The sequence below is a fragment of the Rhagoletis pomonella genome, unplaced genomic scaffold (genome assembly GCF_013731165.1).
Source record: "Rhagoletis pomonella isolate Grant_MI unplaced genomic scaffold, Rhpom_1.0 Rhpom_scaffold_00079, whole genome shotgun sequence".
NCBI classification, from domain to species: Eukaryota; Metazoa; Arthropoda; class Insecta; order Diptera; family Tephritidae; genus Rhagoletis; species Rhagoletis pomonella.
The window spans coordinates 121,246-193,334 of NW_023458633.1; positions in this window are offsets into that span (position 1 = coordinate 121,246).

Consider the following 72,089-nt stretch of genomic DNA (forward strand, 5'->3'; position numbering starts at 1 on the left):
CTTGCGCCGCTCCAACAGTTGTAATAGCCGATTGTGCAAAGCACGGGTGTGTCATTCGAGAGATACGGGTGCGGTCCAAGGAAAGCAGATTTTTTATTTTTTTTTCTATTTAAATTTTTTTTATATTTTTTATTTTAATTTTCTTTTAATTATCCCATTTCATTGTCCTAAGCAGAAAAATACTCGTATATATTTTGTTAATTTCATTTGATAGTTAAATAAATATTTTTTTACTTCTGGTTTTAGATTTTATTGTTTTAAACAGAAAAAAAAATATTTGTTTTAAATTTAATTTAATTTATAGAAGTGTTTTTAATCTTTATCTTTTTTTATGATATAATTTTCTTTCAATTTGAGGTTTTAACGTTTTAAAAAGTAATATATTTGGTTTTCATTTGATTTTAATTTTTCTTTTATTTAAATTACTTTTTTCTTTTTTAGTTAAAGTTTCTTTAAATTTTTAGATTTTATTTTTTAAAGAAAAATACTTTTTTAATTTCCGTGAATTTTTAATTAATTTTTTACTTATATTCATTTAATTTTTAATTTTTAGATATTGTTTTAAAAGGGAAAATAATCTCTTTTAGTTTATTTATGAAACTTTTAGGAACTTATTTGCTTATTTATTTATTTCATTTTTTTAATTTAATTTTCTTTCTAAATTCTGATTTTATTATTTAAAAAAAAACATATTTTTAATTTAATTTTATTTCTAAAATTTTATTGTTTATTAAAAAAAATACCTACATAAGTACATATTTCTTTAATTTCTCTAAATTTTTAAATTGTTTTTCTATGTTGATTGTTTTTTTTAGTTTTACTCTTTAATGTTTTCAAAATAAAACTTTATATAATTTTTTAATTTAATTTGGTTTCAATTGCAAGATTTTATTGTTTAAAAAATATTTTTTTTTTTAATTAAATTTTTAGGAGCCTACTTTTTTAATTTTATTTTTTTAAATAAAATTTTTTTAATGTTAGGTTTTTTGTTTTAACAAGAAAACTATGCAAGATTTTAATTTTTGAAAATAAAAAATATTTATTTTTTATAAAATTAAAGTTTTAGACATCTTATTGCTAAAAGACAAGCAGAAAAATGCTAAGACCTCCTCGATAGCAATTCTTTCAATTGGTCCTTCGAATTACAATAAAAAGCTTTCAAGATAGTTTTCAAAACTGATAATTGTTTTACGAAAGACTTTTCTCTTTCGAAAGCCTCTGGTGAGTTAAAAGATAGTCCTAGAATTTGAATTAAATTGTTTAAATATATATATATAAGAAAGCTGGACTTAGCTGAACTGGAATTGATTGGATTCGACTTTATCGCAGGATGAGAAAAGACCGGTAATAATAAAATAATCTCGGATTAAAACGATAACTTTAGCGACGAAGAAGAGAAATGTCAAATGTGAAAGTAACCAAAAACGGTCGCTAGCACGTAAAAGAAAAGTGTTGTAAAAGTATTTAGAATAAGATATTCATTCCAAATATATTTCAGTTGCTTAATAGACAACATTGCAATAAGAGAAAATACAACTATGGATATTCGATTGAGAAAGCATGATACTTGTTTTTAAAGAAAATGACTCATAACGTGGTGGCTGTTATGCAAACCACCATACATATGTACATAAGAACCTACATACTCGTAAGTATTCAATGTAAAAATATATAATTTGTAATTTTGCTTGCCCTTGTAAATAAAAAAAAAAAAAATGAAGTGCAGGACACAAAACAATCCATGCAAATTTACTCAAAACACTGTCTTTCTTTTAAAATAAATCATATATGGAAATGCTCGTCGCTTGAATGGAATGTAAATTTCTAAATCTACAGCAAGTATAAGTGAAAAAAATAGAAACCCAAGGAATACCCATACTTTTCTAAAGGGCTCCACTAATGTATGTATGTTTATGCAGAGTAAAAATAATAAAACACAAAACAAAATACTAACTACAAAGACTCGCCTAAGTGTGTGTGCCTGCAACAAGACAATGGAAAACGGAAAGATTTAATGCATGCAACCGCGATTGAGACAATGGACCACTAACACGGCAGGACGTCTGCGCTCGTAAATTCACGCTGCATGTCTTAACGATGAACAAACGTGGCATAAATAGCAGGTAGCAGTGCAGGCGTGAGTTTGTCATGGCGTATGTGGAACATAAATAATGCAATAGACAACTGAAAAGAGGTTGTGAGTGAGTGAGCGTGTAGTTGTTTTTGTGTTGTTGCAAAATCCAACAATACTAGCTAACACACAAATATTTTTCGGTATGTATGTTTGTAGCGCGAGTCTATGTTTTGTTTATCGCAAAGCACTTTTGTTTTTTTTTTTCTAAAGGTAAAATTCTGTTTTTTTTTTTGGTTGGGATTTTGTTTTGGAAATTGCTTGCATTTTTGTGGTTAAGCATTGAGCCTACCATGACAGTCGAAATGGCGCAACATTACTCATCGACTAGTATCAGTAGAGATGAGAAATAAGTTTTCGATGTTTGCATTGTTTTTGATTATGTCAAGTGCTGTTATTTAGCAATTGTTTCATTGATTATTGATGGCCTCTGTGGTGTTGATAAATTATCGGTGGTATTGCTGCTGATAGATGAAGCAATGGAAGAGTATAGTGGGTTAAAGTAATACATACATAGATATGAATGAATTACCGCAAAGGATTCGCAGACGATAACAGTTTGATTTGTTTGCAAGGTGAAAGTGCTGGTTTTAGATTGCTTGTTTGGAAAATACAAACCGTAAACTTGTTGGTCAATAAAATACATGACTTCCATTCCCACTTTACATATATACGTACTGCATAAATTTCTCTCAACAAATGATTTGGTTATACATAGTTAGCTAACAGATCTCACATTAAGAGGCAATTGCTCATTCTCTTTTCTAAATGGGATTAGTCTTCATAAATATATCGAATACTCTGCAGTCATACAATCTCGGATAAGAAAAATATTTTGTTTTGTGAAGTTGTATGCCTTTTTAAATTATTCTTTGTAGATTGTAGATCTTTCCCTTTTCGAAGTTGGATTCCTCTTCAAAAGGTTTTGATTCAAATAATTTATGATACTCAGGCCCGTCGAGAGAGGTGAAAAGTAGTGAATCTCCCCGGTTCCGGGCTTTTTAATAGGCCTCGAATGTCTGAACCATGCCGTTTTGTAATTTTTTTACAATGTAATTTTTAGAGAAGAAAAAATGCGCATGCTTTCGACAAGCGTTTTTCCGAATATTTTTCTCTCTAACATCTGGATTAAATAAAAAGAAGATATTTAAAAAATTCAGAGCAATGTACGTATATAGAATAACAATATGAGTGCCTATGAAAGAGAAAATTCTGCAAAATTGAAAAATATTAAGTTATTGGTTCACAAGGACGAATAGGCATAGAAAAAGTTCTTTTAATAAGTTTAATTTTTTAAGCAAATAAAGTTTGAGGGACGAATTTCGCGGATGTGGTCGTGTATATCAGTTCCTAACATATAATTTTTTCAAAAATAAATGTTGAAAATTTCATCGATAAAATTGTAAAACGACATTTGCAATAGCACCTATTCGTCCCTAGGTGTCAAATTAAAGCGCTTAGCCTGTAGATATGCAAAATGATTTTAATTTTTACGAAATTATTTAATAATTAATGCCGTCATGTCCGCACTTGGACTGTAGATGTGTAGAGTTGACACCATTTAAAAAAGTAGATTCAAACTAAAAAAAAAAAAATAAATCAATTATTGCTTTGTTTATTAGCTGAGCTATAGGAGGGTTGCCGCCTGACTAAAAATCATGTTATGCACTAAATGGGTGCCAAACGAAAGGGTGTCAGAAAGTAGTAGATTTGAAAATATATTGAAGAGAGTTGCCACCTGCTTGAAATGTCGAATTTATTTTACTTATACGCAAGTTATATGAAATATCAAAATATGGATGTCAAACGAAGGAAATTAAGTTTGAACGCTAAGCATATTTTTGTGGTGTTGAAGGAGGTTGGGATGGGTATCAATCGAAAGGGATTTGAAACTGGCGGTGTAGGGCTCTAGGGGTCTATTTCAAGGAGCTTGCTGTGTGTGTCGGTTCCTCCAGCTATCAAACTATACCAGCATGTTTTAGGCTAAAGTCCTGAGCATATATTTATAAGGCCAGTAAGATATTAATAAAAGTGCTGCCAGCAAAGTACATAAGTGCGGTGATTTACTCAGACAGTCCGCTGGCACACCCAAATAGCTATGTATATCATCTAGTGAAAGCAAGTATAAGCCATTTAAGTCATTCAAAATGGAACTACGCTCGGTGGCTCAGTCAAAGTCCATATCTCTCTGCTGGATTCCCGTCCATAGGAATATAAAATAAATTAACGGAGCAAGCGAATTGGTCAAGGCGGGAGCTTGTTGGGATGAATCGGCAGCGATGTCGCTGGGATACCCCTGCCTACAAATACAAACAGGAATCAACTTGCGTCCAAAAGCCAATTACATACAACGTTATAAACAAGTGGAATAATTAGGTGGCACGTAAAATCTTTCTCTCTGCAAAGTTTATTCAGGCAAGACCACTTACTATCTGTGTACGTTTGTATTTTATTATATGCACATTTTTTTTTTTTTTGTTTAGGGAACTATATATAATTCACTCAACTAAAACCAGTAATTCATTTGTGCTCACAATTAAAGTTAATGTTACTCATTATAATTTTAATTGCATCATGTGGACTGAGCAATACAATACCCTTAAGTAAAGCAAAGATTCACTTAACTAAAACTTACAAATACAAACAAATAAATAAATCATACAACTGAGAATACAAGAAACAATCTTCAACATATTGGCCATGTATCAGTCTTTATCCGCTTACTGACGAGACTCAAATGAAATGTAGCAATTCAAAATGGTTAGATTTATTGTGACTATGATTATTTATAATGAGTGGACTATTTCGTAAGCAAAGATGTATAAATTTGTAGCAAATAAGCAAATGAGTGTGCGTGTGTGTGTGTGTGTGTGTGTGTGTGTGTTTGTATGCGAACGTGTGCTGTGATTAGCATGCATATTGCATGCCACAAGGCGGAAGGAAGTGTTAAATTCAAATATGACAAATGACATAAATTAACCGCATAACTAAGCCAAATATAATTTGCATACATACAGACATACCTACACATGTGCGCACGTATGCAGTTATGTATTTGTATGCTGCTCTTGCTATTATTGCTTATAGTTATTATTACACTGTCTCTTCACTGTTGACTAACGTCAAATTTATTGGGTGTGTGCACAAATATTTGTACCACTATAGATACATATGTACATATATACATATGCGTGTACATATGTACATACATATTTATGTTGTCAACTTCTTCGTAGTAAGGCCATCTTCTATAGCACTTCAAATGGAGTTGAAGATTTATGACAGACTGCAGCGCGCGGCAACTTGCTATCAACTAATGTTGCAGTAACGTAAACAAATTTGCAAGCGGAGCTTTATACTTACATACATATCGAGATACTTGTTACACAGTTATTGTCATAAAAATATATACTCTTACTAAAGTGGTAATAAAATGCACAACGCAGCACACTTTTAGTTTGGATAATATTTAAATAAGCATTTGATGAGTAGTGTTGCCAGAACTTTTTTGGACCAACCGGCTAAATTGGTATAAAGACCGGCTAAACTGTTTCAGCTAAATTTCACATGTTTTATTTAAATAAATTACATCTAGAAGGACTGGTTCTTGGAGAGAAATTGCAAACTCAAGTTGGAAAAAATTTTGCCAGCAAGAATTTGCAATTAGGAAAAACATATGATTGTGGCACATGGTTGGATTTTTTGTCGACGATAATTTGAATAAACAAGTTCGTTAAATTTAAAAATTTACAAACTTGAGCGATTTTAAATGTAAGTAAATACTTGTTTACTTAATTAACTTAGTTAATTCCAATGATTTGAAAGATACGCGGCTGGAAAAAACTGTAGTCGTAATCGCAATACAATCTCAACCAGAGTCGATATAGGAAACCCGACAGGTACTACTACAAAGAAATTTAAACTTATTTGAAGAAAGTGGGGGTAACAAAAAATATGCATGTAGATCCTGTCTTTTGCCTCTCTGAAAGAGTTTTAAAAGTTCGATAAAAGTTTATTATGTTTAAAATGCAATAGTGTCCACGGTTGCTCACCGGGAAACGTGTAAATTCCTGCAATTTTGCGTTCGTGTAGAAATTTGCAAGTTTTTCTACTTGAGAGTGCATTTGGGAGCATTTTTTCTTACTATCTGATATTTTGAGTGATAATTCTCGCTGGATTTTCGACGAACAAACCTATTGTCTTCCCAGAGAGTTTTGCTTTACATAGAAATTTGTGCTTTTTTATTTTCATTTTGACGCATGTCAGTGTTGTTTTTTTTTTAATTCAATTTGGCCTTCGGTTTCTGGAATTTAAGTAAGTTCTCAGCAAAAAAAGTTTGTTTAAAAAATAAGAAAATAAGGCAAATAGCAAAATCGGATAAAAACGGCTAAATAATCGGCTTAACCGAAATTTCTCCGGCTATTTGCTATCGCAGACGGAAAACGTCTAAGATGGTAACACTGTTGATGAGTTTAAATTTATTATTATTTATTGTATATTTGTGATATTATTTCTTTGAGATACTTACGACAATCGCCACTTACCAAGACGATTTATATTAAGCCCTTAGGTTCCTCAGAGTTGGCTATACAATATGAGAAAATTTATTTCAACTTTAGGTTAGGTGCACTCATCCAATCAGTCTCTCATCTTTCTTATTGAAGACTTTTGAGAGACTGATTGACCTGCACATAAGAAACAGGATTCCTCGAGAGCGTTTTAGCCCCTCTCAACACGCCTACCTGAAAGGTAGATCCGTGGAATCTGCCCTGCACTCAATCGTCAAAATCATAGAGGAGTCTCTTAAAAAACAAAGATTTTGTAGTGGGTACCTTCCTTGATATCGAGGGGGCTTTCAATAATGTCCTTCCTGGGGCGATAATAAGAGCCCTTACTAAGCTCGGAGTCGAGAGCTACTTAGTAAGGCTCATCTCACACTTGCTGCACGACAGAACTGTCACAGCGGAATGGGGCAACGCCTCTGAGCAGCGTAAAGTAAGCAGAGGCACCCCGCAGGGAGGCGTCCTTTCACCCTTCCTCTGGATAGTCGTGATAAACGACGTCCTGGAGGAATTGGAGAGGACAGGATGCCGGGTTATTGCCTACGCGGATGACGTGGCACTCATCGTCAGAGGAAAGTTCTTGAACACTCTGTACGATCTCATGCAAGGGTACCTAAACAGGGTCACAAATTGGTCCGCTAGCTGCGGGCTTGCCGTCAACCCTGGAAAGACGGAGCTCGTTCTTTTTACCAGGAGGTACAAAAAGCCTCATGCCCAGCTTCCCTCAATAGGGGGTGTTCCACTTGTTCTCTCTGACAGGGTCAAGTTCTTGGGCGTGATCCTGGACGGAAAACTGTCATGGAAACCTAATATTGAGGAACGAGTGAGGAAGGCATCGGTGGCCCTCTACTGCTGCAAGAATGCCATAGGGAAGAGATGGGGCCTCTCCCCAAAAGTGATGCATTGGCTATATGAAACCATAATTAAGCCAATAATGTTGTATGGGGTCATCGTCTGGTGGAGTTCACTGGAAAGACCACTCATGTTAGGAAGCTAGAGCGCGTGCAAAGGGCAGCCCTCGTTGGGATCAGCGGGGCGCTCCGAACCACTCCCACCTTAGCGCTAAACGCTATACTCAATGTCGCACCTGTCGACATTTCGGGCAAAGTAGCGGCGGTTCGCTCAGCCATTAGGCTCAAAAGCTCTGGGTTCTCTTTCAATCCACCGCACGGACACTCGACAATTCTCGAAAGCTTCGACTTCGTGCCGAAAGAAATGGACCGGAGTCACCCGAGGCTGGCCCCTAAAGGATCCTTCTCCACGCACATCCCCTCAAGGGATGAATGGAAGAGGGGTAGTCTCTGGAGAAGAGGTCCAATAAACATCTTTACGGACGGATCGAAGCTGGAAGGGAGGGTTGGAGGAGGTGTCTACTGTCAGGAACTCTCAGTAGATCTTACTTTCAGACTGCCGGATCTCTGCAGCGTCTTTCAGGCAGAGGTGGCCGCTATAAAGGAGGCAGCCGATTGGCTACGCACCAATGTACTGTCTAAAAGGAGGGTAAATATATATATTGATAGCCAAGCGGCAATCAGGGCGCTGGGATCGCTAATGGTGTGTTCAAAACTGGTTGGGGAATGCCTGACCTCTCTCTCAACTGCCTCGGAGTACTTCCAGATCAAGCTGATTTGGGTCCCGGGGCACAGTGATATCGCGGGAAATTGCAGGGCTGATGAACTGGCCAGGCAAGGCACCCTTGAGGCCATCACCTCGGACAGGGAGGGCATTGGAGTTCCGTTGGCAACCTGCGGCCTGCTTTTGGACAGATGGGCTCACGGTCGGCTCAGCGAGCGCTGGGAAAAAAACCCCGACTTGCAGAGTTGCAAGGTCCTTCTGGCCGGTTGTGGACCGCGGGCGGTCAAGGGAACTACTGCAGCTGGTTAAGCGTCAGCTCTCGATTTTCACAGGTGTACTGACCGGACACTGTCCAATGGGAACCCACGCGGTGCGACTCAATATCGTCACGGATCCCTACTGCCGCAGTTGCCTGGAGGACGAGGTGGAATCATCTCAGCACTTCCTACTCAACTGCCCGGCATTCGCTAGATTACGGTTTAAGCATCTCGGTGCGCATTTCATCGACACTTCCGAGGGACTCTCCGGAGTGGACATTAGCTGTTTGAAGAACTTCATTATGAGCACCCAGCGCTTCTCGTAATTTTTTCGCAGTTACCGTTCCTATGTAATGTGGTATCACAATGGACAATCAAATGTCTAAGTGAGTCCCCTTTGCGGGTCTGCCACCTTAACCTAACCTAACCTAGGTGCACTCATCAACTCTTGTGCAGACTATGGCCAGTTGAACGCATGTCCGACGACTGGAATTTAAGGCATGGCACCATAGGCGCCAACTACCAACTCTGCAGGACTGAACCGCTTAGGAACAAGATTTTACAAGAGCTTGCAATTGCTGGCGTATGCCGACGAATTGCGGAGTCTGTTCTGCCTTTTTCAAGTTGGGTAAGAAAGCAAAGCAAATAAAAAAATAGTCAGCGCATTCGCGCCTTGGCACCCATGTCTCTCTTGTCAGTTATAATTTTGAGAAAGTGGAGAATTTCGTTCACTTGGGAACCATAATTAACACCAATAATAACAGCGAGCGGTAGTAAATTTTTCACACACAAAAATTAATATACTCGCGAAAATATGCGCAAAATAGAGTAAAACTGCACTTTGAAATTTCAAAAATATGATTAATTCATAAAATTATTAAAAAATTTCAGTGCATTGACGGATAACAATGTGGGTACAAGATAAAAGTGAAAATTCTGTAGAATTAAAAACATTAAATATTTTGGTGCATAAGAACGAATGGATGTAGAAAATTTAACTTTTAAAATTTTATATTTGAATATCCTCGAAAACTTGCGATATTTATTTTTGAAAAAAGAAAACTATATATTAAGGACTAATATACACATGGCCATATCCTTGAATTTCGTCATCCAAACTTCATTAACTTAAAAAAATAAAGTTAATTGAAAACGCATATTTTCCAATAAATAATACAGAATTTTCTCGCTCATTTCGTGCCCATTTTTTATTTTACGTTCCTCTGATTTTTAAAATAATTTTTTGAATCAAGCATATCTTTAAAAATTTAAAGTTCTTAAAAAAAATTCTGACGTCAGAGTGGGAAACTATGAACGCGGCTTTACTATATTTGGCCCATTGTTTCGTAATGATTGTTTCGTGTGTTTTGAAATTGTGTTGTTTTTGTCGCACGGTGTAATATCAGCATCGAAATTCAACGCAGAATCACCCGTGACAACAAGTGCTACTTTGGAATGAATAGGCAATTAAGAAGTAAAGTCCTCCCTTTTATGTTCAAGCAAAATACTTAATTTTAAGTTATTATTCATTGGCTAATAAATAAATAAATTAAGTGTAGAAAAGTCGTCTGATTTCTACGGGAGAAAATAAGTGAAATTTTTTTTTTATTTTTCGAGTTTACCACAAACATAAACTTACTTTACGATTTATATAAAAGTCTATTATATGTACAGTGCGATGTAAAAAAACCATGTAAATATGTATGTATGTATATAGAACTATTATTCTGTCTGATACTGTAAAAATGTATGTAGTGCAGTATGTAAGTGTGCATACATGTATGTATGTATATAGGAATATGCAGACATTTGAAATGCAAATATTATGGAAATTAATATTATTTAGTATAATTTTAGGCTTGCACGCCTAATTTCGATGCATCCATTCATATGTATATGTGAATTTATTTGTATGGCTGTATAAGTATATAAATATATGGGAATGTAGTAAATATGTATACGCAAATGCATTTACACTGGTCGTATAAATTGAAATGGCAAATTTCAAATAACAAACTATCAAAGGGGAAAGTTTATTTACACACAACCATCACATGTGCGTGCATACATACATATGTACATATTCAAGTATGTATGTTCGTACACTCACCCTTAAATACATTCATATCTTCACGCACACTCTCAAATTAAATGTGCTTTATATTCAGTGTGCGTAGAACTATAATTAGTAAAATATCTAAATTATTACTTTGCTGCTCTGCAATGTAAAATTCAATTCGTATTCATAGCTCCACTCGAATACATACATATAGTACATATGAGTACTACAATATTTATTTAACATTTTATTTACCACGATTTGCATTGGGATGTGTATAAATTTTGTAAAATATACTTTTAGACACTCAATTAAATTATTGAAAATTTTAAAATGAACAATCAGACATACCAGCTGGAAGGCAAACACATACATACATATGTCCATAGCACATACATTTCCATAATTTATGCCAACCGTTTTATGGAAAAATGATTTGAAAGGCACGCTATTAACAAAGGTAATAAATATATACAAACATACACATCAAACTTTTCATTTAATTGTAAATGTGGCCAGTTTTTTTCATTATTTTAAAAATCAATAACCACTCGCATCGAAGGTGAAATGGAAGTTGTAAATAAATAAAAATATAAAAGTGCCTTTTGTTTATCTAAGTACGTATGTATTAATTAAAAGTGGTATTTTAAAAGACATTCACAATTTACACCAACTGATGAGTGTAAAAACTGCCAATATTTTATATATAAATAGGCAAACATGTTTTCTTTACACCCCTTTTACAGTTAAACTATACTTCTAGGGTATAAAGAATTATATGTGTTTTATTAGAAAGGTACCAAAAATTTCAAATCAGTTCAAAATAAAGCGAAAAAACAATTCAAAATTTACACTAATCCAAGTTAGATATGTACATGTACATGAGAAGGGAAAGCCTCCTAAAAGTATGCTTTAACATTGACACCAAATTAAATAAACTAGCTTAGCAGCAGATTAGGAATAGGATTTTTTGTAGATTTACCCCCGAATTCTGAGCACTTGACAAATTGTCAAGCTGGGGTATTTGTCAAAAGAACTACGACTAAAACTAAGCTGAAAAAATTTCATTTTAGGCTCTTTAAGGGTCAAAAATGGACGTGTGGGGGTGCTCTCTGAAACGTTGAATGTCTCTCTATCATTACGATTACCTAACTTTGCATTAGAGATATATGTATATTGCCAAGCGGCACTACTGGCACTTGCCTCTCATCGCTACCAATGAATCCGAAGCAGAGACAATAAATTGTCCACTCGGACTCATCTGCAATTTACACGTTGGCTGATAAACGTTGAAGGTTTCAAACCACAAAAACTGCGAGGAACATATGGCCGTATTATGACAAGCCAAAGATAGGAGAACTTCTAAAGATAACGGGACATTCGTACCAAATGAGAGAGAAAATTCTGTAGAATTTAAAAACAATGGCGGTTTTTGGTTTGCAAGGACGAATAGGTATTAAAAATGTGCTTGTAATAAATTTTATCTTTTTAAGTTAATAAAGTTCGTAGGACGAAATCTTATGATGACGCCGTGTGTATATTAGTCCTCAAACAATAAGTTTGGCTTCTCGAGAGTTGATGGTATTTTTCAGGACATATCGTTTTTTTTTTTTTTTATCAAGGATATACAGTTTTTAGCAGGAGTTTTATAGGTGTAAAAAAGTATAAATTTAAGGCCTAAATTAAATGCCTGAAAAATAAGAAACAAAAATGCTCGATTAAAAAAAAAAAAAATCGAGGACTCGTATGTTGTAATTTACACTAATTGTTTCCCTTTTTGGTGTTGTTGATTTGTGACTAAAAAATTACTCCAAATAATATGTATTGTGAAATTCCAAAAAAAATTTAATATTTTTCTACCCATCATAAAATTTTCAAAATGCACAATTGTGCATTAGTAAATTATGCCTACACTTGCAATTAGTTGATTACTCATACGCCATGCAGACCCTTAGTGAAAATACTTAAATTACCACCAATATTGAAATATAGTAACGACTTTTTCGAAACACACAACTTTCAAGAAGAGTGCCTACATTTCTTTCGCCTCAATTCAGCTTTCACTTTACTAAAGTAATTAGACTTATTGCGTTTTTAAGTGTTTGTTGCCCATTTTTAAATGCTTCCTGTGTCTGAACACTCATTTAGTGAAGGCCATTGTAGAAGAATTACAATGCATACATATATATATATATACATATATATGGAAAGTAGAGCATGTGTGCATACATGAAAAAAATAAAAATAAACAGGCGGAAATTGTAAGAAACTCGAGCAATGAGTTGAATGCAGCTGAAATATATAACCCGTCGCCGTTCAGCGGCGCGCAATTTCGCAGAATACTACTACTTAAATTCGTATGCGGTTTGGTGTTTTTCTTTCTCTCTCTATTTCACCGCTTTCAGTGCAATGTTTTGGTTGCATTCACCTCTCGAGCACACATTGTACGCGTGCCGCCGCAATAAAGCATTTAAACAATAATTTACGCCGACAAAACATGCAACCTGTGGTGCAAGCAGCAGGAAATCTTATGCCAATTAAAGTAAGACAAGAATTTTCGCTTTTTGTTTTCTGACACTGGAGTTGTAAGTAAGTAAGAAGTAGTGGGTAGGGAAAAGCAATTATAATTTAGGCTTGGGAGAAATCCACTATTTGCTTATATGTATATCGTCTTTTTTTACACGTGGAGTTGGCATTTCAAATAGTATTACTTAGGTCTCATTGTGGTATTATCTCGGTGAAAAATCGCATGAACTAATATTTTGACTAGTTGGCGAGAGCTTGTGCGAAGTTAGTCACGATTATGGGATACTCCTTTGAGTTGAGCCACAGCTATGCTCAAACTTAGGAAGGCGATTAGCTAAACACGAAAGTTGAAATGAAATAACAAAAATCTATTAAAATATCGATAACACCATCGATAAAAATATCGATACAAAAATCTATTAAAATATCGATAACAAAATCGTTAACGACATCGATAAAAAGTATCGATAACAAAATCGAGAGTAACATCGACAAACATATAGATAGATAAAAAGACCGATAAAATCATCGATAACAAAATTCGATAAATATGTATATAAAAATATCGATAAGGAAATCGTTAAAAAATATCGATATCTACTTCTATAAAAAATATCGGTAACCAAATAATAAAAATATCGATGAGTTTCCAGTATACCGAAAATCACGAAATAGTTCCCAGGTTGAGTCTCAGCACCTCCATCTATATTCTTTCTTTATAATTACCTTTATTTTAATCTTTCTTCTTCTATCTTCATCTTTACTTTTATCGGTATCCCCATCCTCAAATTTGTACTTTCGCTGTAGAAATTTTAGGTCTATGTTATGTATGTAGTTTGACTATTGTCAATTAAATTTAATGCTTTGTATTGCGTGCGCTCCACGTTTTTCATTTTCAATTTCATAGATTGTTTATAATGACTTTTGCTAAAATTTCAAAATCAAAAGTTATCAAAACAAATTCTATGGGACTGAGAAATATTATTTCCTAATTTTTAGTCCATTTATAAAAGCGTTGTATAACAAAAAGATTTTTTTTTATTATTTTTTATATTTAATTGTTTCATAAAAAAGCAGTAAAGATTTTTTGTTCCATTAAAAAAAATCTAAAGTTTGTGAGCACTAAAGAAAGAAAAAAAAAACATTCGCTTTATTTAACATAGTCTTTTGTACATGTGGCACGTTTAACGATATACAGAATTATTTCAATATTTCAATTTTGTGGGAAAGCGCTGTTTGATCAGTTGAAAGCGGAAAGTTTGATCAGTTCATACAATTGATATACCAAAAGAAAGACACACCATTTTTGGGAAGTTTAGTCATGTGTTAAGCTTAGCATATTCTACTTATCAAGCTTATAAACTATATGTTGAAATCTTCAAAAACGTGAATTTTGACATACATCTTTACATACATCTTTATATTATAAAACGTGCGATGTATGTATGTTGCAAGTGACAATTTTTACTTACGTTATTGATCTGCAAACATTTATTTTTATCATAGTATTTTATTAATATAAATATTCAAAATATGTCGATTTCTAGTACAAACACATTTGTATGTATGTATGTATGTTTACATATTTACTTTATGACCTACAGTTACAGGTCAGCTGGTTATTTGAACTCAATCTTTTACTGCAAATGCAATTTAGAAATCAAAGCCAAAAAACTACCTGAGGAAATATTCAATTTCGCAATTGCATTGCCAAATATGCTGATGACTTTCGGGTTGATTGAGTTTGTTGACTTTATTGTTAGTGTAATGGTATTATTAGACGCAAGGAGCAAAAGCTACTAACAAAAAATATGTTACGCTTTGCCAAGTGAAGCAAAGCAGGGAAAGCATTGATAAGAGAGTGAAGCGGTGAAAGCAAAAGGTCATGCAGTTGGAATAAATTTTATTGTATGTAAAGCTCACAAAATTGTCAATGTGCTTTCATTGTTTGTCGATTGTCGGTTTTGTGTGAATGAAGGTATGCACTTGTATGTAGTTACATATATATGAGTGTGCTTGATATCACATTGTGCTTTTGTGCGCAAAAAAGGCACACAAAATACTAGGATACTCACCTACATACATACATACATATGTAAACATTTTGTGTATGCCAACATTTATCAAGGTAGGTGTAAATTTGCTGAAGAATTTTCGTTTGAATCGCATTGAAAATCTTACTTTGTAAGCCATCGACGGCTTTCAATTTTCCGACAGCTTTGGCATGCTCTTAGGCACAACGGATAAAACATATCCAACCAATATTGACCTGTTGTTGCCATTGCGGTTGCAACAGAGTCAAGAGTGCAAAGGGCTTGGCAAACGTCCAGCCTGTGTTGTAGAAAAAGCAGGAAATTTAGGAAAGTATCTTTGAAAGAGACAACATTTTATGGTATAACATGATTACCCTCGGCTGGCTGTTTGATTTTGGGTTAAGTTTTCTAAAATAGTCACACACAAATTAACATACATATTTAAGGACATATGTACATGTATATATATTTATGTTGACAGAGGCAATGATACCGAACTGTTTAGGCTTTTGCGTTACGTAAAATTACGTTTGTTATATGTATGCATTTGTCTTACTTTATATTTTCTAGGTCTATGTATGCTTTTATGACCATGTATACTACAAGAAAAATCTCTTCTTAGCATCCCACTGAAATTCTACCCGTGGGTATATCCGAATTTGGTCAATTGATTCTGCTTTGATAACTAAGCTGCCACAATATTCAATAGTTGTCACCTTCCGCCCGATTTATTCGTGTGGAATAAGTGGAACAGTGGCTAAGTATTAATAAATCGAAAACTAAAATGATTAACGCCACCAGAAATCTTCAAGTCTACAATCCTTTGTTTTCCTTTTAATACCAAATTCAGGCGTGTGCCGTGTACGGCAAGTATCCTGCCAGTTGCGATGGGTTGGAACGCGTATCTGACGAATCGAAAGTGGTCTGCATCGCCGAATGTAAAGCAAAGGGAAGTCAGCAGAAATCCCTTGTTTTCGTTGTTTTAGCGGCTAACACAACTCCGTCTAGATCGGCCAGTCTCTTAATCGTCGTCGTGAAGCGTGCAGGTTATATGCGGTTTGTCCATAGGAATAGAGGCGTTAGTAGAGTGGGCTTTAGTGGTCATGCGATGAGATTTATCGAGTCGTGGGGTATCCCTCCGCATGCAGGACACTCGTTAGGCAATCTGCTCAAGTACGAGTTTCAACTGCTGCAGTAGCCAGATCGAAGTTGGGCTATTGTGGTCTGAATCTCCCAAGGCAGACGATGCTCTGTGTCGTCCATGTCTGGTGGTAGTGCTCCCAAAATGACATTCACAGGTCGCGATCCAGTGAAGGTCTGTACTGATTCCCTGTGAATACCGTTTATAGCCTGTCGGTATGCTGTTGGGTCTAGAAGTTGCTTTACCAACCTCTGGACTTCGTCCTTCAGTTCGTGTAGATGCCTTCTGACGTGCCTTGGCGAGGGCTCCGCACCGAACATGTGTCTGTTTGGGTGGCTACGTAGGTGACACCCTGCTAGGAATTGATTGCAGAGCATTGTGTTATGTTGCCTAACGGGGAGAATTCAAGCCTGGTCATGTAGATGATGTCGTGGCAACATAAGAAGGCATCCGGTCGCTGTCCGGAATGCCGTGTGTTTTCGCCCAGAATTTTCGGGTTATTCATCGTCGGAATTTTGTACGCCATCGACGTGAATTACCAGCTGTAGTCTGACCATCTTCGTCCAAGTGGTAAAAAGGGTAGCCGAAGGCTTTGTAGGGAAGATGTTAAGACTCCTTGCAGTGAAGAAGCGAGAAAGTTTGGAGAGTTAACCGTTTACTTTCGCGCACAAGTCATCAATTCCATTACCAGAAGCCTTTAGCGAACAGTCGGAAGCAGACCATCGAGATTCCCTCTGGTGGCTTAAGGAGCCTTGATATGTAAAATTTAAACAGCAGCGTGAAAACGACACCACTTTGTGGAAACCCCTGTTTTAATTTCCCAGGGTTTGCCGGTTTTGTCTCTAAAAATTACTGACCGATGTCGACCATTCAAATAATTCGCCGACCACCGTTTGAGTACCTGTGGAAGACAGGAAGCCTCAATGTCTCCTGGTAGCGTGGAGTGACTTTTTAAAGATCGCACGCTACTAGGACTGTTCTCTCAAAGGGGCGGTTTCGGTTTAGGTCACGTATTAGCTGATTGCGGCGTTAAGTGCTGTGTTGTGCTGTGCACTTTACGAAACCTATACTGATGCCTCGCTGGAGTCAGGTGGTTTGTGTAGTGCTGGAGAAGCAAGGCCTCTAGTGTCTTCGCTGCCAGGGAAAGGAGAATTATCGGACAACAAAACTCTAACTTATTGGCTCGCTTCTCCGGTTTGAGCAATGGGACCACCCCCTGCATTCTCTAAACGTTTGGAATGTTGAGAATGGCCGTAGACTGACTGAGACCTTTGGTAAGGTAGTTCTGTCGGGTACTATGGCTTTGGAAGCTTTCGCCTTCCCGATGGCTTCTTGTACCTCACCGCTGGTGAAAGCAACTTGGTTTTTACTGTTTGTGCAGCCTTCTGGTCACTCGACGTTTGGCTTTGTCTGCGGGGATTTCAGAAATTCGTCAACAACGATGCTGAAATCGCATATGGCTCGTGCCGGAATAGCACACGGCGGAGTTTGCAGTACCTGGTCTACTCATATTGCATTTCGAAGATGCAATCGGACTGCGAATGGCCACGCAAATTAGCAACGATGGACAGCAGGTCGTGTGAGCCAAAAAAGTGCGCATCCTAGTCGGCTACCAAGCGACAAAAGTCGCAAGGTGAATCAGGCCTACTACAAAGTTCTGTTTTTCGTAATCGGCGCATGGAAGGACGGCGCCATCTCCAAAAATGATTAGAGGTAAGTGGCAATTGCTATCTATAGAAATTTTTTGAAAGTTTCAAAGCAAAATCTGGGCTACCTGTAACGTGCGAATATGCCGGATGTCACCATGAACTTCTTAGTTCTATCTATAAGAAGGCAGTCTCCCTGGTTAGGGATGTATGGAAGGAAGCTTAGCTGGAGGAAGTGGACAAAAAGGATGTACATTTCTGTCCGCGGGCTAGTGACTGGTGGAATATATGGTTAAGGGCATAATTCGAGTCCAACGATACCTAAACCTGGTTACTAAATGGACGGCTAACAGCATCCTCGCCGTCGAGGTATTAAGGGCTGGTCTTATTGACTAAAAAGTACCAGATACTCAAATTAGCACTCTTCTGATTTGAAGGTGTTCGCCTGCAGTTTTCTGACCATGGACCTGATTTTAAATAGCATGCTATCATTGAAATCTTATATTTTTGCGAGAATGCGAAAAACATTATTTGCCTGATGTTGCAGAGGGGTGCTAAAGAAATTCGTCGCTATAGAGAGCTTCGTGTAACATCAGTTGGAATTGCAGAAAAAACTGCCACAGGACGGCCTGCGATCAGGCTCAGGAAAGCCGGAAAGCCATTGCATCTTTGACTGCACACATTCTTTCAAAGAATAATCAACATCGTCTGTGGTTCACTTATAACTCAGTTCATCGAACGTTCGGCGAAAACAAGGACATGTGCGATTACAAGATTATTTTACCACAGGGTGGATCGGGGATAGACAAGAGACCTCCTTAAGCTTGAAACCATTTGCATTGCTCTTACTTTGTTTTTTTTTTTTGTGAAATGGATGATAGGTCATTATGAAATCAGAAATCACGGAGAATAACATTTCAACTTTACTGCCGCAGTTGCCTGGGGGCGCATAAGGTGAAGGCGCCTTAAAACTTTCTTCGAATATAATTTAAAAAAGAACTGCCCGTGAAAAAATTAGGGTGAAGTTAAAAATTTTTATAGTAATGAAATATAATTGATTATAATTTTTTGATGCAAAAGCAATTTATTTCATAACTATCCAGTCACACTTTACAGTGCTTCCCCAAGTGTACGGCAACTCATTTTACAAGTAAGTTTAAAAAAGATTAAACTTCCGTAGGTATTGAGGCATGTAAGTTGTTATAGCCATAGTTGTTATTGTAAAACTATAACGCTAAACACAAGTATACAAACATACAAACATAGCTCCAAATAGATTTGTATGCAAATTTGCAGCACGTGAGTATGTACGTGTGTAAATATATTTATGTGTCGGTACGCCTTTGTGCGTCTAAGTAAGTAGTGAACCCAATTCCCGCATATAAGTACTACACTTTAATACGCACCACTAGCGTTGCTGCTTTTCTTGCTGTTGTTGCTGTTGCTATTGACTTACTGTCCAGCCTTTGGTTTTCATCTTTGTGTGCCAGTTTTGGGAGATTTTGCATTGTTTACGTACTTTAGCTTTGATATTGGAAATTGCGACTTGTTAACGAACAAACAAACAGCAATGCAAACAATTGGACATACACAAATATGCTTATACATACACATATCTATAGTTCACTGATAAACCGCATTTATACGCCCCAACAGGTAAACTCAATATATTGTTACAAGCAATGAGCGAACCAACTTAAACAAACAAGACAGTAAACATGCACACACCTCCACAAGTTTGTATAAATATCTAAATGCACATAAATACATGTATTGGTATGTACAGCGGCAGTCAAAAGTGGATGAGTGGTGTTTCGTTTTTAATATTTACAATATTTTTGAAGCTATAATTTTTTTGATATTTTTTTTTAGAAAAATATGGTTCATGCTTTACAAAAAATTATATAAATCATACTTTCAAAATTTATACAGAATTTAGAAAAAATCCACAAATTTGTATCTAGATTTCGAGCTTTTTAACCAGACTTTTTTTTTTTGTATTTTTTGGGTATGAAGTTTATTGAATTTAAGGATTATACAATTTTAGTAAAATTAGTGCAAGTTTTGAGTGGCTAAAAAATCGCATTGGTTCATCGTAGTAGACAAATTACTCTGCTTCTTAGTGAAAATGGCTTAGATGTTAAGAGCTATGCGCATGAAATTAACATCCTAATCAGAGGTAATTTCGCAGACAGTATCTCCAACCTCCTACAGAATGCTCTGAATATAGTCGCCAATTGGTGCAGTAACAGTGGGTTAAACGTTAACCCAAAGAAGAAAGGAAAAGATAAGGGGACAAATTACTAGAACCATTCCTGCAAGGAGAAAATATACACTTCTCCAAAGAGGTCAAATATCTAGGAGTTATCATGGATGAAATGTATTCATGCAATCCGCATCTATATAAAACTATTCATAAGGCTAGAGTCTCTATCTCGACCAGACCTAAACTGGCAAGGTTGCTGTATGATGCCATCTCCAAATCCATTATAACTTATGCTGCAGCCGTCTGGTGGAAGAAGGCAGAAGTGATGTACACGCAGGCCGAGAGCAGTAAGCTACAACGATTAACCTGCGGGGCATCACTGGCGCGATACGAACAACACTAAACGCGGCCCTCGAGATGCTTTTTGACCTGCCTCCCCTACACATTGTAATCAAGAAAGAGGCTCTACTGTTTACAGCAAGGCTCATCTCAGGGGCCAATGTGAGAAAGATAAAAAACTTACTCACACTTCACTTTCGAGGTCATGGAAGAAGCGCTTCAGCTTGGTGGACCTGTACCTTCCGAGATTTAACTTCACACAAAACTTAAAGGTCTTTTTCCACGATAGGAACAACTGGGACAACGAGCGACCTAAGCCCCAGAAGGACAACCACATCTTATATCTTTTAATTTTATTTGTTTTAAGGAAATAAATTTGTTTAATGTTTGTTTTTTTTTCTTCTTAATATAGATACTTTTCTTTTAATTTGTAGATTTTTTTTATTTTAAAAATTAAACAATATTTTTATTTTGTTAAATTTAAATTTCTTGTTTTAGATCTTATTGTTTAAAAAAGAAAAATACTTTTCTTAATTACACTGAATTTTTGGGAGCTCCCTTAATTTTTTTCTAAAATTGAATTCTTTACTTCATTTTTTAATTGTGTTATAAAAGAGATTTTTTTTTAAATGTCATTTATGTAATATATATTTTTTTAAATATTTTATTTTATAAATATTTTTTTTGTTAATGGAATTAAAACACATTCAAATACATTATTTCCCAATATATTTCAATATCCTCCGGAGATCGTCTTCAGGGGATACATTAATTAAATTTTAGCTCCACGACGTCCTTCTCGTTTGTCGTGCAGTTTAACATCCTGACCTCAAGCCGGCATTAAAAAGGATTATTTGATTAAAATCAAAAAGGTCGCAGTATAAACAGATACAGATTCATATTTTTTGTATTATATTTTTGGATTTGATTAAATTTTATTTTAATCTTGAATTTTAAGTTATTATTGTTTGTAAGGAACAATTTATAAATTTTTTAGATATATTTAATTTAGAAAAACTAATTGTTAAAAAACAAACAGAATAACGCTAAGACAGATGTTTCAATAAGTGTTTCGAAAGACCGTAAAGAGCCTTTAAGATAGTTGCCAGTATGTACCACTGTCTTAAGAAAGACTTTTGTCTTTCGAAAGACTCTGGTGAGTTGAAGGACAGTTCTCTGAATTGCATTGAAATAAAGCGTTACCACTGCCAATTTGAAAAATTGCATTTTCTGTAAAGAGTTTTATCCACGTATCCATTGTCTGGCCTTGACGGTCGTGAGATATGGATGCATTGGAGATAAGCAACATATTTATGTGCATATTTGCTAATAAAAACTTGTGAGCATACATACATACAGCAACAGAATTTTCAGAACCCATATTCATTGCGATGACACTTTGACGCATAAAATATTTATGAGTCATTTGTACGTATAATTAGGTTGTCATTAAAGCTGTCCGCGGAAGTGGTTTTCTCGGCAAGAGATATGTGGATTGTATGCATATTAGAGTATGTATGCAGGTGTGTATGGATGTAAGCATTTACATAGGTACATTAGGGTGACCCAAAAATACATAGGAAAATCAACATTTCTTGATTTTTCTACTGCCACCCCCCAGAACTGAAGAGCATCAAAAATATATATTTTTTTTTTTTTTGAAATCAGTTAATATTTACCCGCGCCGTCGGTGCTTTGCAGTTTACCAGGTTTATTTACATGGGGAAAATACATTTTTTCGTAGAATTGCTATGCAGTCGTTAAAAATAAATGTTTTTGATCGAATAAGACTATTTCCCGCCAGAAGTCTTCAGAAGGCTTTACTTATTTATAGCCCTGAGGGAGGCCTTTTCGGGGACGTAAAAATTTAAAAAATCGGATAGTAAATAAGAAAGTTATAGCAAAAAACGCGATTTAGCGGTTTTTAGCGGGTGCCTAAAAAAAATTTATTTACACCCAAAATTTTCTCTCCACATAAGTTTTTAACCTTTTTTTTTTGTAATACGCCTTAATCTACATTACACTGCATCACCAAAAAAAGTCCCGCTTTTTCCGGCGGGATTACAAAATTTTTTTATATTTGAAGACGTCCACCAAAATTCTTTAAGAAACTATGTATTTTTATTCATAAAAGACTCCATTTTTGGAGATATTATGAAATCGGTCCAGCTCACGTAAATCTTAATACTTTTCCGATGTATTTGGGTGGACGTCGTAAAATATAATAGATTTTATAATTCCAATGGAAACGCAGTACAGATTTTTGCTTGTTTGCTTTGTTTGGAAGCGATGCAGTCTAATGTACATATATACGTATATATATATATACCTGACCGCATTTCCCAATATATACCAGCATACGTGCAATATAGCAAAAATCTTTGTATTGTGTTTATAATGAATGCAGTCCTTAGTTGCTGCATATTCGTTTGCTATTTTTTTTGTTTTGTTATCTCCTCAATGCATACCAAAAATATCTATTGAAAGCTCCATTGCAAAATTCATCGGCCAGCGAACGTGGCAATTGACTTCAATATTAGCTCTTACTCTCACCATTGCTGATGGCTCTGCTCGCCAATGCTGGTTTGGTGCATTTGTTATTACTTGCAAGCGAAGTGTACAGGAACGCAATGCGTATTGTAATCCAAACTCATTTAATCACGGCGCTGGCAGCAGCAGCAGAAGTGTTTGGCGCTTGGTTGCGGCAATTGACATTTTCGGCGGGTTAAAATGTCATGTTGACACATGTCATGAACGCGTAAGTGTACAAGTGGCATGCATGCGAATGTGCACATATATTTACATACGTACATAATTGCAAGCAGTTATACTTACATATACTATGTATATATGGAGGTATGAAAGCTGTGTTGCGTGAAATATGTATTTAAATACGGGTGTTAATTCGCTAATTGTGTTCGCTTGTTCGATGAATTTAGGTTGGCAGTGGCTACTTTGGTTGGACACCGTGTCGTATACGTAATCAACGAAAATGTCAAATTTTTAGCGCGACGTTGGTGTTGACTATGTATGGGGCTTCTTTCTCCCATATTTTTTTTTATAATTTTCCTGATTTTTGAGGTATAAAAGTTGGTTAAGAAACTATCAATCCAACAAAGAAATTCGTTTAAGAAGTTAGGAGAGAAAACCTCATTCACCAGCTCAAACAAACATAAGTATAGTAAGTTACAAGGGAATTTTTGTTTGTCCTATTGACAAATAGCTATAATAAAGTCTTCTTAAGTGGCCTATTTTATAACAAGCTAAGAGTTATTCCATTTATGGAAGCAGCACTGTAGTAAAAGAGAATAACTGGGCAATTCTGGCAACTGGGTCTCAACTCAAAAGCCCTTCGTAAGACAATTATTAATTCTGGCAACTATATAAAAAGCTTTATTTACAGTCTTTCGAAAGACTAATTGGAAGTTCTGCTATCAAGGTACTAGCGTTATGCAGATCGTCTGTTAGCACTAAGGTTTTTAAAAATTAAAATATATATATATATATATATATATATATATATATATATTTAAATCAAATATCAAAATAATAAATTAAAGAAAATTAAGTGAAAATAAAACCAAAATTAATAAAAATGTTTTAAAAAATTAAATCAAATAGAAATAAAAATATTTGTTTCTTATTAAAATAATAAATCTGAAAATTAAATAAAAACAAGTAAGAGCAGCGCTGTCTTCGGCTATGCCGAAGGCTTCATACCTTTCATGAATATCTGCAAATTTTACTTTGACAGATTACTGCTTTTGAATACATCTGCATACATCGATAGATAAATCGATATAAAAAATCGCATCTAAACAATCAGAGGTATGGAAGATATACTTTATATGACACCAATCTAAGTGATTTTCACTGCTATGTGATCGGTATGTAAACCGGTAACACAATTTATTGGTTTTAGTTTCCTACATGAAGGAGATATATGGCAAAACAGGTATCTGAACAATCAATGCTATAGGAGATAAAGCTTATACAGCATAGATTTTGATGATTTTCTCAGTAGACTTTGTATTATTATTTATAGAATATCTTACGAAATTTATCGGTTTTAGCTGTTCAAATAAAGGAGTTTTACAGTAAAATCCCATATCTGAACAATCAGATGTATGGAAGATATATGTTGTAGTCATCCGATCCTTGTTATTTTCACTGTAAGTATTTTGTAAATAATGAGTGAAAGTGGTGCGAAATTTCATGTTCCTAGCTGCATAAATGGAGGAGTAATGATAAAAGACCTCATATCTGAACAATCAGTTGTATGGGGTCTGCAGGTTATAGTGACCCGATCTTTGTTATTTTCACTGTAAGTCTTCTGTTGATAATGAGTGAAAACAGCGCGAAATTTCATGGTCATAGCTACATAAATGGATGTATTATAACGAAAAATCTCATATCTGAACAATCAGTTGTATGGGAGCTATAGGTTATAGTTACCCGATCTTTTTAATTTTCACTGTAAGTTTTCTGTTGATAATTATTGAAAACAGTGCGGAATTTCATGTTCCTAGCGATATAAATGGAGGAGTTATAACGAAAAATTTTATATCTGAACAATCAGTTGTATGGGGGCTATAGGTTATAGTGACCCGATCTTTGTAATTTTCACTATAAGTATTCTGTTGATAAAGTATGCAAGTACTGAAATATTTCATGTTCGTAGCTGCATAAATGGAGAAGTTATAACGAAAAATCTCATATCTGAACAATCAGTTGTATGGGAGCTATATGTTATAGTGGTCCGATTCTTCCGGTGCCGACAAATGATTAATACATTATAAAAATACACCCACATACCAAATTTGATACAGATATCTCGAAAACTGAGACACTAGATTGCATACAAACAGACGGACAGACAGACAGACAGACAGACGGACAGGCGGACATGGCTAAATCAACTCAGCTCGACGTTCTGATCATATAAGTATACATTTTAATGGGTCTATCTCTTTTTGTTCTGGTACTTACAAACATCGGACCAAAGTTATAATACCATTTCATGCTCATGAAAGGTATAAAAAGAAAAATTATATTAAAAAAGAAGAAAGTAGTTCTTAAAAATTAACGAATTTTTTCTTTCAAAAAACATCAAAAAAAATAAAAGTAAGCTTATTTAAAAAAAAGGTAAACAAATTTAAAACGGGAACATCAGTTTCTAAAAAAAAATTCTTTTTTAAACAATGAAATCTAGGAAAAATTAATTTGAAAAAAATGGTTAAAAGTTCCTAAATGAAATTAAATGAAATAAAAAAAATTTTAAAGCAAATTAAATTATAAAAAAGAAATTTAAAAGTAAATTAGATTATGAAAAAAAAATATGAAAATGAAAAAAATACATAAAATAAGCTTTTAAAAATTAAATGCAATTAAAAAAAAAATTTATTAAAAAGGAAAAAAAAAATTCACTGCCCGAGGACTCGAACTCGGATATCTCGGTCAAAGCGACTGTTGGATCGACGCGGGCTAATTGATATACAAGTGCTTTCTCTCAAAATAGATTTTCACCACGAGTAGTAAATGAGAGGGATTATTTCTAAGACTTTTGTGCTAGAATAACAAAAGTCTTTCGATCAATTTTGCAATATTTTCATTTTTCTTCCAACAGACTTTTTACTATCTTAGCAAGATATATAGTTCAGACGCTTGTTACTATCGGCATGTGTACCAGATCCAACAGGTGTCTAAAAAAAAAGGAAAATGGTTTGTAAAAACCGCCCTTTTTCCCAGTTTGATACCTCCATTCGAAATTATTAACGCGCTACATAAAAATTATATAAAAACCTTCCACAAAAATGGCTGAAGTAGATTTATATTTGTCGGAGCAACATCAATCAGAAAACGGGCAGTCAACTGTACTTTACTACAGATCAAAACTGTTTTAAATCTATCAGCAATTTCACAATTTTTCGCAGTCCTTTCTGCTCAAGGAAGTCTAAAGCGATGCGGACTCCGGCTTGTAATAGCAAGACATTTGGCCTGGATATAGATTTCAATTCTTTACCCTGAGTTAGTTTTGGAGCCACAGTAAAGATTTTAGAATGTAAACGCCAGGACACAGTATTTGGTGGGATTGTAACCTGTTTCTACTCAATATGTATCATACCACCACCCATTTATATATTTGAATACTATGGGTGAACTTAAGCGCCTCCCCGTTTGTAAAAATATTCATTGACATTAAGTCCATTTTAGAATTGGTTGGGTGGTCCGGTCTAAAAGTTGTCTCTAATCACTCCTCAATTTTTGACGCTCCACCAAGCGACAACAATGCAGCTAAAGGGTGGATGCGACGGACCAGCCTTGTTCTAGTTGACACGATGAGCAGTCGATACGATAATCAACGCCTCGTCATAAGCAATTCATTTCTCTTAAATTTCGCATTGGAGTAGGTCATTTAGCATCACCCAACACCATCACAGCAAACCATTTTCCCAAAATAAAATACATGGACAATTTTGAGCGCTTTGAGCGGCCTCTAAATATTTTTTAATTTCAAAATAATAAAATAGGGGTATATTTTTTTCAATATAAATATAACAATCCTAAGGAGTAAGGGCATACAAATTCCGACTTTGCTTTTTCACATGAATTTTTGGACCACCCTAATATACACTGTTGAGGCCAAAGCGCAAATCCTTACTCAGGACTCTCCAGTGTTGAATAAACCTCTTGCCTTCTAAAAGTAACAAACGTGGGTTTGGAGGCTACGTTCAGAAAGTAAAGCTCGCAGGGGAAGATTTACTAGAAAAGCTAAGCCGCAGATATTATTCTGGGCATAAACACAAAACTAAAGCAACACTACGGCTGTCGCAGTATGCTGCAAGACCAGCCCCCTTCCACGAAGGCAGTATAAACCATATGGGGGTTGTGCCATACTCAGTGCCTTTCTTCCCAATTTTAAATCTACATTCACAGAAGCTGTAGAGCTTGGACTGTGACAGAATCAAGTCAAGGGACTAACTTGATAAGTCCAAGGATCTGGTGTGTTTATGTATACAAAAACAAGGGCCCAGCACTTCGAGTCTATAACCAACACTTCCGCATTGAAATCAGTCTCATTATGAAATAATACAAATGTCGCGCTAAATTATTTAATTTATCTCTGAGAAAATAAATTAATTAGATACATTCAAAGCTAAGTGTGTACATATTTGTCTGAACAATCTACTAAACATGGTAAATTGAATTTACTGGGTTTCACACCACATCGTATATCAGATATAGCGCAATGCCCTACCACAATGCAGAACCTATAGCTGCGGTCAGTAGTAATCATACATACGTAACGTACTGATGGGTAGGCGTGTAAATATTACTTGTATATATGTATGCAAGTGTATTAGGGGTGTCTTTTAATGAAAAATAAAACCTTAATATGATTAAGAAAGTCTTTTATGCTATTACCATTCTTCCTCTTTTTGTTCGGTGCTGTACCCGCCTAAGCGATTCCGGCGAAGAGCAATAAAGCAAGCCAGTCGATTTATTGAAGAGCGCTCTCTGAGCGCAGTTGCAGGAGTCGAAAATCGAATATGTAGCATATCGAGCCCTAACCGCCAAAATAACGTAAGCGACATTTTTTTCAAAATTTTCTTTTTGATGCAGATATATTCCTAGAGCATCAAGATGAATTTCTGCATCAAAAATAAAATTTTGAAAAATATGTCACTTACGTTATTTTGGCGGTTAGGGCTCGATATTATACGTACATATAATTGACAGGGCAATTCTAGCTAAGATAGATTAAAGTCTTTCGTAAGACAAACGAAACACAGATGGCAAGACAGCTTGAAAAACTTTTGTTATTATAGCACAAACGTCTATGAAGAAAAGGTCTCCCATTCACAAACGCTTTTTTAGCTTTGATATCTATTTTGTGCCTATAATTTAAAAAATGAGTATATTGACATGCATTCAGGTTTACAGGGATTTTTGAGGTCGCTGAATTCGAATGCGAAGCCAAAATAACGAAAACCAAAATTAAAATATTTTTAATTTGAAAAATATTTATTAAATTCACGTACTATTGAGTTATATTAGGCTTTCTAAGTTATTTTCAATATTTAAAAAAAAACTGCTCTTGAACTATAATGTAATAATGTTTACGTGGCTCTTATATAAAATTGGTTGGAAAAAATATTAGTTTTAAAAAATTATCTTCAGAAAAACGGTCAATATTATATGGTACAAAATGCCGTCTTAAACAATATGTCGGGCACGGTCGGATACAATATTTAGTATTATAGTTTAAAATATAATTATCTTGAAATAAATAACAAAATTTTATTGTTGAAATATGTGGAAAATGAGTTATGACACTTTCTTTAGTTTTTTTTTTATTAAAAAATCCACTTTAATATTTCATTAAATACTAATAAGTTGAATATGTTGAAAAATTTCAAAATTATAGTTTATATAGAACTCACCTGTAGAAGAAAACCCTATTTTACAAAATTAAAATCGATCTCCCCTATGGCTCTTGGCGTTATTTTATACTTTACCATTACAGGTCTTGGAAATACTTCGATAGCTGTAACCTCATTTTGGCCAACCCATGAAAATAAAACCCCAAAATCCAGCCTTTATTTTTGGATCTATGGACACAAATTGTGGACCGAATATCACTGTGCGTCGCTCCAACATTCGCAATGGCCGATTTTTTTGTTATTTTATTTAATTAAATTTCCATTTTTAAATTTTTCTTTTAATTTTTAGATTTTGATGATGTAAAAAGGAAATTAAATATTTTTTATGTAATTTTTGTTTAAATTTTTATTCAAATAAATTTGTTTTCTCTTAATTTAATTTTCTTCTTTGATGTTATTGTTTAAAAATAAGAATCTTTCTTAATTTCATATAACTTTTAGGACTTTTTCTAATTTTTTAATATTTCTTCCTTTGTTTAATTTTATTTTAATCTTTATTTCTAAAAAAAGGAAAAGATATTTCTTTAATCAAAGAAAATTTTTAGATTTTTTTTATATTTTCATTTAATTTTTTTCTTTTGTTGATTTCTTTATGTATTAATTTTTAGATTTTATTGCTTTAAAAAAAATATTTTTTTGTCTCATTCATTTTTAAGGATTTTATTTATTTTTTAATTTATTTCTTTATATATCTGAATTAAATTTTCTTTTAATTTTTATATTTTTTAAATTTTCAAGTAATATGTTCTTCTGTTTTGGTTATTTTTTGTTTTATCTTTATAACGTAATATTTAGATTTTATTGGTTTGAGAAGATTTGTTATATATCCGTCTAGTTTTTTTTAAATACTTTTATTAGTTTTGCTTCATTTTCTTTTTATGTAGCTTTTTCTAATATTTTTTATTTTATTTATTTTCCTTTTGTTGATTTTTTCATCTTTTAATTTTCAGAATTCATTGTTTTAAAATATATTTTTGAAATTTAATTCAATTTTTAAAAAACTTTTTGCTAACAGGCGAGCAGATTAACAGCTAGCAGCTTAATTGGCTAACGAAAAACTTTTGTTTTTCTAAATACTGTGGTGTGTTGAAGAACAATTGCTAGAATTGTACTGTAAATTTCGATATTTCTAAGAAAATTTCAACAAAAAAAAAATAGATAAATCGTAAAAGCATGGATTTTGGTCTATAAAATTTATCCGATTGACTCAAAATGTTTAATGTTTACCTTTTAGATGAATGAAAGGGAAAAACTCCGGCAAGCGCTTCGCACAAAATTAATTGAAAAAATGCTCAGACAGAAACGGGCACTCCTATTGTACTTACATGCATAAATACGTACATTCACATGCAAGTTTCTAGCAGATCTACTCATAAATTAGGTCAGAAATATATATGCTTCATTATTAAATTTCCACGTATTTGTAGCCAAGATTAATTAGTCCTCCGGGTGACGTGGACACCAGCGCTCGAATGCAGCAGATTGCATGGTTTGGTTGGTTGGTTGGCGGGTTAGTATGCCCTTGTAACTGGTTATCAATAAGCCACAGAAATTTGCTTACCCTTCTAAACATTTATGTATGTATGTATGTACTAGGTATATGTGATTTCTACCAAGTAAAGAGATGTCTCCTTAATCATTTTCTCTCATTTGCGGGTTGCTCTAGAATTTGATATGCTTTAGAATAGATATGTGCACTAACATATTTGTATGCATGTAAGCTGCAGCGTAGATTTGATTGTCATAACTTTTTGAATGTACCTTCATTACAAACTCACATATACATATATGTGAATACATTCTATAGGAGTTACGTAAACATACAAACGTGCATGCATAGAATTTGGTTTGTGTCTAAAGTATCTACAGCCTGTGCCTATAACTAAACTCCTTATCACCGCCACTGGCTAATCAGAAAATTGAAAACTACATTTTACAATGGTGACAGTTTCCGTTGGCATGGCACAGGCACTTTCAAAGTTGTAGTACATATCCATGTATGTGGGCATGGAAAAGGGAAGTGCAAACTTTTAACTGAATTTGAGAATTGGGTTGTTACAGGGTTATGTGCCGCATCAGTAATGGCATTTTAATGGTAATAGTAATGGTAATTGTAACAGTAATGCTAGTGGTAATGGTAATGGTATTGATAGTGGTAATGGTAATGCTATTGGTAATGTTAATGATAATGGGCATGGTCGTGGTAAGGGTAGTGTAATTCGCATTAGTAATGATTATGCTGATGGTAGTGATAACGTTAATGGCGACAGTGTTGTAATAGTAATGGTAATGATAACGGTAATGGTAACGGTAATGGTAACGGTAATGGTAATGGTAATAGAATGGTAGAGGTAATGGCAATGATAATGGTTTTAGTAATGGTAATGATTATGGTAGTGGTAATGGTAAGTGTAATGGTAATGATAATGGTGATAGTAATACTAACGGATAGATAGTAAGTACTTCGATTCAAATTAAACGTTTTTTCTCACTCACCCTGTATCGAATACCACCAAAATTTTCAGTGATTTCCGCTCAAAATTCGAAACCAGGCAACTAAAACTCATTTGAAGCAAAATCTTGGCAGCAATTCAATTAGCGGCGCTGGCATTTATCTTATTTACACTACAGGTGCATACATATACAAACAACCGGGGCATAATATAGAGCATAGGCCCGTAACTCACTTATGTACATAGGCCACGAAGGCAACGCAGTCTGCAAATAACCGCAGCAGGTAGCATACGCCAAGGTGCACTTTGAGTGTAAATGATATGTTACCGTAAATACTTATGTATGTATGTACATTCGGTTAGGCTCACATACGTATGTAGGTTAATTTGTATGTGCGTACGCATTGCTTACAAGAACACAATATGCATGCGGCACACTTTACTCATACATACATAATACACAAATGCAAATTTCCTCTGCATAAGCTTTAGCTGTAGCTTCGTTGGCAGTGTGTGTGTGTTGCAAAGTTTGTGCAACATTGTAACCTATGCGCTGACGCAACCAATTACGGTTGCACATTTGAGCTTCGGTACTTCGGTACTATCGTGTGCTAAGAAGTCAACGAGATGGGAATGTCTTTTATACCAGAAGGAAAATATGATTCCGTTTTTTTGCTTGTCACTTCGAGGATTAAGGAAAAATACGAGTATTTTGAATTTATTGAAATAAGAAATAGATATACAAAAATTTTAGCAGGTTGAATTCCCAAGGTAGTATTTTCGACCGAATTTACATAATTTTTTTTCGTTGCGCAATCTGTAGTGGAATTCTTTGAAAAACCAAAACCACCCGAAAAGTGTTACTCCCATAATTTCACCACGCCACGAACATCGGCCACTATTTAGTCGGTTTTTTTCTAAATGCTTAAGAAATGAACTCGAGCCCCGAGTCGACGACGACGAGGTAAGAAAAGCAATCACGCGGCTGAAAACAACAAAATTGCTGGAGTTCCCGGCTGGTCAGCTGAGCTATCGTCGATTGATTAAAAAATACCAATGGATTACGCCAAAAAGATTAGTTGCAGTTTAGTAAATCATAGAAATTGTTTTTTTTTTTAAATTATAAATTTAAAAAATAGTCATTATAAACATTTTATGATATTTTAAATAAAAAACTTGCGGAGCATGGAAAAAAGTGCAATTGATTACGCGAAAGTCTTTAATGGCGGCGTAGTTATTCTTAATGAGATTTTTTTTTTTATCTACAACCTAGTATTTTTGCTTTTTGGGTAGTACAGTTGAATTGGCGTTGTCAGTATTCTTGGCGTCCGTCCCGGAAAAGTTATTAGCTTTTAATTAATCTAAATAACAATCCGGTCCCTCTGGATGGTACATTTTTTATATGTTATTCAGAAATCCTTCGGAATCGATTCGATTTTTTTAGACTGTTAGATTTTTTTTGGCTACCCGATTTTTCAACGTATTTGTATGTCAAAATTTCTCTTTTTAATAAATAGTGAGCCATTAGAATTGGTGCATGTCTCAGCAACCTCTCCTTTAAAAAAAAAAAAAGTTTATGCGGAAGAAAATTTAATGCAAATTACGATCATTTTATTCCAATATTGCTATTGAGCTCTGTACCGCGATTTGTTTGTTAGGAAAAATGGAATCAGTAGTAAAGTTTAAGCGGTAGAAGTTATAGCTGCTATTTCGGAAATCACCACAACTCCTCATCAGACATCTTTTGCAAGACTTCAGCACTATTGGAATGAACATTAATACGCAACAATAAAATTTACGATCATTTTATTTTGATTACAAAAACTAATTTTGAAGCGTTAAGTTTTTGACTTTTTTCTTAATACCTTCGATTAGAGGACTAACGATAAGCCTCTTGCATCTGCTGACTTGCAGCATGTTACTTATCTGGAAAGTCTTTGAAATCCCAAATATCTATCATTTAAAGCCCAATATCTCTCGATTGGTCGAGGTACTGTGCGATTGGGAGGGTTTGCTTCTCTGCGCAAATACAAAACGATATAATTTTTCTCGTGCCACTCAAAAGCTCCTTCAGTATAGTGGCATCAGGAGAGACCAGGCCAAAAAAAGGTAACCATACCATGGAGATATAAAAATGGATGATGTCTCTTTTGTAAGCACTCTATGATGTGAGCTTCTGTGTTAGTAATGCTTGTAGTTACGATAAGTTTACTCGTAATGCCACAACTGCATATACCCCGCGAAACAAGGAATTTTACGGAAACTTCGAATGTTTTTTTGTGTCCTAAGTTTTCCTCAAGCATCGCTAACATAAAATTCTTGGCGGTCCAGTACTTTTTGAACTTTATTCGTCTTCAGACCAGCGTCTGATTTAGCTCAACTTACATATGGCTCTGATCTTCAGCGTGGTCACCACCTTTTCCGCCTTGTTACGGAAAGAGGTTTTAGAAGGCTTACAAATGAAAATATTTTTGTGGAAGGAGCGCCACTTGTTTAAAAATTTTAGTTTTATCGGTTTCGGAAAGTTTACGACCGAAGTTTTTTTTAGGAGGGTTGCCACCTGTTTGATTTTTTTTTCAATTACACTGATACAATACATGAAATATTACAATACAGTTACCAATTTAAAAAATTGTTTAATACAGTTTTCCGTCGAAAATATTTTTAAACGGGGTTGCCACCTATTTGAAAAATTTAATTTAGTTAAATTGATAAGATAAGTATTGCAATAATTATATCAAAGGAAATATTTGAGGAATTTTTGGATAAAAAAATAGCTTCAACTAGCCCCGCGTGCTTCGCAGCAACTTCAAAATGCATGAAATAATTTCTAGTTCGCCATATTTCTGCTCTATTGATTTTAAACTATATATTGGTGTGAAGGAAAATTGTTAAGTAATAAATAGTAAAAGCTTTCCTGTCCATATATAAGTCATAATCAGTTAATTCTGGCTTATAAATAATATGGAAAAATATACTCGCCTGCCGCAAAAAAGAAAAAAATAAATAATAACACAGTACAAATAAATAGAAAATTCAGACAAAAAATGCTACCAACTAGTTTTTATATTGATTATCGTAGTTCGTAGATCACGCTGCTTAAGAAAAAAAAAATACCGTCAATTTGTTATTGAAGCTTCTATTATTTGTCTTGTTGTCTGCCTTTTAACTCATGAATAATTATTGCATATTTAATAGCGTGTGACCTTTCTGCTATTTTGCACAGCAACATAACAACAGGTTGTTCTCATTTACTTGCATATCAATCACTGTTATTTACATACAATCCAGACATTTGTATTGCTGTCAGAAATTTTGTCATAATATTGTTAACATTCGTTGATTGTGTTATTTTGTTTAAAAAAATATATATCTTCATGTACCTACATACATATATGTATGTATATATGCACTCATATCTATTTAATTGTTGCCGTCAAAACAAAAACCAAACTCACACACACACATACATACATATGTACATATGTACATGCGGCAGCACGCGAAGGGCACTTTCTCCGCCAAAAAAGCTGATGGTTATTTTTATGGCGGCATTTAATTAAAAACGTGACATATTTTGCCATTGGGAAAATGCATGATGCTCTTTTTTTCATTATTATATGAATTTGTTTTTCGGTTTTTGCCGAGCGCGATACAGAAATGCAGTAAATAGTCAAACTGAAAATGAGCGAATGCCAATATGAGGGTGTTCTTGTTGACCAATGAGTTTATGTTCGTACATACATATGCATTTATGTACATAAACACATACATAGGTATGTATTTACATGCGCGCAATAGATATGTACATTAGATTGTACCAGAAAAAAACTTTGCAACCGCGAGTCTAAAGTATTTTGCAAGGTATTTAAGGTAAAAATTGGGTTTGTTATTTTTCGTTATATCTTCGGTATTTTCAGCCAGCAAAATCATTGTAAACGAGCTCATAACTGGATATTTTCTCGAAGAAAAACCAGCTAAAAAGTCGTTTATGATAGCCATTTACGATTCGTTTTTGATTACTCTTTTGCTGGTAATCGTCGATCGTCTGCGAACAGTCGAAAACGGATCGAAAAAGTATTCGTATGCGAATACTATATATTATAAAATATTGTGGTTCAAGAAAAATATCCAACAGAATGAAAATATTTTCTTGTGCTGACAAATTACTACACGCCTCGTTCTTTTCCTTTTTTCCTTTTTTGCTGTTTTATCGTTTACGAGCCTTTTTCAAACTTTTCGCCGATCGAGAATCCCTCGTAAACATAATGTTCGTTAAATGTACGTTTTCTTGCTGGCTGTGTTTACACACAGTCGGCCCATAGAGTGTAATATACCGATGACCTTGTGTCGTGGAGACCATTCTTTCATTCTAAAGTTCATTAACCTCAAGTATCCCGTTCTAGTACTTACACACCAGATCTCCGTTCTTATCACCTTAACGTACCACCCTAATGACAGTAAATTAAAGCTCTTCAAAAATGATTAAACTCTTAACCGAAAACCGATATTGGTTTTTTCTGGGATACTTATCATGTTGCTCAGTGATATAAAGGTTTCTCTCGGAGTGGCGCGCATCATTTTGGTTGCCCTCTATGATTTATATTTAATTTTAGGAAATAAATCTCTTTCACTGAGATTTATATTTTATTTCAAGAAATAAATCTCCTTCACTGAGATATATCCTTGGAGACTTATATGTGACGGTTGCTTGTTTTCGGTTATTTACTGAGAACAATAGTACTGGTCGGATAGATGGTTATTATTATCCGGGTACACGGAAGATAACTAATCTTTCTACCGGTACTTGAATGACGGGCTATCTGGATATAGAATTAATTTTTACCCGAGAAGCCGAGTAGGCGATTATCGTTATCTGGATACCTGAAAGCGGTTATATGTGCCAGATTACCCGGGTAAAGGTTTTCATTATACGTGTACCAAGATAGATTGTTATCTTTATCCGAGTACTCGGGTAGGTGTAGGTTTTATCAGTGTGCTTGGGTAGCGGGTTGTTACTTTCCGGGCAGACGGGTAGAGGTTATTTTATGTAGGTATGTAGATCCGGGTATCTGTGTAGCGATTTATCTTTAACCCGATATCCGCTTAGAGGGTAATATTAATTCGAGTACCCAGGTAGCGGGTTACTTTTATCCAGGTACCCGGGTAAGAGGTTTTATTGATTCGGGTACCCGGGTAGTGGGTTATTTTTTCCGGGTACTTAGATAGAGTTAAGCTTGAGTTTTATCCGGGTACTTGGATAGGGGTATGCTTGGTAGTGAATTGGACAACCTGCCTGAATAATAGATCAGGAATCGAGTACAAGTTAAGTTGTACTTACATATGAAATGTACGTATGCAACCGAAGGAGAACTTGTATTTCGCATCGGTAAAGGTTTTCCTTTGAGAGCAACGAGGATAGCATTCTTAAAAAGGTTTCGGTTGATCGCCGACTGCTACTGTATTTCGTCCCTCGATAAGCGTTATTATGCGAGCATGTTAATTTGTTAATAGTCATCTTCGAGCTTTGATTATTCCAGCAAAACTATTTAGTTTGAAAAGAAATAAAATAAAAAATTTTGCTCTAAAAAAAATCTGTGTGAAATGTGAAAATTTTTGGTCAATATCCTAGGCTCGCCCAAGTCCATCAAAGTTCAAGTACTAAAAGAAATTGGTTTTTAGCTTTCGCAGATTATTGCAATTTTAGTCAAAAATGTATTAATTAACTTATTTATTAATTTTTATTTTTTTAGCCGTATTGAACTTCGATGGACTTGGGCAAGCCTAGGATATTGACCAAAAAATTCCAAACTTCACAGAGATTTTTTTTAATGCATAACGAACCATGTTTTTGCTATTACCAATCAAAATTCTAAAAAGCGGATTCGCGGATTTTCGGCCCACGCTAATGTACATACATTTGCTACATATTCCCTCATGGCTGGCATATTCTGCATACTCACACTTCGCTCGATTATTTTCGCCATGAAATCAGGCCAATTCACTGCTGCGTGTTAAGTTGACCACCACTTTCGATTATTTGTTGGGGGTTACCGCAGAATTTAATTAAAAATCATATGCACTGTATGTAAACAAACGGATACAATACTGTAAAAAATTACTATACATACATACAAACGCATAAAATTATGCACTGTTTGCATGTACATACATAAATATGTACAAGTACAAATAATAAATTGATAAATAATGTGTAAGCAATGATACACAGTGGAGGTGGCGATATTTTGATTACCTTTGTATGTATCTATTTGTTTTTATTTTGTACGAGGAGGAAGGATCAAAAGCCTATTTACCCTGTGCAGTGGGATATTGTACTCCACTCAACCGCCTGCGGTCCACAAACCGATTCTTCTTCTTCTGTGCCTATCATGTCTGTATGGTCAACGCACCATCGTCTGCGGTATTCATCGTCGAAAACGTTATTCTTCTACAAAGCCTTTCCTTCGACCACTCCAAAGGCCGCCTCATCAGTGTGCGATTTTTGTATGACGAGAGAGGAAATGAGCTACTTCGTTTTCCCTCATTCTCCACCAGTCCTAGACGTTGGCACTGTTATTACGTGTGTCGGTGTTTTATCTGGGTACCTGCCGACGACGTTCTAAACACACGGCGCTCATAAGCACAACGGAGTAACTCAAATGCCTTGAGCAGCGCCCTTAAATATAAGCACTTCAGTACCAATTGGCGGTGTGGAGCGGACACACTAATCACCTTGGTAGGGCTCGAGGACCTTTTAAACCTCTGCCGTTCTTTGAGTCCCGGCGACCGGTTCCAATGCAACTCTACATTGAACCATTACTGGTTCTACCCGCATTTAGGTGTTTAACCACAGCTACCACAAAAACTCCCCGAAAGGCCGTTCCCTAGTACAGGCCATAGTAGATATAGTATACTTTGGGGGCTCCTGTTCCCCGCGGTACCAGAATTAAGTCTCTGGTCAGACCTCGAAGCCAAAACTTTTGCTAGTTGGACCTCCACTCCACTCGGGGACTGGCAGCCTCTGACTGGGTACCAGGTAAGTTACTTAAATTCCTGATAAAATCGTAAGGCGTTTTACGCATTGCCTGCTTTCTATTTGTTCCGGAAAAAAGGCTCCCTTCCCACGACCCCACTTAGAACGTGTAGGCGACATTTCACTTCTCTGCAGCACCGAGACATTCCTGATCGTATCAGTAATTCTTTCGGGCTCGCTGAAATCCGACTTCTTCTGCGATAGTACGCAATGAGCCTGAAATGTCGGTAGACTGATTACATACGTCGGTTTGTTGAATAGTGCTACGTATTTGAGAACCAGAGTTAGAGAAGAGTGGCGACAAAGTTGGCTCTCTGTTACTGCTGAAATGTGCCAACGTTGCGTTTTCATTGCATTGCTGGCACGGATGTGTGTGCGTATCATTGGTGCAACAAGATAGCGGCTCGAATCGATGTTTAGCCCTCTGAGCTTCTGTACATCCAAAACATTGGTAGCTGCTGAAAACGTCGCATGATCGCACTTATTTTCTGCTTGCCTTGTCCATTGCATTTCCTGAATGGCAGGGACGTCAGCCTTACCGCGTTAAGAAGCTTAAAATAGAAGGTGGATGCGCTTGATTCTTATACCTTTCATACAGTCATTATATCAAAATTGGTTTTCTTAAATACTAGGATATTTAAGTCCCTTTTCTAAACACTCCCCTTAGCTCAACTTCGCATTATCCATCCTGAAAACCGCCTTTCAAAGCATTCACATAACAGCAGGGCGTTTGACTGTACTATTTACTTGGACATGTACTTGCTTGTTAAACATAGTTCTGCTTTCACCTGTAGCTACACGCCGAGATATATTTATGTAGTTCGAATACCAAAAACTATGTAATTTCAGTGAAAGTGAAGCTTGTAATTTGCTGCTCAGCTGTTGAAATTCTCACAGCTGTTCCTTTTGTATATCGCCTGTATATATATGTATGTATTTCAATCTAACTATCACTCCGTGTCCACTTTAATATTTTATGTAAATGTTAGTATGTGTGTGTAGATACCTCCTTGCTAAGTTCGTTCAAAAAACTGGCAAAAGACAATAAAATGGCATGTCTTACCCAACACGAATTTCTATTGAAAACTTCTAAGCCCATACCTTTCTCGTATTCTTTAATTTTAAAGTAGGATGTAGTTGCTCATGTTCGGTTCATCGCTACATACTTCTGTATTACTTTTCTTTTATTTTCTATTGGCGGAGTCATGATTGTTTTTGTGTGGTGGGACATAAAAATGTAAAATATTATTACGTTTACGATGCGCAGACGTAATTAAAAATGCACGTAGAAATGAGGTTAGAACGAAATTTAATGTTGGATAGGTAGGAAGGCAAGCATGCCGTAGGTGTTAGTGTTCATATATGTATATGTGTATTAGGGCGGGTCAATTTGTATGGTCGATTTTTTCGGCTATGCATGTATAGCAAAGAAGGATTCTACGTGTAATTCTAAGCAAATTTGCCGAAGAAACCATGGGTCTAAATACGTTTTAGAAGTGCTAAAATTTTGTATAAAAACATGCTATAAGTGATTTTTTTGGCAATCCACTTCTGCGCTTATCGTTTTCCTTAAAACTTCCATCAGAGGGGGTAACAGTGAAACTTTTCCCATTTTCTTCGAAAACCCATTTTCCCAATTTGGCAAGCTCCACATTGATTTTAGATCCATGGTTTCTTGGGAAAATTTGCTTAGAATTACACGTAGAATCCTGCTATGATACACGCCCAAATTAAAAAAAATGACCCGCCCTTACTTATATGTATACTTTGAATTAATTGTGATTTTTCTTATTCTTTTAAATATATGGCTAGAAATAGTTTCGATGAACCAACCCGTGTCATGCCAAACTGATGCTAGATTATATTATGGGTTGTTACTACGTTACAGATGGGGGCTAGGGATGATATTCCATATTTACCGCAAATTCAGCTTCATGTCAACCGAAGGACGATAACGTCCACAGCTGGGGAGTTAAACAATGCCACTAGGTTTGGGTAGAAAAGGTGGCAGCCCTCCAAGAGGCTAACATAGACAGTTAGTGAGTGTCCATTGTGTTACCACTGAAAAAAAAACAAAGATTATCCTGAAACGGTAGAACATATAATCAAATAAAGCTAGAAAAGCGCTGTGTTCTATCTTTGAAGTTTCGCAAACAGTAGATGTTCACTTTATAGAGTCCCTCTGAAACAATTATATGAAATACGACCCGAGATGTTTAAATATGAGCCTCGAAAGGGTAGAATCCTCCTTCTTCGTCCTCCAGACAATTGCGGCACATCGGGTCCGCAGAAATATAAAGACGTACCGGCAGAATTCCCATTGGGCACAGTCAGAACTCACATCAAAAGCGAGGGTTGTCGCTTAGTAAGCTGGAGAAGTTTCCTAGACAACCCAGGATCAATTACCGGACACAAGGATCTTGCAACTTTGCATGGGCGATGTTTCCACCAAGCGTTCGCTGAATAGACGAAAATGGCATCTAAGGTGATATTCCTAGCGATATTCACTTTCCTGCAATGTCGCTATGCCTCGGAACCTAAATAAGTCTGATGTGGAAGTTATCCGAGGCAATAGAGAGCGAGAGAGAGATGATGCAGTTTCAGGCTAATTATTATCTTATTATCAGCGATCTCAGGGCTATGATCGCTCTTGGTTGACAGAAAAGATATTTATCTCACTAAACGGTATTACGAAAGTTCGCAACCAATAGGCTGCTTCTTTAAAGGCAGCTACATCTGCCCGAAACATGCTAAAGAAATCCGGTAACTAAAATTTAAACAATGCCCTAAGGCTGGGAGCTTTCTTTGCTTTGTGAGAGGGCTCACTTCAAAAACTGTGGAAGTGTGCAAGGCGAACTGCTGGCAGTTACAGCTGCACTCAAGAAAATTATTTACCTCCGTTCAAGGGAGTGGCGTCAGCCGAACTACTCCTCACTTTATAGGAGGGTTACCTTACGCTGACCTTGGTCCAGGAGTCCTGCTATGCACCATATACCGAATTGCAACATATTTTTCCATAAAATAGTAAGGAAGAATTATTTTGCTCTACTGAGGAAACAGCGATTAAAGTCTTGAAATTGGTGATAGGTGTGCGAGCGAAGTAACAACACCTCCAGTTGGGCAGGAAGCATACAAACGATGGAGGTGCGTCTACAATCTATGGATATTGAAGATTGCTAGAGAAAACCTAATCTTCTGATTACATGCAGTTTAACAGAAATCCTAGAAAAACAAACTGTGATCTTTTAAAGGGGAACAATATGTGTGTGAAAATTCTTGAACCACTTGTAGTGAGGATGTAGAGAGGGCAACTGAAATGTGGATTTTTAAGACGCTATCAACTTATCTGCGACCCTGTTCGCCTCAAAGGCCCTGACGAAAGAAGATAAATAAATGTTGTCGAGAATACCATAAAAGCAATAAAAAAAAAGAAATAGAGAAGACCAAAATGAGTTCCAGGCAGAATTTTTCTGGCTGCGTTTTAAAAAACTTTTGACTTCTGAGAAATCTAGATATCTGTAGTTATTATTTAATTATCCGGCCACCACATTACCTTATGGCGAATCTAAAGAACTGTTATGGTCTATGTCCCTCACATCCATTTGGTTATAACTTAAGCTAGTTTAAACTAATCTACGCCCAGTTAAGGGTTAAATTAGAATCTCAGCTATGCTAACCTTATCTTGCATACAAGTAATTTAATGTAAAGCGGCAATAATATTTTCAATTATCTCTGACTTCACAAAAAGGATTAAAGCTATCAATTCGTCGGAATATATATATTTTTTATGTATGTTTTATGTAGGTATGGTGGACCACGTTAACCACAGGTGGTCCCATATTAATTTGGTTTAAATCCGATCATCGGATCATGAAGAAATTAACGATAATCTTAAATTTTTTCATAAAAATTGAAGTCGGTTTTGTTTTTTGCTTAAAAATTATCAGTTTATTTTAGGCATTGCACTGCTAATTTAGCTTCATTCAAATAGGGCGATAATTTAATGCTGTAAAAGCAAAAAGTTAATTATTTTTTTATTTTGATATTGTAAAAATTTATTATTTTAAACGTATTTACCTAAATTTGAGGTTAATAGCACTAAAATGACACAGTATTGAAGCGCTAAGACAATTGCAACGCCAACTGCAATTCCAATTATAGCTGCCAAAGAGACAAGCACAAAGCGCATGCGTGCCATTATACACAATAAACAATTAAATTTATACATAGATATTTCTGCCTTCATAAAAAAAAAAACAATTATTATTGAAGAAAGCAAAGTGCACTACACTTAAGGGTATACGACCTAAAAGTATGCAACAAAGCGGAGCTAAATAAAAATAAATTCACTTAAACGTCGGCAATAAATCAATAATAAAAGCAATAAATCGCTGTGGCCGACGAACAACAAACAGCAAAAACTATGTACACAAAAGCACATGTGGACGCAGCAGCGTTACGTGCGGTCCTCCCCACTAACACATGCGATCATAATCACACATCCACAAATCACATACGTACCCGGCAGTAAATCGCGCTAGTTCAGGACTAGCGCAGAACTAGCTCTTTAAGAGGCGGTACTGGTTCTCGATCTATCCCAACTCAATGCTTTCAACTGTCTCTTTTAACATGGCGATGTCCTACCATGTGGAAATTGCCCCCCTCAGCAGAACTTTCGAACTAGTTCTAAACTGGTTCCATTTTGGACAGTTCTGGAACAGTAAGTTTTTCTATGAGAAAAAATTTAAAACTGGGTTCTTAGATTATTTTTCTATTCTAAACTGGTTCCATTTTAGACAGATCTGCGACAATAAGTTTTTTATTTAAAAAAAAATCTGATTATTCGATTTTTTTATATTTTTTCGTTTTTCCTGTTCTTTTACAGATTGCATTCTATTAAATTTTTATTAATTTTTTTTATTTTGTTTATATTATTTGATGACTTTCTCTTCAATTTTTTAGCGGCACTCAACCATTTAAATTTCTTAAATCTGAAAAATCACAACTGCCTTCACACCGCTATTTGAACTCGTGACCAACGATATTAGAGTCGGAGGTCTTACCGCTGAGCTATTTTCGTATTGTACGAGAAGTGAGAATTTGTGCATTTACTTCTCAACAGAGCGCAACTAACACACCGAGAGTTTCGACTGTCCCTCTCTGCAGCCATTTTGCACTGGTTCAGAGATGGTTCTGAAATGTGTAGGGCGGAACTAGCGCTTTAAGAGACTGTCTCTAAATTTTTCTGCAGGGTACGTACACATGTATATCAAATTGCAACCTTTAAGCTGTAAACGATGAAAAAAAAACAGCGCAAAAACTCTCGGTGTAGTGAAATAAAATGAGCGAAACAAAAGGGTTCATCATACCATTAAAAGTCAGGCAGGAAAAGAAGATTGAAAAACTAAACCGAAAATTTCCAAAGTTGTATGCGTTGTATCTATACATGTGTATGCTGTTGTGAAAGTATGTGTAACTCGTTCAAGTATTTAAACAACAGACAGAACGAGTTTTACTTACATATATGAATAGTTTTGTTGTTTCATTGTATGCATTGTAATTGCTAAAGTGCATGCGCAACGCAGCAGCAACAACAAGCGCAAAGCAAAATTGTACACAACATGCATGTGGGCAATAAAATGTAAACATTAAAAATATGTAAAAGAGCAAAAACAAAAAAAAAAAAAATATTATATATATACTATAAAGGAAAAAGGCTAGACTGTTAAACAGCTGAGCGAGTTCACAACACAGGAGGCAACTGCCCTTAAAAGGTTGCTGAAATTGATAGCCGGTTAGCAAGTGGACATCAAGGCGCCGGAAAATATGCAAAAGTAGGTAAGTAAAGTCTTTAAAGAGAGGGTAAATGGGTTTCTTATAAGAAAAAGAGCAAGGTTTAAAAAGCTTTTGCAAAATGGATTCAATGCTTTTGCAGAGCGTCTTCTTCTTATTAATAAAAAATAAAATATTCGCTCCTTTGCGAAGTTGTGCCAGTTGTTCCTGCCAAGTGCAGACAGGTCCTGCTGCATTTATTCCATGCATGATGTGCGTAGGTGCTCTTGCTTTCGTTGTCCATCCATAAGTCGCGAGTAAAAGGATCTTTTAACTGGAGCGTAATAATTCATGGTCAAGCCAGGACAATCGTTGCGCATCGCCATTCCATCTACATCGACACCTATCGCCTACATATGCGAAAAGGGTTATCGTTTTTTTTTTTGTAGAATAGCTCTATCGAAAGCCCACAAAGCTTTCGCATATTTTCTTGACATCGTCCACATTTCTGCATCGTATTAAAGGATCCGCATGATGAAAGATTAGGAGATCGCAGTTTTTATTCGTAAAAAAAACGGCTTTGCTTTTCAATTGCCCACCGAGCTCAAATTAGCAGCTGTCGGCAATAGTTATTCTTTGAAGGTGATATTGTTGGATTATAGGTAGGCAAGGTCCTTGATTACTCCGAAATTTAAGCTTAGCAGCTTTGCGATTTGCCCCAATGCGCCGAAACTCTTTATATTTTTTTTTGCAGGAGGCACTTTGTCTTATCCTCGTTCTCCGCTAGATTATCCTTCTCTGCCTCCGTCTGCGCTAACGGCCCTGATGCTGAGCATATCGATGTTAATATCACCTTAAAACGCCAGAAGCATCTAGCATTTGATGTATATGGTGCCGCTGCAGTTCAGATTGGCAGATATAGATTAAAGAAGTCGATCGAAAGGGAGCTGCGGTACCTAAAATCTCGTGCATCCCGAATGGGGGGAGTTAAGGGTTGTGCTTAATTTTATAGGAATTCCGAATTTAGACTTGGCGCCGTAGATACAAGCTCTCTTCATGCTAACACAAGCAAATTTGAATTCGACGCTCTGTGAAAAGCTGGTAAACGATAAGTTTGTCATGAGCGAAGCTTCACATGATGAGGTCAAATTTTTGTTCATGAGTGGCTTCAGTAAGTATTTCATATAGAGAACTCTTTTCCAATGGTAATTGCCGCAAATAGCAGGATCACCCATCTTGTCCACTGTTTACTGATATTCCTATCCTCGGTCATCTGTTCATCAGATCGAATTCATCTTAAAGGCCAGTATGCAGCTCTCAAGAAAAGCAAAAAATCCATATAAAATGACGCATACGAAACGGCTAAGAAATTTTCTTGTGTAAAATTTGCTTGAGGTAGTACGCAGTTCCTAAGAAATTTGCTAAGCCTTCTACTACGGTTTTCTAAAGTTTTTTTTTGTGAAAAAAGAGCACAAGGCAAACCATGCTTGCAACAGAAATATATGCCCATTCCATTATTTCTTGAGGAAAGAGCGAGGCAACAGGCTAGTGAAGTAGCAGTTGTCGAAATTCCTTGGACACACACACGAAATAATGGCAATCTTTTTCTTGGCCATTTTCTTGAGAGCTGCATATCAGCCTTAACACCTGTTACAAGCGTTCGATCAGCTCTTCGCTGCCAGCTTTAAACAGCTCATCTCTTATTACTGTTTATTACTCATATCGTCTTGGTCGAGTGGTGGGGTGAGCTTCGTCCATATACGTTGGTCTGAATTCTTCTTCTTCAACCGCGCCATCTGCGTAGCCATTAAAATGCGTTAAAGGAATTGGCCTCGATCTTAACACAATTTGATTGCTGCATTATTTTCTTATAGATTTTTTTAGCCATAATCCTGCCTGCCGGCAGCTTAAGCTCTTCGTACTCATGAATTTCTGCCCCTCTTTCCTTTCTCTTGAAAAAGGCGCCTATCTTCCCTCCATTTTTCTCGGTATCACTAAATTGGGCCAGTGTCGCTATTGGCACATGCCTCTTCGTCAGAGCCGGTATCGAAATTTCTCGACTGTACATTGTGGCTGCAGTTTATCGATGTTGGCCGTCGGATGGAACGAACATTAAGTACGATTGAATTGTGTCTTTCGTCTATCAGAAAGTGGTAGTTATGTATTTAAATAGGTCAGGCAAAAAGATCGCCGAGTGTATTTCATTTTATGCCTCTTCTGGGATACCAATATTTAGATTGTTGTGTAACTTCCATATCTCGAAATTGCCTACTCCGGTAGAGTTCTAGCTGCGCTCCGCAGAGGTTTAAGGTTACGAAAACAAAGGCCAATGCCAAGACAAAGACTAAAATATATACGGGGAGTAAAGCGAAGACAAATCCGAAAACAAAGAGGATCATGAATACGGAGGCCAAAACGCAGACCGCGACGAACACGAACATGAAGGAAAGGACGAATACAAATACGAAGGAGATGCTGAAGACGAACTCGTCGTTGAAGAGGAACCTGAAGACGAAATAGAAGACGAGTAGAAATCTGAAACCGAAGACGAAGGCGAAAACAAATCCGATGACGATTACGAAGATGAATGCAAATACGAGGTCGAACGTAGATACGAACATCAACCAGAAGACAAGAACAAAGATGGTTACGGAGACAAATACGGACCCGAAGACGAAAAGGATGTCAAATGCGAGACAAGAATGAATAAGAAGACAAATAGATATGTATGAAGATTGATACAATTTTCTGTAGTATGAAAAGAACTGGAAATGAATGGAAGGAAGCGTCACTTCCGTGTAGTGAGGCTGCTTTTATACTTTATCAAAATCTTACAAATTTAAGTTTTTAAATATTATCCGTATACATATACTGAACTACTCGCATAAAATACCAAAAACATACTGAGTTGCCTTTAACCTAACTATTCACAACAATAACATTTTTTGTATAGCAAAAAGTTTTCAATTTTCACAGCCACACTGGCAAATGGACAATGCCCATTTATTTGACACAGGCATATGTAAATATTTATATTTTTAAAGTCCTAAAGTCATTCAAAGTACTTTAAATTCAATTCCATTGATTTCACAAAACCAATCGAAATAAAGTCGATCTGTAATTCAATACAATGTAATGCGATGCGTTCGATATCGTATGATGTGGTTGATTGTGCGATTGTCAATCAAAATTGCTTGTGGGCAAAAATAACCGCTAGACTGACTGAGTGACTCACACAATACACTCAGTAGCTGGACTATGCAGTTGTCGTGCAAAATGAAATTCAAAGTAAATGTCCTTTCTGTTGAGCCTACAAACATATGCATAGATTCACAGTTAGAGAAATATATGTGCATCATCCATACAGAGTATGTTGTATGCATACAGTTTTGTGTTGGGCTTTCGGTTTGGCATTGAATACTCCCGGTTGCGTCATTACGCATCGACTAGAGAGACTATGGACACAATTGTATGTATGGCGAAAGAAAATCATGAAGTAAGCAAAACTTGTAAAAGGCTCTGATATGAGTATTTGCTTACCAATAGCTGCATGTTTAACTGATTTTGTGGCTATACATTAGGGTATAGGGGAATATGATTTCCGTTAAAACCGTGATTGCCTTTTTCATAGTCTGGGGATAAGTTCTTTGAATGGATGTTTAGAAATAGTACAGTCAACATAGCACTTAAGGTGGAAAAAATTCCACACAGGACAAGAAAGGTACCATGCTGCTCAGAAAAATATTTTAATTAAAATAAAAAAAAATCTTCTATCACTCAATTTGAAGGGAAATATTTTTAATTGAATAAAAATTATTGAAAACTGCCATATCCCTGCTACTAGCACTGACGCGCAAATGGAAAAATTTAGAAAAATTCAAAAAAGGGTCGAAATTTGTTGAAACTTTTCTCTTATAAGGATTATTTCGCGATAATTTCAAGTGAAATAAGTGAAACCGGTTCTTTTTACTGAACACCAATTTCGAAAAACCCTGCTTTTCAGTACCGGTTACCAATTTTGAGAAAAGCGAAGTGAAATTTATTTCATTATGTTTATTTCAAAATGAAATTCCTTTTTTTTTTAAAGAAATTAAAATTCATCTGAACTTTCGAATCAAGTATGGCTCGATGAAGCAAGAACAAAGGAGGAACACTCGAACTTTTACAACGTCTGCTAAGCAATCTTTTGAATTTGAAATGAGTTTTATTTTTTTGTGAATTATTGCGCTCAACAAAAAGTAAAAACCTTCTCGGATTGTAAATGCAGTACGGGTCCAGGAAATTTTTGAAAGTTGTATAGTTTGTCATAATGACGACAATGAAAATTGAAAAGAAATTCAATTATACTTCCTGCTCTTCACATATTCTCTAAGAACAATTTAATTGAGTTTAAGTTTTTTCTTCAAATGTTAGATGATCGCTTGCAAGTTAGAAAATTTTAATTTAATTTCTTTGATAAGATAAATCAAATATTGCAATATTGGTATCAATCTGAAGAGGTGTAGGAAAGCTTACTGCCGAAAACACTTTTGAGGAGGGCTGCCATCTGTTTGAAAAATTTTATTTAATTTAATTGATAAAATAAATGAAATATTACAATATGGGTATTAAGCAGCACAAAAATACTTTTCGAGACCGGTGAAGCACGCCGGGTAGTTGCTAGTGCAAAATAAAACTTTGTTTTAAAATTTTTTTTATACTATTTTATTTAATTTTTAATCTTTTAAAATACGTACATATAATTTTTTAATTTAATTTAATTTACAGAAACTTATTTTATGTATTTTTCCTGTTCGTTTTTACATAATTTGTTTTTAAATTTTATTATGATGTGTAGATTTTATTGTTTTATGAATAAACATTTTTTTAAAAGTCTATTTCATTTTTATTTAATATTTAATTTTTAATTTTTAATTTTTAATTTTTTATTTTCTCCTTTTCTTAATTCCAATTCGTTTTGATTTTAAGATTATGTTATTTACAAAAAAATAATAATTTTTTTAATTAAATTTAATCTTTAGGAACTTAACTTATTTAAAAATTTTTTTTTTAAGTAATTTTTTTTTATATAAAATCCTCTTTTAATTTTTTGGTTTTATTGTTTTTAAATGAAAAATAAATATTTTTTTAACTTGTACAAAGGAAAACAATTATCTTTTATTTATATACTTAATTTTTTAGTAAATTAAAAGACAAATAGAATAAATCTAATACCTCACCGTTAACAGATCGTTTAATTAGTCTTTCGAAAGACAGAAAAGAGTTTTCAAGATAGCTGCCAGAATTGCCAATTTTATTACATACGAAAGATTTTTGTCATAACATATTTTTTAGCCAAATTTATGTAGTTATGCAAATTGAATAAATGTAACTGACATATAATTTTTTAGTGTTAAAGCCAAATACTAATTTAAATTTATCACTACATATCGTGTTTTAAATTTTTGGAAAATATTTACTAAATTTGCTTCATTGCGTGCAAATAATGAAAAGCAAAATGCAGTGAGACGTGAATGCATTTATGCATTTAATTCCACTGAACAAAAGTCATCTCATAATAAACAGAAAATAACTATTTATGTAGTCATGCAAGAATATGTTAAGAAAATGTATAAATTAAAGGCTGTTCCAATCCTTTGCGACAGTCGTCACATAAAAATTATTTCATTAAAATATTTTTCCAATTATAAATAGTAAATATGTATACTATTTTCTTACTAAATGCTTTTGCTTTCTATTTAGAGTCGCCAGAGGGATTTTCCAAGTAGTTGATGTGTTCTTGAGTTTCTGAGTGACTAGTTCACTGTCATTACGATTTGGTCCTTGTTGAAAAACTGTTAGCACAGCGACAACAGCCAAGCATTTGCTTTTTTATAAATTGTTGTTGCTTTGCTAGCCGGCAATTACAAGTACCTGATGAAGATCTTGCAGCAGCAATGAGCTTAGCCGACGACGCTTTAAAGGAATTTGAAGAAATGCGACAAGATTCAGAAAAAAACTTTCATTTGCTTTTCGAACACGTATGTAGAAGAAGTATGCACCAACCTAGGTACAGAAATCAAAGTACCGCGATACAGCAGTCGCCAAAAGAATCGCTTTAATGTGAAAACCGGAGATGCCGAGGCACACTATCGCATTGCTTTTTACATTCCCTTCCTTGATACATATATTGCTCATTTCAAAAGCCGGTTCCTAAACCATAAATCAGTTTTAAATAATTTTAGTGTTTTGTTTCCAAAGTATGATTTTAACGAAAAAAAAACTGAAGAATTGTTTGCTTTCTATGAAAAAGTAATCGACTGCTCGAAACAAAACTTTCTTCTGGAGGTAAAAATGTGGAAAAAACGAGTTTCACACGAACATTTTCGAAATGCTCTCGAAGCGTTACAAGTAGCTAATACAATGTCTTTTGGGAATGTTTTTAAAGATCTTACGTATATTGGCACTTTTGCCCATTTCAATAGCCACACCTGAACGAAGCTTTTCATGCCTGAAAAGAATTGAAAGCTACTTGAGAATTACAACATGTCAAGAAAGGCTCAACGGTCTAGCATCTATGAATATTCACAAAGATATAAATTTTTCAGTTGACGAAGTTCTAGAAGAATTTTTCAAAAAACCACGAAAAATTTGAAAATTCTTTGCTTCATTGGGCGCGTTTCTAAGACGCAACTGTTTACCTCAACTGTTGCTGAAATGCTGTCAGCTGTTGAGTTCAACAGTTACGTCTTAGAAAAGGGATGATACATTAACTGCTAAAACATTAGTAAACAACCTAAATTAAATAAAACAGCACAAAAATAAAAAAAATATATTAAGCAAAAAATATGGATAGCACAGGATTTATAATGGAATTCTTCTCATTTTATTTTTAACCGACTTCCAAAAAAATAGGACGTTATCAATTCGTCGGAATATTTTTTTTTAACCCCCAAAATCCCCCCGTGTATCCGTCACTGGGTGATGGCTTTTGTTTGTGCTAGAACGGTGGTCATCAATAAATAAGATCGAAATTGCCTGTCTTTGGGGTCCAAGTCAGCTTGTGATTCATGGCTTTAAGGCCGATACTTTCATTTATGCTCGGTACTGAGTGACTCGGACGCTATTTTCTTCTAGATCTGCACTTGCTTATACCCTTTGAACGCCAACAGTGTTGAGTGTTGGTTCGTAGAGAGATTGACATTATTTACATCCCTCTAAATGTCTATTAGCCTCTATAATGCTCTTAGAAGAATTACAGTAAGGTACTGCTGTACTGCTAGCAATCGGGCCAGTTTAAGATCTCTTTTTGATGATATTGTTGTTAAATCCAAGGAATTTTATCGGTCCAACGAAATGGGTCTCTGACCCTTTTTAAGCTTGGATGTCCGCTTTTTCATTACCATCACCCAGATAAGGGAGATTCTATTCTGGGTGGCTGGAGGATCAGCTTTGAGAACAGTTTGACTGCCCAAAAATATGTAGTTTTTTTCTGGCATATTGCCTATTTAATGAGACGTGGACGGTCTCAAGTATGGCAACTACATACTAGTTCCGGCTGGAATAGTGTAGCGTCTTTGCTTAGAGGAAAATATGTGCGGAATCGCGCGCTCACAACGACCGCAGCTACATCGTAAGGTATTTTGGAATCATGGACATACAATTTTTGTGAGTGAAATGTGGTGCAGACACGTATGAGTAGGAAATGTTATCTTGTTATGGGATCAATTTTGTCCAATACCAGTGTTTTAGCCAATCGGGCCTCCTTCCATTTTTAGATTTTGTGGTGTCCGATAAGGTTGTCTTGTTTGGATTTGTAGTAGTATGAGGGCTGCGTTGTTGCTTAAATTAAGATAAAAAAAAATATTTTTTGAAGTAAGTAATTGTTTAGCTTAAAGTACATTGTATGTTATATTAAATTCTATAGAATTTTTCCTTTCATTGGTACCCATATTGTTATTCTACTTTGGTATGAATTTTTAAAATAATTTTTCGAATTCATTATGTATATCTTTAAAAGTAACGTAACTCTTCTTCTTACCGTTTTTCCTGTCAGACTGTAGGTGGATTTTTGGTTAGTGTATTGGTGGTTTTGGTTCAGTGTGTTAATGTATTTTGAATAAATTGGAATAGAACTGAAAGAAATTGTAAAATATAAAAGCAAATGCAAAAAAAAAAAACAAGCGATCTAGCCGTAGGTATTTTTTTTTTAAATCAGCTGATATTGTTTTTACTTAGGAAATTGTACGATGTTTCAAATTAAAAAAAAAAAAATTCTCACATCAGAGAAAAAAACTAAAAACGCAGTTTTACTATATTCGGCCCCATAACCCCCTAGTTAATTTTTTTTTCTGTGTAAATTTTACTGTCGCACGTTGTAATATTAGCAGGACTCTTTATTCATTACATAAAAAATTACATTTTAATGACAGCCGCTCTAGGCCATATTTGTATGTATGTATGTACATATGCACGAACTTTTGAACACGTTCCCTAAATTTTCAGTGTTAACTTCTTTTTGATTGATCTTGGGTCACTGAAGTGATGTAATTATCACAAAAATGTGCAAAACTTGGAGAGACCATACACAGTTAGCATGACTCAAAAACATATTTATTTAGGATGAATATGTATGTACGTTAATTCTTAATTCAATTTTCTTTGCTATTTATATTATTTTTTTGCTTGAAACTCTTACACCCACCAGTACTGCGGTTTTATCCGCAACAGCGCTACATAGAACGCAGAAAGAAAAATAAAATTACGAAGAACAAAAAAAAACCAAAAAATAAATAATAATCGCACCGGATACAGTGCTCGAGGGTTACAAAAATTGCGTGACGCATATTTTTTCTGCTCGCAGTTTTCGCTTTTTTTTGGTTTACTTACCTTTTTTCTTTTACAAACTTAGCACACAATGTGGAAATCCGGCGGCAGCGGTCGTCATTTTTCGAACTTTCGTCAACTGTGTTCTCTGCGCGCTAAATATCAAAGCAAACGGAAACGCAATGAAAATAAACACTGTAATTAAGTTAATGAGCATTTTCTGATTTATGTGAACTTAAATTGCTTGAATCTTAGCCTTAAGCCTTATTTGTGTTTTTTTTGTTTTGAAATATATGTTTGTATGTATATTTGTTTATTTTATTTATTTTTTTTGGATACCAAAACTATCAATTAAAAATTAATTATGAATGAATGCAAAGCGTTTCGAAGTGGCGCGTGAATTGTTAGAATAATTTCCTTTGATTTTGGTACAAAAGTTCTCCATACATTTTTTTAAGCCAATTCATTCTTACTCGCCATTGATGAGCGGTAAATAAAAATGAAATACTCAGCTAAACAACTTCGAACTGTGATCCATAGAGCGCTAAAATATGTGACTAATTTTTTAAGTTTCCTGCAAAATTTTGTCAAATTGGTTTTTGGCCGCCTAAGTCGTTCAAATGCGCCTATGTGGAGCGTTGAAAACTTATTTACATAAAACAACGTCGCGCATGCAAATTTTTGTCGACGATACGTGAGCCAATGGAATGTACACTGGGTGACATCTCTGGGTGGAGTAACCTGAACAAATTGTGATTAAACCGATCCAAGACAGAACTGGTGTTGTTCCCCAAGTAAAAGATGTTCCTACTCTTTCTCTGCCGAGATTGGGGAAAGCCACTGTGAATCTTGCCACTGGGGCGAAATAATTTTGTATTATGCGTGATTCAAAACTTAACTGGAAAAAATGTGGAGAAGAGAGCTAAGAAGGTTCTAGCAGCATAGTTAGTACATGTGCAAAAGGACTATTGGAAAGCAATAGGGACTGTCACCGTGCATCAGATAAGGTATGTACACGACATTCATCAGACCGATTGTAACCCATGGGAGCTTAGTTTGCCTCGGGATATATGGGGCAATGAGTAGCATACCTCAGGTTAGGCTCAACATAACATCTTATCTGCAACCACTGCGCTCTCAGACTCAGTGAAGCCAATAAGCGAAAACCCAATCTAGAGCATACAGCAATACTATGTTAAATAAAAAGGGGTAGGATAAATGGAATCCAAACTGACATAAGCAGAAATCAGCATTGACTAAATTAAGCCGATTTCGGATTTCCTTACTAAGCGACATATTAGGTTTCCTAACGGAAAAGAATGAACGTGAGGATTCACAATGACAGAGATAGTATATCCGTTCAAACTGGTGGTTTAAAAATGTAGCACAGCACTGGTGACTGTCTCTCTCAATTCGGTGGACCTGCAGATAAACCAGTCCTTTCAGCTGACAATGACTGTAGTGTCTTCCAAGCAGAAATCTACGCTGAAGAAAAGACGGCTAGTCTCCTACTGAATAGCACGGTTTTAGATGGGAAGGCTATATTGACGGCAGTCAAGCAGAATTGAAGAGCAATATCATCTAAAATAGTGAAATCGATGATTATATGGAAGTATCGTAAAAAATTTGGTATCACTGAACCATATCAGCGGGATTCTCTACTGTAATATCTCTCTGAATATGAATCCCGTATGGGTAATGTGTCTCCTCCTCACACTCACTCAAATAGGGCACTCATAATGCGTGAGTATGTATATCTATTTACGAGTGAAAGTATGGAACAGACCATACGCGCCCTATTAATCTTATCTAACATATTTACAAAAACATCTGTATCTGGATCCAGTTCTTAAAGCTTCTTCCAATATAAATCACTCCTTATAAAGTCGATGCGTGAGTTTTTTGGTTGACTTAAGTATATTAAAAAATACCTAATCACCAGTCACACGGAGGAAATTTTATATGAGATAATCCATTTTAAATTGACTAATGGTTGGAATAGACTTTTAATGCAAAAATTCTAAATACCACGATTTCCGGGATTTTAATTTTATTTTTTGTATATAAAAAATTATTATAGTTACAAAAATTGTTCTTCTCTTAAAGGTGATGTTTAGAACTTACAAGAAATTATACATTAAAAAAAAAAAAATTCAAAAAAATTCAGAATTTTAAAATTAAAAAAATTTTAAACGCAACAACTTATAGAAATTTTTGGCATTTTTATTTTTTTTTTGTACAATGCCTCCAACTGATTTTTAAAGGTCCTGAAATTTTCAAGATGATGTTTCTTTAAAGATATGAATTTTTTAACTTCAAAACAAATATTTTATTGCAAACTATAAGTAAAGTTGCGTTAAACAATGTTTACTTAATTTAAATTTATTTTTAACTTACAGAGAGAGTTAAGTTTCTCAATGCACTTAAGGACAAATAATAATGTGATCTCCAACGACTGAAGAGCTTTGAGCGTCGCTTGGCTAGCGCTTAGGATAAGGATCCTCTCATTCTGATAATACCTTTGTAGATTTAGCTGGGTTATGGGTTCAAAGAATCCGTCCCTATTCTACCTGAAGTTTTCAAGTCGTCAGTGTACTAACCTTTCGAGGGAAGAAAATCTCCAAGTTGCCTTGTTGCCTACCTCTGATTGGAGTCTTTTGTTAGAAATGATGGATCTCGCTAAATTGCTTCTGGGAGACAGTGCTGTCAGGAGCGCTGAACCTTGCTTCTCCATATTCCTAGAGGATATGTACATAGTATATGCCAGTTATTGTTGCTTGAAGGAAAGATTGGCGCATCGTGGCCAGAGTAGGTATTGAAACGCAGGCAACCGCAAAATAGATGAATATATGTATATTAGCTGTGCTATCATCATGTATTACCATTTCAGTGTCTTGGAGCTGCATCGTTAGATTAGGTTACCTGCCAGACATTTACAAAACATCAGGGGTTTCGTGGTTTTGGAAGTGGTCATATCCACACGCTGCCTTCACAAAAGTTTGTTTATCAGGCTTAGTCCCGGTGAATTGACTTCGCTGGCGGCGCTGACCTTTTTCATAGTACATATCTACTCAAACGAAGCTATGCATAGAGTAAGGCGGAACTTATTTAAAAATGCTCTAAGTCTATGCTACTTAGGTGAACTCTTAATAAAAAGTTAATGTGTTTGAAACTGTGTAGTAATTAATGGGAAATTGTTTCATATCATACAAGTACGTACATTTGTAACTAACATATATGTATATTTGTGTATAGTATGCATGCATACATACATATATAGATACCAAATTACAAGTACAAGTGCACATACTAAGTAGTATTTACATATTTGGAAACATAAAAAAGCGTACATATGCACATTGAAATATCCAAATACTTATAGTTGCTTAAACAGACACTCCATACTTACTTAAATAGAGACATTTGTTCTGTGTGTTTGCATATTTGTTGATAATGGCGTTATAATTACTGACAACACAAAAGCAATTCAACTTTGAGTACCAGGATTGTCTGGCATTAATGGGATTTTTAGTTGATGCTCGTAGTTATGCCACTTAGTTGGTAGTACATTCAGACATGTATTCAAATACATATCTGTGGACTTTTCATAAAACAACCACTGTGCTTTCGGCAGGTTGGAATTTAGAATAAATTATATAGGGAATTACCATTTAAAACTTTTCAAATTTTTTATTTAACTCTCATTAAGATAGCATCTTAAACTACTCCTATTAATGACTAAACATAAAAATATCATTCACGAACTCAATGCATTACAGCTTTGAATAGACAATGACCTCACTCGAGAGAAGTGGTTTTGTCAAAAGTCCATAGATATGTTTGTACTATGTACTTTTGTTTGTTAACGTGCCTGTTTTTAGGTACATATCCGTCCGCGTTAAGTGAAGTTAAGTTGATACAAAATAATATTACCGGAAATTTATCTAAACGCGTAAATGCCTCTTAACAATGTAAACCTCGTGAACTTACTTAATTTTATATCTAAAATCGATTTATTTACGAGGTTTACAGGATTACGAGGCATTTACGCGTTTCCACTAATACCCATAGTAAAAATTTTCTAGTTCCCTTTTCAATAAAATAAATGTATAGAATTTTTATTTGCTGGTGTAAACATAGTCTGGTCGAAAGCCCGGTTTATTTGATTTGTAAAAACCGATTTACTCGGCATTCGAAAAATCTAGATTTAAAAAAAACCGCCTAAAATAAAAATACGGCTGAAACCGGTTAGAGAAAACGTGTCAATTAACGTGTCAGTTACCATACCCAGCACAGATGGGTATGATGGGAGGGGACTAAGTGCAGCAGAGCCTATCTGCATGCGGTTCGATCAACTGGCATAACTAGAAAGGAAGTAAAGAAATTCGGAATAGTTTTTGAACTAGACCCAAATCATACAGTATTGGAAAATTACAGTTTTTGAGGCTTAAATGTGCTAACAATAAAATTGTCTTTATCCATACCAGATAAGGTAGGACGCAGGTCTTTATCCATACAAAAGAAAACTAATGAGGTCTTTAGTTGATTTTCCTACATGTTAATTGCTGCATGAGCTAATGATTTCAATCACTAAACAAACAAAGTTGTCATCCTTCAATAAATAACCAATAATTACTTTGTGCAGTAGTTAAGTAATGGCATGCCATTAAGTAAAAGTGCTATTAATTTAAGCCTAAAAGTTGGGGATATATGAGCATGGCTAGTACTACAATAAAATCATTTACAATTCAGGTAAAGTATGTATTTTATATTAAAGCATTGAAATGTAAATATTTTCTTATATTGGTAAATAGTCACATATTCTCGAAATTCCATAAAACATGTAATGATTTGCGTACATTAGGAAGAAGTTCGTGTTTGTTATTAACTTCATTTTTAAGCCAATTCAAACTTAGAACCTTTTAATGCAAGTAGTTTTAGGTAGTAAGTTTGTATGTACTGAGTGCAGTTATTTATTTTCTACAGTCTTGTTTTAATTATTAAGTCATTTATTCGACAATATAATGGAAATGAAATGCATTTGCATTAAATTCTACGGCTCAGTGGAGGGTGAATAATAACTCGTACTTCAATGCTCAAGCGTCAATGTAGGAAAATTTCGACTTGATTTAGCCTTAAACATTGCGTTTATTTATAGAACATATTTTTTTGCTTTTTTTTTTTTAATAAATTACAGGTTTTTAGTTTATATATTTTTCCGTAGAACAAGCTCGATTTTTGCTATGGTGTGGAATGCTTAAAATTTCCTTTTGGTACGTTGGTTTGGCTGAAAAACCGAGGAAGTACTTTCCAACTGATTGTGGAAGAAATCAGCAGGGTTGTAAAAAATATAATAGGTACTCTTACGGAAAAGAGATGTTATTAATCTAAGGTTGGGAAACAAGCTGAGATGAATATATCGACACCTGAGTGGAAGATCGGCCTATATATCTCGGCAGCGACTTCGAAAACGCCCTATCTCAGAAAAATTTTCACTACGTTCTACTTCAGAATTTGATAAAAGATCGCCCTATTTCAGAATTTTATTTAAAAAAACTATATCGCATAATTCTGTTGCAGAACGCACTATCTCAGAATTCTGTTTAAAAGCACCCTATCTCAGCTGATAATACATTGAAAATGTACTGATATAGGACGTTTTGGGATAGGCAGCTGAGAGAGGACATTTTTGAACCAAATTCTGTATTTAATAGGGCGTTCTTGAAATTATTTCTGAGACAGGGCGTTTTCGAAGTGGCTGCCGAGATAGGTTGATCTTCCACTCAGGTGTCGATATGTATTACATACTAGCTTTTGCCCACAACTCGGTCCGAGCTTAAATCAGTCTAGTTTTATGATTTCAAATGTAACAAAAAAAAAAAAAATTAAATAAAATTATATCACCGAAAACCATTAATTTTATTAAAAAAATATGCTTATTGTCCTGAACTTGGTTAATTTGTCGAGTTTCAGCTAAATTGGCCATTTCGGTAGAAAATAAAACAACTTACATAACATATATTTTTTTAAATTATTTTTATATCTGGCCATTCTCTTTTTCTCTGCGCTAAAGACGAAAGATATTTCATTTTGCAAATGTCCCCTTTGGTGTAATCTTTTTTTTTATTTAAACAGATTGCACCCTCCTGTTCAAAGCTGTTTTCGCAACAAAACAACTAGTTAGATGTTTAAACAGGTGGCAACCACTTTCAGTTTGTAATATTTAATTTTACTTGTTGATTAAATTTTGTTTGACTTTTTAATAGGTGGTACCTAACCCTCTTTAAAAATATTTTCGAATCAAAGCCTCCTTATACCATTTTCGATAATTAATTGAACTTACGGAATTGGAATATTGAGTAGATGGCAACTCTCTTCAAAATACTTTCGAAACAAAGCTTCCTTAAGCCCCATTCGTTTGCCATCCATATCGGAATACATCATTCAACTTATTAATAAAATTTGACTTTTTAAACCGGTGGCAATCCTCTTAAAAATAATTTTGTAATGAAGTTTTTTTAATTCCGTTCGTTTGGCATCCTTATTTTAGAACTTCGATTAACTAATAACTTGAGATAAGAGAGCTCAGTTCACTCTTTAAGCAGGTGGCACCTCTTAAAAAAATCCAGCTTATAAACTATCTGTATGTGATATTTTACACAAGGAAGGACCAACACATATACTCACTCACAAACTTTCCCAGTTATAATATTTGAAGCATTTCATTTAGCTTGTCAATTGAAATTCGAAAACTGGTGGCAACCAGCGGCGAACATATTTTCGCAATACAAACAGCTTTGGCAAAGCTACCATCGTTTTATACCCATATCAAAATATTGTATTTAACTTGCTAATTAAATTAATTTAGGATATCTAAACAGGTGGCAGTTTCCTTTGAAATATTTTTGAAATAAATATTTCTTAATCTTCTTCTTTTGTTTAATAACGATGTTAAAATATTTTGTTTAACAGGTTATTTAAATCGATTTTAACTTTTTGCAAAGGTGGCAACGCCTTCGAAATAAATTGTGACTTCCTTTTGTTTGACATCCACATTGCTGTAATACTTCATTTAACTTAACAACTATAAACGAATTTTTTAAACAAGGGCTTCGCACTCCGCAGAAAACGCTTCAAATTTCTGGGGAAATTAGACAGCTTTTCTATAAATTTATAATATTTATTGCGTACATTTATAGGTTATAAGTTACAAAATTCGGTTTTTATTTATTTAAGAATTTTTTATTCAGCTTCTCAAGGCTTTTATAGCCAGTTTATAATGATTTTTTTTACAAATAATTTTGTAAGCACAAAAATTATAAATAATTGCTTAATCAAATTCAAAATGTATGCACCAAATACACAAATTTGATAACAACTATTGCTGCCATTGAATAAATAAATGTCAATTTTCAGTTATTACAGAATGCATAAATTTCATTATACTGAGAAAGTAATCGCATTCTTGCATTAAAACGAATAATAGTAGCAGAAGTAGCAGTAGCAGCAGCAGCAGCAACAACAATAGCGAGCGCAACAACAACCAATGCGCTTCAAGAAATCACATTTTAATCCAAAAAACATGAAAAGCATAAATAGTTATTGTTTTCGATATAAATTTAAATTTTCAGTTTACGCATTCAATATGGAATACGAAAACCAGTTTCTTGTGGAGCAAGAAAGCAACAAAATAACAAGCGATAGGACGGACGCAACAACAAATGAATGAACACGTAGATCGTAGATGTAAAGGCGTTAAAACAATATATGTACATATAAATATGTAAGAACATACTTTATATATGAATGTGCATGTGCATGTGCATTAGACCGTACCTGAAAAAGAGGTCGCCATATACACTTGAGTCTGAAGTATTTTTGAAAAGCAATTAAAAAAATACATTTTTTTTTCTGGCCGTCGCCTTTTAAAGTTATTCGTCATATCATCGGCATTTACAGTCGCATATTTTTTCCCCAAATTTCATTGACCTCAAGTACCTTTCTCAAGGACTTACCCACCAGATCTCAGTGCCTACTACCCTAACGTACCACCCTAATTCCAGTAAATTGAAGCTCTCTAAAAATCATAAAATTTTTCCCAAGAAAGTATTTTGACCCCTAGGTTCGACAAAAAAAAAAAACCCATATTTAGACTCAGGTACGGCGAAATTATGTGCTTGCTTGTAAGGGGTGGTGTGGCCTAATGTGCATGTTGATTTCTATATTATCAGCATCATTTCGCTATGATGTACTTACATATATGCATTAGCTTGTACAAATCTTACTACAAATTGTATTGTAATATCAAACGTGACCATAATTTCAATATATGCACATGCATACAGGCAAACATAAATTAATATCAGAATTGAACGCACAGCAAGTTAACCAATGATGCGAGACTAACTGGAATAACAATAAGATTATCGAATGGTGCAAATAAGAATATGACAAAACAGGGATACATACTTACTACATATACACACTTTTGGGAGGCAGCTACTTTTATGTATGTATGCTATTCAGTCGACAAAAAATTAAAATACGCTAGAGTAAATCCTTAGCCTATCATTTATAAAGGATTCCATCAGAATTTTGTTACTTCGTAAGGTTTTCCGCAAGGAAGCATCCTCTCATGACTCTATTTTATTTGTTCTATGTATTAATGATTTTAGCGCTTGCTTCGAACATTGTGAATATCTACTTTACGCCAAGGAGCTTAAATTGTTTCGTACAATAACTTGTTCGTCCAATATCTTCGCATCGTCGCTGAAATGAAAAGAGTCATAACTAATAAACAATGAATAACTCACATTTAGATTGATCATCATTTTATTGAATAACAATTCCCACATCGTTTTATGAAAAAAATTACACAGGTTTACAAAAAAAAAAGTTGCTGCATATTCAACCAAACCCCTATATCTCTATGTTACTCACCGCACTGTATGCGAATCCGAGGTCGCCACGTCAGGTTCGAGGTAGTATTTAGGTCAAGTAGGGAAAACTTCATTGAATAAATCTGAAAACTCTTAAATATGTGGGGTTTTAGACTTGCTGAATCCGAATCCGAGGTCCGTTAACCTGCAAAATGTCAGGTTCGAGGTCGTCTGGGTCAAATAGGACAACAAATTTATTCAATAAAAATATTTTTTTTTTTTTTAATTTTTGTTGTCTCTGAATCCGAATATGAGTGTTCTTTGATTCTTCAAGGTCATCTAGGGGTCATGTCTAGGTCATCCCAAGGTCAAATTCAGAAGAATTGTATTAAATTTTCAGTTTTATTCAATGAGTTTTTGCCTACTTGAACTTCAAATGACCTCGAACGTGACGTGATAAAGGTAAAGGGTACTTTACCCTCAACGTGCAAGCTGTCTTTAATGCAAATTTGAAACTAACAGATCTTGTATGCAGGTGGCCTTGTTCCGCACATGATACCAATATTTTCAGTAATAGTCGTCTGAAGCACCGAAGTGTTGCCTAGTATTGTTCTTCACAACGGAGACACTAGCCCAAATGTATTAGAAGCATTTAACGTTGACGAGCCAGCAGAAAGATCCGTTGATCATCATAATTGTAATTACGTCAAGATCTCTGCTTCTAAACATTTTCTCCTCACTCTAGTCTCTGTATCATATCAGAATCACTTTCATTTAAGCCTGAAAGCGGATTTAACTTATATTAGTTTATCACTCGCATGATGAGAAAATCCAGTTAAAGGATACTTCCCAAAATTTATAAATAACTACTTCTCAAAAATCGCATTTGTTGCAAAAACTAGCAACAATAACCCTTAGAAAGGATGTAGCGGAAAAGTATTGAGGCAAATACGAAATCGTTAATAACATGCAATCTATTTCTTCATGTACAGACATCGTCTCTTTTTTTCGCTTCTAATTAGCCCTGATATTAAATCAACGCGAATTAATCAATCAATGTGCGCGCTTTGAAATAGGTATTTTTTTTCTTTGCTAAAAGGCAACACAACATGGATAAACACAGCATACATACGTATTTTTTTTTCAGTAAATTTTCCATATATAATGCATGAACCTAAACGTTTGACTTCAACTTAATATTAATACACAGCTAATGAGGTTAATGTTTACATTGACCTCAGTTGGACAAACGAATGGACAAACATACAACAAGCATGTGCACAAAAGTGTAGGTGGCAGGTGGCTGCTTACTATAGTTTCAAAAGTGCACGAGCGTATTTTGCAAATTAAATGAATATACGAGTTTTCATTTCCAAATCGCTTTTTATGCTTTTGCACACTCACTTTCTGGCCACAAAGAATTCAGTCCACAAGACTAAAGTATGTATGTATTTCCCTAACTCCCTTAAAAGCGGGGATTGCCAAAGTGGTCCAGGTTCGCAAGATGTAAGTAAGGAGCAAACATGTTGGTTCTCACAAAAAATAAAAAAGGGCATAAAAAAATTCCAAATTTTTCGGTGATCTCTTGACTAAACAGTTTTAGAAGCTACGGTTCCCATGCAATACCAAAAGGTAAGGCGAAAAAATTATTTTGCAAATTTTTTGTGTGTTTTTTTTTGGTACACGGACTTGAAACAATTTTTTCAGTGGGCCGGCATATGGATTACGTAGCCTGATTATTAAGCTTTAATTTCCTTTTTTTTTACCTGCTTTATTTTTTGAGCAGTTTACTTTAAGACAGAGTTCGCGAAAACTCCTCACAGAGAAATAAAATTTCCATCTTCCTTCTCACTACTAAACTAATTTATAGAGCAATCAATTTGATATTCTCTTTTGAGAAGAAAACGTGCTGTTTAACTAAATTTTTTCGTTAGTGTCACTCAGTTTTTTCGCCGCAATATTCATCTGGCGCTCCCATGTGACTTACAATATTACTCTTAATAAAAGAGCGTTCTGTTTATTTTGCTCATCTAGCTTTCATCCGTCAGTAGTGTTAATCGTTGATAAACTCCTTAAAGCAGCAGGAAGTGCTTATGAGCAATCACTTTTCTCTCACTTTAACCAGCCACCAACGTAAAATCGTAGACCAGGTCGGCAGACACGACCTATCTTATGGGATTTTACGTGTGACTATTCTCAGGTTTGGCTGGAGCTTCAACAATACGATTTTGAGATCATTCACCGGAAGGGCAAGGAACATGTGGTTCCAGATATGTTGTCCGGGAGTGAACCGGTTGTTTCTGAAGTTTCCGCTTGCGACACGCGGTTATTAAGAAATGATTCGTTCAGTTGGAAGATACCCTTTGTCTTACATACCCCTTACATACAAATTCGTTAAGTAGAGATTCCTTTTTGCCTATGGTGATTCGTCAGAATGCAAAAAGGTTGTAGGGCGAGAGGACAGATCCAAGGTATTGGAGAAATACCACCATGACCCATGGGCAGATATTGCCCATGAAGGTGGATAATGTGAGATACGTGCGGAATTGTAAAATTTGTTAGCAGTTTAAGCCTAATAATACACAGTCAGCTGGGATTAGGATCGAGAGGTCCAAGGCAGTTGATCCTTGAGAAATGCTACCAGTATATTCTGATGGTGGTGGATTATTTTTTTAAGTTTCCGCTTTTGTTCCCCTTACGGAGCGCCACGGCGAAAGGCATCTGTAAGCTTCTCGAAGATCAGATAGTTCTTTTGTTTGGTTTCCCTCGGTCGGTGGTCTGCGTCAACGGATTCCAGTTTAAGAGTCGTGAACTGCCGGGACTCTGCGGTGCTTATTGCGTCCAACTGCGTTTCACCGCACACTAACCTCCGCAGGCCAACCCTGTGATCATGGGATCAGCAATTAACTAAGGTAGTTGTAGGAGCCAGGCCATATTTGGTAATTTTGTTAGGAAAATGGCGTTAGAAGGTAGTAGGGGTTATATCGATTCGCTAGGAGACCAGGAGAAGTTTAGTTACAAAGAGCGAGAAAAGATGCTCGAGGATATACGGTCTAGCGTAAGGAGTAGACCAGAAGAGGCCGGTACAAAGTTAGCACAATAGTATAATCTTAGGAGAAGAGATGTACAGCATATGCCAGGAGAATTAGTTTGGGGTAATAATTTTGTCGGACGCTACCGCCGAAGTACATTCCATTTATAGTGACGAAGAAGGTGTCGTCATGGATGTATATGCTGGAGGACAATATAAGGCGAGAAAGGGACGTAAAACGTCAAAAAATTTATACCTTATAAGGACAAGTAGGTGCAGTTTTAGGGAAAAGAAAGCTTAAACCTCTTTTCAATGAGGAGGGCGTGGAGTTGTCGCGTACTGGGCGCAACAATTTCGTTTCGTGTATTCTTCCATTCTACCCCAATTTCCTTCACTCCAAACAATAGGGGCGAACTCTCCCGGCAACTAGTTTCGTTAACAAAAGCTCAGCTTGAAGAGCAAGGCAGCTAACTGTCGGTGGTGTGCTTATATATTGGGGAAAGGTTTCCATTAGGGGTGTTCGCGCTAAAACGATACCGACCAATAGTAAGGAGGATAGGAGGAAGAGATGACGCGAAAAACCACAATAGGGGCGCCACCCTTGTTTTCTCATCGCGGCAATTTTTTTGTCCACCGAATGATGACAATGGGAAAGTCCATGGTATTTTTTTGTGTGCACCGTAATGACCGCCGTCTCTACTGAGTCAGAGGGTTGCAAATTTTATTTGTTACTTCCTTTTTGGGCTTTTCGGACTCTGTTTTAAGAAGATCAGCGACTGTTACTTGTAAAAACTTGCAAGTTAGTAATCATTACACATATTTTATTTTTACTCCTTCGCACAGTGGTCTGAATAGAGAATCTAGCGGGACAAAACTGTTTGAACAGGTTCGCGTTGACGGATTTGTACACCACTTCGTATCCACTAGTTTATGGGACCACTGATTACAAATCTTCAGTCACTGCCATACCTAAACAAAAGCGTCAGCGTTGTCTGGCTGTCAAAAAATTCTCATGCCCATACAATTTGTAGGAAGCATACCAAAACAACGCGGCGTCAACGCTGAGCGGTTGGAAAATCCGATTTTTACAGGGCGTTAGGTACTAAAATTGGCTGCAGAAAACGGCGAAACTGTCATTTTCGTGTTACACACAAACAAACCTATGCTTATTGTTGGTGTTATTTCTGCATTTGACGTAGCGTTGACCCTTTTGTTTAGGTATGGCACTTCGGCGCTAACGCTACGCGTCAGAAACCGCTCCGCCCAACGCTTTTGTTTAGGTATGGCAGTAAGGTTTCAAAAATCCAATATGGCGGATCCAATATGGCGGACAAATTCTTCAAAATTGATTACTTGCTTCTTTGGAATTCTTGGGTCGATAATTATGAATCTGACCACAATTTTTTTAAATTAAAAATGGGGTTCCAATATGGCGGGCAAATTAAAAAAAAAATTTTTAATCCGCGCGAAACTTGTTACTCGCAGCTTCATGGGTTTGTTGCCGCGATATTTGGCAAACTACTTTGAAAATTGAAAACAATTGCATGGGTGTCGTAAAAGCGTGCAAAAAGAGTATATAACACTTCACCGAATTAGGTTTTATAAAATTCAAGTCGGAACTCAGTGAATCTATTTATATTTTTTCTATTTCAAAATGCAATTAAAATAAATTCAAGTTCAACTTTTCGCTAACTATTTACTAAGTTTTAGAATTTTCGAAATAATGTTTCTATGTTCAAAGTGGTCTACAAGGAAAAAGTTTGGCAACCTCTGCTTTAAACGACATTTAGTTTACATTGACACAACATTTGGTCGGCGTCGTCTGCATGTTGCCATTTCGAATGGTTCGACAAACATGGTCGTGGTAGGCTGACCGGTGGGAGGATGCGAGTAGGCAAACGCGAACGTGAGTGAACGCAAACTTGAAACGGCCAACTAATCAAGGTAATGAAATCAGTTTTATTTCATCTCGTCGAGCGCGCATTTCTTGTTGTTTTACTTGCTGCTTTTGATATTTTAATTTTTTAAGTATGCAGCTACTCGCATTTCCTGTGCTTTGCTCTATTTTCTCTCTTTCACTTTTTCCTGCAAACAACACTGGGATATCCAGCTATGATGTGGCCGGCTGCAGTTGCACAACCAACCGCAGCAGACAGTTATTTATGTGGAAAAAAGGCAAAAGGTATAAAAAGCAAAAAGAAAAAAACTAGCCGGATGAGCATTTAGATGAGTGACTATGATGATTATTTGCAATATTTTGCTGAAAAAAAGGAATTAAAAGCGTTGGCGAGAACACACGTGCCACACAAAAAAATGAGCTACAATGAAAGCATTTGAAATGCGTACTTGCCAGCTGCTGTACTGTGGGAGTGTATGTAGTGTAAGCGCTTTAGTCGACTATTGCTATCGTTATAAATCGTAACGTGAATTGGCATTTTTTGAAATTAAAATTAAAAGTGGCATAGCAAAGTTCACAAAACGTGGTAAAAAGGTAATGAAAAGTGAAATATTTAACAGAGAGAAAAAAGAAAGAAAGCAAAAAACAAAAAAACAATAGAAATTTTATCCTTCGACATAAAGTTTGGTTGAAATTTCAAGTTCATTTATATTTTTCCCATTTAACCTATTTACTGTATTTACTCGCATGAAGTCTGCCGTTCAATGAACCTTTGAAAAGATGCTACAAAACTTACCGTCAATGAAAAGCGGCAAAAATACTTGCTAAATTTTATTCAAAAGACTTGTTGTAAAATTCGTTTTTATTTGAATATTTTGATACTGGTTTGCAGCAGCTTCATGAAATATAAAAACTAAATGAGAATTCTAAATCGAAAACTGCTTTGTTTTTAGCTCCAAAACGCTTATGAAAAAGCTTGCTGTATGAACACTTTCATATAGCTACAGCAATTTGAAAGCTTCAATCAGCCCGGAACGGCTTCGCTCGGCTCGGCTCCGCTCCGCTTTCTGTGTGAACGTACCCTAAAGCATTCTTTTTGCACTTATTTATTTTAATCATTGGAGTTCCAGAAACAAGTATAACTAGTTAGCCCGCATGGCGTTAAAACGCCAAAACTGAGTTTAGCTTTTTAAACAGGTTGAAACACTATTCAAAACCCCCAAAAAATTTCCATAAGATTCATATAAACACATTTCTGTGTGAAGCGAGCTCTCGCATGGTGTCGGTTTTTCTTTTCATAAAATTTCTAACTACTCTATACAGCTAAAAAGTTTTAGCTTCAAAAAATAAAACGTTATTGCACATCTATGTACAATCCCAGTTCTATAATTTCTCATTTTGGAAATTCGAAATAACGGTGTATGAAAATCTAATCAAAAATATAGATAGCAATCCAATTAAAAGTATTATCAAACTAATGTTTTCTCTAAAATCTTAAATTTCGCACTAATATTTCGATACTCCATTTAACTTGTGTATAAGTAAAACAAATTCGACTTTTTAAACAGGTGGAAACCCTCTTTAAAAGTATTTTCCAACTAAAATCTTTTTCGTCTAGCATTGCGATACATATTTCAATTAACTGATCAATTATGTTGAATTTGATTTTTCTAACACGTGGCAACTCTCCTAAATACAGTTCAGAAACAAATTATTTTCAAACTCATTTCGATTGATACCCATATTTTGACAATCTATTTAAATTATTAAAAAATTTAAATTGAATGTTTTCAACAGATGGCAATCCTCTTCAGACAACCTAAAAACATTATAAACGTTCAAGATAAATATTTCTAAACACTCGTTTGTTTGATAACCACATTTATTTACTTATTATTATTTTACAATTGCATACAATTTCTGTATAATGCAACTAAATTCGACTTTCAGAACAGGCAGCAACCTCCTGAAAGCAATTTTCGAACTAAAATCTTCTTAAACATCTTTCCTATCACATTGTTATAAGTATTTTAAGTAACCGATAAATTTAGTGAAATTAAATTGTTTAAAGACGCGGAAACCCTAGTAAATATAGTTTAGAAATAAAGGGTTTTAAACCCATTTAAATTGATAACCACCTTTTTGTAATTCATTTAACTTATTCAATAATTTGAATTTAATCTTTTACGCTGATGGCAACCCTCAGGCACATCAAAACTATTGTAAATTGTCAAACTAAATATTTCTTGAAACTTTTACAATTTACAACCATTTTTAGGATTCCATATAACTTGGATATAAATTAATTTAATTCAAGTTTTCAAACAGGTGGTAACCCTTTCCAAAATAATTCCAAACTATTACCTTCTTAAACCTCTTTTTTCTGACACCCATATGGTGATACGTTATTCACTTACCCAATTCCTTTAATTAAAATTGTATTCGATTTTTTGAAGATGTGGCAACTCTACTAAAAGCAGTTAAGGTATAAAGCCTTTTCAAAATCAATTCTATTGATAACCTTATTACAACTATTTATTTAACTTTTTTAATAAATTGAGCTTAATTTATTAACAGGTGGCAGCTCCTCTCGAAAAATTTAAACCTTACTGCAACTGTACAGTCCAAGCCTTTTAAATTGACAACTCATTTTTGAAAATCAACCAAACGGTGCGGACTATAATGGCACTGATTAGTAAATAATTAAATTTTAAATGTTTAACAGGTGGCAACTCTTTTCGAAACGGTTAAACCTTGTTGCACATCGGACAAACGGTGCAGATCAGATGACCTGTACAAAAAATCCCTTCGCGTATTCTATATATATATGTAGATAGATAAAAATAAATCAAGCACTTCAGCAATTTTAGCCATAAAACGTTGACTTGAGGGAAGTAGTAGCGAAATTACGATTTTTTTTTATGGTCACTCGAACAAGGCATACCTTTTCTTAATGACTTTGAGAAGTTTTCAAATAGAATGTTCATATTAGAGGAAATGAAAGCAGGCATCAAATACAGCATATCAGCGAAGTCTCAAAAGTGTGCTACCATATTAAAAAAATAGCAGCATGCAGAATATTTGTCGCAGTTTTCAAAGTTTAATATACATTAATCATATAAACAAACCAAACCGATTTCAAAATCAAGAACACCGTTGTAAAGATATTGTTCTGTAGATGAGGAGAGTTTTTGTGGTTTCAAAATTGGTTGAAAATTACGGCCAAAATCGTTTTAAAATTTCCGTATTTGTGTATTGTAGTTGTTAAAACCTCTTCAATTTGAGTTGCTTTACTTCGTATTTGAAATGCAACTTTATGATAAAGATAAATGTGATGATGAAGAAATAAATGATAACGATCAAGACAAAAAAGTGCAGTGAAATTGAGGATAAAAACGAAAATGAGAACAATGAGAAATACATATGAATTAGGTTAACTGAAATGGTAAGACAATTTATTGAAATTTTTCGATAGGAATCGAAATAAATTCAGTCATAAAAAATGTAGTTATAGAAATTTACGCAGTTACCGAAATTTATCGATCATCGAAATTTATTGAGTTATCGCAACGTATCGAATTATTCAATTTGATCAATTTTACTCAAGTTTATTGAGTTGTCAAAATCTGTGTATATACACAGAAACTTCGTTGTCGAAATTTACAGATAGTTATCGAACTCTAAAAATTTATGGGATTATCGAAATTTTAAAGTTATCGATATTTACTCAATTTCCGCTATTTACAGAGTTCACAAAATTTATCGAGTTATCGGAATGCATCGAGTTCTCTTAACTTATTGAGTGATCGATTTGTATTTATTTAAATTAGGCCATTTATTGAATCGAAGTGTTAGAAATTTTCAAAATATATCGAGCTATCGAAATTTCAAGGTTTCTTGAGTTATAACTGCTTATCGAATTTTATCGTGTTACCAGAGTGCAACGAACTATCGAAATTTGTTAATAGCTTTTAAAAAATATGGAGCTATCAAAATTAACCGAGTTATCGAAATTCAAATAGGTATCGTAAGTTTATTGAGTTATTGATTTATATCTATATATATATATATACAAATTTATGGAGCCATCGAAACGCGCAGTTATCGAAAGCTATCGAAATTAGTCGAGTTATCGAAATTTTTTGAGTTATCGGATTTAAGTGTTTGTTGGAATTCATAGAATTATCGATATGTATTAATTTGTCGACAATCTGGAATTTATCGCGCCAATTCCAAATCCTCCCAAAATCCAACAAAGTCCTTCAAATATAAAAAATTTTAGTCACGTTTTATTTCCGAAGCAGGAGATTTTTCGATAATTAATTTTGTACCTTATATGTAAGTTAAACGCCATGCTAGTAAGAAAATCTCTCCAAGGCTCTTAAAAGCTAGAAAAACTGTCGAAATTCGACAGTAATTGGACCTTCTGATATTGATTATAAGATGACGATAATTTGTGCAACGAAAATTCCAATTTCACAATTTTTATTGAAGAAATTAATATGGTATAGATATGTATATATACGTGAGGAATACTGCAGAAAAATATTCCAATATTTAGTTACTTTTAAATAATATGACTTTTAAGTTAAGGCGAGTGAGTAAACGTGTTTTCTGCCTGTGTACGGTGCTACGGGGCGTATGCGTTACATAAATATACAACTACGAATGTATTGCACGAATTGTTATTTTAACTTTTTATATATACTTAATGCATTTTTTAAGATTTTATTTAAATACAATTTCGCGATGAAATCTCATTCTTTATAGAAAACTAAAGATAATGCATTATTTAAGATAAGTGTGCCCCCACTTTGGATCAAAAAACACGTTTTGCCGAAAAATGTAACAACTCGTGAGACTTACTCATATATGGACGGTAGGAGGTTTAGTGGATTAAAGTCTCACACTAACGGGGTTAGACTTTCGATGCTTCTTCCTTTGAAAAAAAAAAATAATACAATTCTACACCGGCTTTTTTCAGCTTAGTATATGCAACCTAACCTAAGGTAAAGAGCAGCGTTAAGTTGCGCGTTATATGCGTACATAGGTAAGTTTAGGTCCAGCAACTTGGGCTTCTCGCTGCTGGGGTGTTAGCATTCAAACACAGCAACATACCAGTTTGCTTATTGCTTTTTTTTATTTTGTAAAAGACGTCCTGCGGGAGTGATTACGCTGCGTCGCTGAAGCGAAGATATACAACGATAAATGGCTGCTGAGTAGCGCTGCAGCTGTACAAATGTGAATTAATAGAAAAAATTATGTTAAGGCAGAAATGTTGTAAGTGCAAGAAAAA